General features: G+C 39.4%; 1 long non-coding RNA gene and 1 pseudogene across 1 annotated transcript; both read right to left on the bottom strand.

The window, feature by feature from the left end:
- Nucleotides 1-41042: 41042 nt before the first annotated feature.
- On the bottom strand, nucleotides 41043-63397 carry LOC135320190 (uncharacterized). Its single transcript, XR_010379422.1, has 3 exons — nucleotides 63231-63397; nucleotides 46238-46299; nucleotides 41043-41778 (listed from the first exon to the last, which is right to left on the bottom strand). It is a non-coding gene; the product is annotated as an uncharacterized LOC135320190 (long non-coding RNA).
- Nucleotides 43384-43458, bottom strand: LOC116151124 (U4 spliceosomal RNA; annotated as a pseudogene).
- Nucleotides 63398-72089: the final 8692 nt, after the last annotated feature.

Here is a 72089-nt window from a genome sequence, read left to right as displayed (position 1 = left end):
AAAATGGAGGCCAGCTCATCTTCTGAGCTGTACTTCACAGACTAGAAGAAAGCAACACGGAGTGATATTGATACCAAGGATACACAGTTTTTGTTCCTATGGAAGAATGATTGTATACATCACACTCTACTGAATTGGTTCTTTTGTGACTTACTGGGTGTCAAGATCAGTGGTGTAGGGGAGCAAAATTTGCCACCTCTAAATTGTGTCTCTTTGCATAGAAGTAACCTAAATGTTCATCAACCTATGATTGGTTAAAGATGTGGTGTATATATATAGAGAGAGGGAGGGAGAGAGAGAGAGAGAGAGAGAGAGAGAGAGAGAGAGAGAGAGAGAGAGAATGAATGGGATACTACTCAGCCATAAAAAAGAATAAAATAATGTCATTTGCAGCAATATGGATGGACCTGGAGGTCATCATTCTAAGTGAAGTAAGCCAGAAAGAGAAAGAAAAATACCATCTTACCACTTATATGTGGAATCCAAAAAAATGGCATAAATGAACTTATTTACAGGAAAGAAACAGACTTACAGACATAGAAAACCAGGGGGAGAAGAGGGTGGGAAGGGATAAACTGAGAGTTCAAGATTTGCATATTCTATCAACTATATTCAATATCTTATAATAGCCTATGATTGAAAAGAATATGAAAAGGAATATGTATATGTTTGTGTATATGCATATATATATATGTGTATATATATATATATAAACTGAATCACTATACTGTACACCAGAAATTAACACAACATTGTAAACTGACTATACTTCAATAAAAAATTAATTTATACAAAAATTGTGTCTTTTTGGCATGAAGATTAATTTAGGCTGATTATTTTTAAGGCTCAAAAGACTCAGGAAGAACCTTTGACCTTCCCCTTAACTGCCTAAACGAATGTAAATAGAGGACCTATTACAGGAAGAGAGCTATTACCATAGGTAACAATACTATGAGCTAGGTGAGTAGACAGGAAGGAATCTAGCTAAGTCTCTTTGTTAAAACTCCTCTCTGGATCCCACTGTCTCTGCAAATTTGCCAAACATTACTCTTCCATTTCCTGTGAATTGCCTCCTTCGCCCATCCGCACCAACCCACCCCCACCCCCACCCTTACCCTTGAAGTCCCAAACCACTACCCCCAACATCTTCTTTTGTCTTTAGCTGAAGGTGATATTTAAGGTGAGGGTTTTGGCCATTTGAGGGAGTTACTCCATCCTCCTAGGTCTCTCCCATGTCTACATGTTATTAAACTGTTGTGTAATTTTCTCCTGTTAATCTGCCCCATGTCAATTGAATTCTTAGACGAGCCAGAGGAACCTAGAATGGTAGAGGAAATTTTCTTCCTCCCTGACAGTGGCCTGTATGTCACTGGTACATTCTCATTCTAAGCATCTATTCTCAGAACGAAATGAATATAAATAAATAAACAGCCTCATTGAAAAGATTCGAAGTCACAAAATAAGTATTTGGAGCCTTGAGACATAATAGACTGCTTTCCAGTATAGTGTTGTCTGACTGTGGCTTACTTTATGGTGGACTGTATTTCCATGTTATCTCCCATTTCTTACAGCTTTTTCTTTTTTTTTTTTTTTTTAATAGCTGACTTGGTCTGCTAAGCAAACTGGTGCAGTTTCAGAGACCAAAACACGATGAGTATTATGTGTAGCAAGCAGCACAGCATTTTTTAGCCCTGGGGAGGAAAGGCCAAAATTTGTATTAGATACAACTTCTTTCTTTTCTAAATGGAGATTTAACTATCCAACTACCCTGACTTTCAAAGACCTCGAAGGGCTGGGAGTTGGTAGGAATTTCCTTTGAAGAAGACTTCCATTGTTTTATAATGAGATTAATTGTCTTGCCCCCAGGTATAGATGCCACATTTTCTCTCTAGAGTTTAGGCTAGAACTCTCATCTTCATTTTCAAACTGGCCTAGGGCCCCAGAAGTTCAATGCTCAGGCTTGGGCAAGTTGGAAGGAAGATCAGGGAAATTCCCTGTTCATATTTCACTGCTTTTTTTTTTTTTTCAGATTCTTGGGATTTTGTTGAGTCTGCTGCTGAGAAATCTTGCTCATCTCCCACTCTCCTCTAATTATCCTGAAATTAACCTTCTCATTAACCCACAGAGGGGGAAGACCAGCACACATTATTTCAGCATGTGTATGCTCATGTGGGCTCTCACTGGCTATGATTAAGAACTAAATTCCGGTTGATATATGCAGGACAGAGAGTTAGAAGATATTTGAATTGGAATTTTCATTACAAAAATTGGTTGCCAAAACATGTATTTTTTTATATTAACTATGAGTCCACACTTGGAATATAATTGTTTTTTCCATCTTTCAGACTTTTTTTTTATTGCAAAGACTAATTCATAAATGTTTTTTCCTTCCAAATCTTCAAATTAACATTACTTTAGAACATTTCTAAATTCTAAACACTATGCTGATCCAGGACTTTAAGCACACACACTCGTATTCCAAATCAAGACGCTAAGAAATGTACAGAACAGTTAGAAATTTAGTAACTTACTTTAGAAACTATGGTTGAGCTAATGGGGAATCTGAATGGAAGAATGTAATTTGGTTAAGAATTGTCTTGTTATTTAATAGAAATATTTAGTCTTGCCTATTCGTTATTTGTGCATAGTTTTGATTTTAGCGTTTTAGAATGTGAAAAGTTGCACAGATGAGTTATAACCATTAAGTAGACTTCAGCAGAACATTTTGAATTTAAGTTAGCCTTTGCTACATGGAATGAAATATAATTGTTAATTGAGGAAAATATTGAGTCATCTCAGGAACTTGATCCTAGTTTCTGTTGATTTTGCCCCATCTGATGGATCTAACCCATTAGCGAACAACATACCCAACGTGTTGCCTGAAGGTTGGCTTCCTCACTGCCTAGGGAACATGGGGGTCACCTATAAATCCATGTCTATACTCAAGTCCTTATCTCTGCTAATCTCTGCTAATCATTTCCCATGTTCAAACTCAATATTCACCCTTTTGTCAAGCCTTACTTAACATCATAGCTCTATTTATTACTGCCCACTGTTTTTTTGCTTTTTGTTTTGGAGGGGGGAGGCACTAATTCTAAGTCAATTTCTATCTTTAAATGAGTCTCAGGAAAATCTGTTCCCTAATTAACATCCATACCTCAATTTTCTCTCACTTTACCTAGTCTTTTTGGAATCTTACAGTCAAAATCCATGTATAAAGGCAAAAAAGCAAGCAATGGGTTTCCAGTTTTATGCCTGTCTTAGCAATTCTATGAGAGATGTTTTGAAGCTCCTCTTGAAAGATCTATGCCAAAGACCTGGTAATTGTTTTTTATGGTTTTCCAATGAAGTGTGAAGTCCTTCTAATAGCTGTCAATAGCTTTCTCTTCTCTGTAGCTGTGAACACTACGAAAGAAGTCTTTAACAACCATTTCTGGTTTTTTTTTTCTCTCTCCTATCATCACTACTTTGGTCTGATGTCTGGTTAGAGGCTGAACAGTTGGCATTGTACCCTTGAATAGCCTAAGAAGAGTTGGGGTAGGTAAAATCAATCTTGTTGGATCCCTCCTGAATTTCAAAAGAGAATCATCACAGGCAATATGTATCAAAAGTAGTTGAATACAAAAAAAAAAAAAATCATTGCCTTTTACTCTTTGTTGGGCATATTGCTAAGAACTGAGGCTATGTGGATAAGAAAAGGAGGATCTTGTTCTCAAGTAACTCCCAGCCTAGCTGGATAGGGAGATGCAAATGAGAACACTGCAAAGTCAAATGCTGAGGCTGACTCTGAGGGACCATGAGCACAGGCATGTTTTATCATCACTCTGTTTTGGGTACTTAACACAGGGCCCAACTTTTAATAGACATGTGATAAATGTACATTGAACTAAATCATATCACCTTACTCTTGTTAAGGCATCCTTCAGGAGACTGAAATCATCTTCACATTATTTTACTATTGCAAAGTTTATTAAAGGAAAAGTATCTAACCAAGCTTTCTTAGATATCTCTTCAAAGAGATGTCAGCAAAACCATCTCTTAAAAAGCCCTTTGCTTTTTTTTTTAAAGAAGGCACATGAAATTATTGTCAAGTAAATGTTTAATATTTGTTATACTTAGCATAATAGTTTAAGTCAAATTTATGATTCATGAGAGCTGTATTTTTATGTGCTTATGTACTCTTAATGGTACATCAGAGTCCTTTTTGTATAATCAACATGCACAATATATTTCTGCCCATTGTATAGGACTTGGGACGTAATTTTACTCCTTTAAATTGTTATGGAGATTTGTAGCTATTCCATCTTTGCTTCTATAACATACTGTTGTTCATGTTTATAATTTATTTTTTATCATATTCTTGGTTAGAAACACAATCCCAGTTATTACATTGTTCCTTAAAGAGAAAGAGGACCTGTTTCAGGACTATATGCTTTGCTCCTAGAAATGCAAGAAAGCGTTGTGGTAGAAATCATTGACCACCTGTGTGGTGATGTATCACTTGTTATTTTTTAATAATGAAGGAAGATTAATGAAATGGCTGCACTTAGGCTAACAGATTGCTTATTCTTATGCTTGCCCTTACAACGGTTAACAAACCTGTCCCATTGCTACCCACAGCTCCAGGCCCGTTGTTAAAACTAAAGCTATTGATCTTACTGTTTCTACTTTATTCCAGTAATCAAAAGCTATGATCATGCTTGTTCTCTGCATCCTTCTCCAAGGAGAAGGTCACAGGACTGTAACCTTATAAAATAGCCAGAATTACCAAGAGGACCACACCTTGAGTGCTTACAAGGTAAAGAGATCTAACCACTAGCTGCTATAGAACTGGTCGCCTGGAGGCATCATGATGCCATTCTAAGTCTTCTGATGAGAAAATGATTCTGTTGATTGTTATCAATGCTTTATTGTTTGAGCTATGGCTACATAACCACACCACCTCATCCCCAAGTGCCTTCAAAACTGGGGATGTTTTGAAGGCACTAGCCTGATGTGGACCCCCTTTGCTCGGCAAAGCAATAAAATTCCCTCTTTTCTTTTAAGCTCCAAGACCTTGTCTCTGGGTTATTTGGCTTGTCAGGGATGGGGGCTGATCTTTCAGCAATAATAGGAATGTTAGAGTTCTTTCCTCAATCCAAATGTAAACCTTTTTGGGGAGCCATTATTTGCCCCCAACTCCTCTCTCCTAACTTTTCCTTCACTTGTCCAGCTTCCTTTAACCACTGGTAGGTTTCTTTTTTTTTTTTTTTCTTTTGTTTGTTTTTTTTTTGTTTGTTTTTAGGTTTCTTTTTTAAGCAAACGTTAGCCTCAGGCCCTGAGCCAATCCCAAATGCCAGAAATACCTGAAGTTCCAGCTTAACATCAAGAGGAATTTAGAATTAAGATTTAATGAGATATACTAAGAGTCAGGTATGCTAGGGGTGTGGGTTCTCCCCTAATCCCTACACAATAGCCTGGCCAGAATAGCCCCAGTTTCCCCCTGAATCCACCTACCACTTAACTGGGTTAAGGTCTTGCTACATTTTTGTCAAATCCTTCTCTGAAGTTACTGGACCTCACTCCCTATATCCTCCACCAATACCTAAGGTCTGCCTTTGAATGGACAGTGTTCAGAAACATGATATCATTAATTTTCATCCAACTAACCCCCACCACCTGATTTCCAAACTGGACTTTCCCAAAGACTCTATCAATTTTAAGACTGGGCCTCCAAAGTCAGAATGCCTTGTCAGGCAGGAAGAAATTTTCCTCTACCCTTCTAGGTTTTTCTGGATGGACTAAGAATTAAATTGACATGACACAGATTAACAGGAGAAAATCACACAAAAGTTTAATAACATGTATACATGGGAGAGACCCAGGAAAACTGAGTAACTCACCAAAATGGCCAAAACCCTCACCTTAAATACGACTTCTGCTGAAGACAAAAGACAATGTTGGGGGTGGTGGTTTGGGACTTCAAAGGGGAAAAAGCCAATTCACATAGAGATGGAAAGGCGAAAGGTTGATAAATAAATGTTTGCTGGGCCACACAGAGATAACGGGACACAGAGTGGACTCTGATCTTGAGGCCCTGTCTAGAGTTTCCACACCTAGATCATATTCTCTACAGAAATAATAGCTCTATTCCACGAACAAGCCCTTTATCTTTGTTTCTTTGGGCAGGTAAGGGGAAGGTCAAAGTTTCTTCCTGAGTTTCTTGGAGCCTTGACTGCTTTCAGCTTGAAATAATCCTCATGCCAAAGAGATATTTTGGGGTGGCAAGTTTTGCTCCCATCTGGCCTGAACATGCCCCACCCTCAGGACAATCAACTTCACTGCCTAGCCATCCTTGCTAGGACAAGCCTCTGTAACTTGCCCAGACTTACCAGTCCTAGTTTTGTCTCCTTTTTCGCTAACCAATGCTTCTAAAGTACCATAGCATCACTATCTCCCAGCAGCACTGGTTGGACCTCAGTTCCACAGAGATGAATAACATTCTGCTAGTCCTGTGCCCTGCCCAGTATCTAGCAGGGGTTGGAACACCCAGGAATTCCTCCTGATGAACACATGCCTGGGCCAAAAAGGGGAGCTTGTCTGCAGATCCTGGTCCCCACTGGAGCAAGTGATGGCAGAGAAAATGGAAATTAAATACCTCTACCTTCATGAGTTTATAACTTGATTGGGAAAAGAAGATCAACACATAGGAAATAAGAATGAGTAATGCAGCCTGCCTGGTTCCTGTGCTTTCGGTGGAGATAAACGTTACTTCTTCCTACTCAGTTACTCGAGCAAGAAAATAGGACATTTCATTTATTTCACCCCTACTCACATAACTGGTGATCAAGTGCCACCAATTCTTCATCTTTAATATCTCTTGTATTTATCCTTCCTTTCCACCATCAATGCTACTGCCTCAAGTGAAGTCATAACTGCTCATTTGGCCTATTGTTATAACCTCCTAGTTGATCTCTCTGCCTTCAAAATTTTCCTATCTAATCTATTCTTCACTTGGCTATTTCAATAATATTTTTTATTTATACCATTTAAATGAAATATTTTCCACTATTTTTAAAAACTGAAGACAAGTGTTATTCTTTTTAATAATACAGAATGGCAGGAATGGAAAATACGTCTCCTTGCCTCCTCAGATGCTCATTTCTTGCCATTGGTGATTCCAGAATAAAGGGGGGCTTTCCTCACCTCCCACTTCTTTCTCCATCCATTCCCATCTGGCTTTTGGTCCTGTCATTCAACTAACAAGGCTCTCACTAAGGACAGCACTCTCTCATCCACGCTTCTGCATGCAAAGACTTCAGACTTGCCATCTCAGCCTCATGTGGCACTATTGGCTACATGTTCTTTTAAGAAACTCTCTTATTGGGCCCTGAGTTAGTTGCCTATTGCCATACTAACAAATTACCAACCAACTAAGTGACTTAAAACCATACGCATTTGTTTTCTTACACTTCTGGACATCAGGGGTCCAAAATCATTTTCACTGGCCTGAAATCAAAGGGTTAACTCTAGGGGAGAATCTGTATCCTTGCCTTATTTTAGCTTCTGGAAGCTGCCTGGATTCTCTGGTTCATGGCCCCTTTCTCCATCTTCAAAACAAACCATGAATCATGTTGCCTCAACAGTCACAATGCCGCCTTCTTCTGTAGTCAAATCGCCTCCTGCCTCTGTTTATAAGGACACGTGTGCTTACATTTAGCACCCATTGGGCTATCCAGGCCAATCTCTCCATTTCAAGATCCTTAACTTACATCTGCAGAGTCCCTTTTTCATATAAGGTAGCATTCATAGGTTCCAGGGACTGGGACATGAGAGTCTTTGGGGGCCATTATTTAGTGTGCCACAGGCTGCTTGACATAACACTCCTGGTTTTCTCACATCTCTGTCACCACTTGTTCTCTGTCTCCTTTGCAGGCTTGTCTTGCTCCACACAAAAATTAAAGATTGGATTTTTCAGGAAGATTTATTTCTAAGTCTTCTCATCTTCATAGGCTGTGTGACAGTTCATTTTACGTGTCAACTTAACTGGGCTAGGGGATGCCCAGAGAGCTGTTAAGACATTATTTCGAGGTGTGTCTGTGAGAGTATTTCTGGAAGAGATTAACACTTGATTCTGCAGACTGAGGAAAGAGATCTGCTCTCAGCAATGTGGGTGGGCATCACCCCAATTGTTGGAGGCCCAAATGGAACATAAAGGCAAAGGAAGAGTTAATTCTCTTTCTCTTTCTCTCTCTTCTTGAACTGGGACATCCATCTTTTCCTGCCCATAGACATCAGAGCTCCTGGTCTCTAGGTTGCAGACAGCAGACTGTAGGACTTCTCAACCTCCATAACCACATGAGCCAATTTCTATAATAAATCTCTCCTCATACATCTATATTTCTCTAGATATCCTATTGGCTCTGTTTCTCTAGAGGACCTCAATACAGGTTGTGTTCTATCTATTTTGTATTTATAAACCATTCTTTTGAGAAAGCATTTTTTAAATCAGTTAATCTAATTTAATTTTAGTACATTTAAATTAAATTAATATATTCATCAAATAAATAAACATTGTGAAACAAAACACACATACAGAAAAGTGCAGAACCCATAAATATCTAGCTTAGTAAATTATTATAATGTTAAGAAGTTCAACTACCACTCAGGTTGAGAAACAGAATCGCTCAGCAGCCTGGAAGCTCTCTGTGGGCAGCTTTTCAATTACATCCCCATCACCTGTTAACTTTATTCCCAGGTGTTTTGACTTGGATCATGTGAGATCTTTTATTTCTTTTGAGAAAGAGGAAAGCAGCCCCTGACATGAGAGAACTAGCCTGGGCCTTTCTTGTTGAACACCAACAGAAACAGCTTTATAGAACACGAACATTGAACAAGGCCACTCTATAACCCTGATGGATCAAGACAAAAGGTAGACCACTCCGTAGTTATGTCTGAACACAGACAAAAAACATGAATGATCCCTCTCCCAGCTAACATGAGTGACTGCTCTTTCTTTACCAAATAGAGCTTTGGCCTCACCCTAATCTTCCCTCTTTCTAAATAAGATGCATTAAGATACTCAGTCACAGAATTACCCCCATTTCCCGACAGCATGCAATCCAGAGCAAAGTCCCACTTGAACTCTTCCCTAAAGCACCAGACACAAGCCCAAATCCTGTAATAAACAAAGGGTGTAATTTCTAACACCCTTTGACCGAGAGGATCCCTTGTGGCACACCCTCTCCCTCATGACAATAAGCAGTAAACCCCACTTGTTCGATTCTCGGTGTCTTCCTGGCGGTCTGCCATTTTGGATTTTCCAAGTGATTTTTATTTGGATAAAGATAGCTAACATTTTTTGTATATTAATTATATTAATTTTGTGAATCGTCTCCTTAGTGATTTTTCAAATTGCTGAAGGTTTCAGAAATTAGTGAATTTGAAATTGTGAAAGAAAAAATTTCCTTCTCTTGCCAACAATTTTTTCTCTGATTTCTTTTTCTTATCTATTTGCACTGACTAGTACTTGCAAAACATAATAATTCCTGGTGATAATGGGTATCTTTGCCTTGTTCTTGCTTTAATGGGAATTTGTTGAGTTTCTCACTATTAAACATGATACTGGCCTTTGGTTTGAGATGTATGCCGTGTGAAGAACTATCCTGGCTCAAATTCTGGCTCTGCCACTTACATGCCGTGTAATGTGTACTTGTTTGGGCAAGCTACTTAAACTTTTAGCCCTGATTTCTTCATCTGAATATTATGGCAATAATAATACTACCTTGAAGAGCTTTGTCGAAATTAAATTCATTAAAATATCTTAAAAATATAAAAAAAATGCTTAGAACAGCACTTGGCATATAAAAATTGCTATATAAATGCTTCATTATATAATATCAATATAACATAGCAGAATATAATACAATATGATACTTGTACAACATAGAATACAATATAATAAAAACAATGATATTTCATGTAAGTGCTATTTATTATTATATTGTATATGTTAGACATAATTGCTATTATTACCTTATTATGAGCTAGTTAAGCATTTTATCATTGTTAGAGGCTGGATTTTATCAAATGCCTTGTGGCATCTATAGCGAGGTTTACATGGCACTTCTCTTTTCATGGATTCATTTTTCTTAAACACCCACCTGATCATGTTACACCCCTGTTTGAACTCATCCTACCTGCATAAGATGATGTGCAATGCCTTAGCAAGACAGGAACTTCCATGATCTAACCCTACTTTTAGAGACTACAGTCCTGTAGATAGGTTTTAAAATTTTCTCCTAATCTAACATAATGTTCACCAGACTGTGAATTTTTGACTTCTTTCCGCTTTCTCGTGTCTCTAGTGTTGGTGCCAATTATAAGGCAAAAGCATAGCATTGTAGGTGTTGGAGTTTACTGCTTGGAAACCTTTTAGTTTATTGGAGCAATTTCTTGCCAACCTTGTGTTCCTTCCTTGGGGTCCCAGATGCCATGTGGTTAAGCACTCATTAGTACGACTTGTGTACTGCATATGTAAAAATTCCATACGTATTCAGAAAGGCTCCCATCTCAATACTTAGGTCTTTGTTCTAGGAGTTTCCTGTTTACTAAGCATACATTATAGACAACTAAACAATATTTGGAGATCCCCTTAGGGCTGCCTGAAAATTCAGAGATATATTGAAATCATGTCAACAATACCTTGCCCTTTCATTGATATATTATGCGAAGCTTTATAATCTCTCCCAGGGAAACAAAATTAATTTTTCGATGTTCTTCCCTTGTGAGAGAGGAGAGCATAATAAATACTCCTTCTCTGTACCTTTGGAGATAATTGGCTGGAAAACGACTGAGTGAAAACTGTTTTCTCAGTCAAGGTCACTCTGCTGCACATTAGCACCACTGAGGCATGCTTCTGAATACCAGGAACGTGCCCTTCAGACAAAGATTAATTAGATGCAAAAGTTAAAAGAGAGAAATCGATGACTTCTCAGCATGGCTTTCAGATTATAAGAAGTGCAGCCCATGTTAATGGCTGAGCTAGTTTTCAAAGCTAGCCTTTCGAACTCATCTTATTATGTATCGAGTTTAAAAGGCTCATATTCCCATTAATAATGAGATTTGAAAATAAAAGAGAGCCATACAATGATCTAGCCATTCATGCAAAGGAAATAATTATTTACCATAAAAGAATTAATTCACAAATGACACTTGAGGAGCCAAACCGAGGAAAAACCCCTGCCTTGCTTTTTGTCTTTCATCGGATTACAACCTTCCATGGCACTGGAGAGGGCTGCGCTGGGGTTGCAAAGAGGATTATAATGGGATCCTACTACTTGATGACAAGTTGTTTAAGAGCAGCAACCAGTACAGATACACAAATAATCTTTGATGCAGGGTAGATGTTAGGGCCCAGAAGAGACATTTCAAAAGAGGGAAAGATCACATTCCTTGTTTTGCTTCTGATGCTTTGCCTTGCTTTATCATTTAATCAAAACTTTTGTAAGTTACAAGCACACAGAGATATTGCCTAACAACAAATCAAATAATACAGAGGCATAAAAAGGAAGGCATAATCTGTTCTTCCATCCCTTCCACCGCCGCCCCTGTTCCAGGTAACTAATGTGAAATGTTCAATGTGTCATTTCTGTACTTTTCTAGATTCTCATATTAAAATAGCCAAACTTTAAAAATTCTTTTACCAAAGAATGGGATAATCATATGTATCACTCGGCTTCCTTTTTTTTTTTTTTTTTTTTTTTTTTTAGCGTAAGTTGTAAAGAACTAGAGATGCCATTGCAACTCGACAGAGGAAATGGGAGTCTTCAATGAGCAAGAACTGAGTGGGTCTAGAGCAACTGAATATCTGTAGGGAAAAATAATGATCCTTAACCTCTACCTCCTACATATATAAAAATTAATTTGATAGGGATCATAGACCTAAATATAAAGCTTCCAGGAAAATGCTTAGGAAAATATAGTGAATAGATGAATATATGACCCTGGAATCGGTGAAGTTTCTTCACAGGACAAAAAAAGGCAACAATCGTAGATGAAAAATGTTGATAAATTGAACACACACACAAACTTCTGTTCTGATTTCCAAAGTAAATGTACTAATTTATACTTTTATCAGTAGTGTAAGAAGTTTCCAGTTGTTCCACATCTTGGTCAACACATGGTATTATAAGATTTTTAAACTTTTATTGTTGTTGTTGAAATTCTAGCCGTTCTGGTTGGTGTGTATCTCATTGTGCTTCTAATTGGACTCCCTTGATAACTAACGAAGGTGAGCACCTTATCATTGGCTATTTGGATATTTTCTTTTGTGAAATGTCTGTTAGTCTTTTGTTTATTTAAAAAAAAAAGAAATGGGGTATCTGTTTCTTATTGATTAGGGGGTTTTTGTTTGTTTAAACAACAGAAGTTTATTTGCTAACAGTTCTGGAGGCTGGAAGTCCTAGGTCGACATGTCAGCAGGGTTAGTCTCTTCTGAGGCTTCTCTCCTCGGCTTGCAAATGACCCTCTTCTCCCTGTGTCGTCATATGGTCTCCCTCTGTGTGCGTCTGTGTCCTAATTGCCTCTTCTTATAAGGACACAGTCAGACTGGGTGAGAGCCCATCCTGGTGACTTCATTTTAACTTTATCAGTTCTTTAAAGCCCCTATCTCTGGAGACATTTAAAAACTGTATATTCTAGACATGACATATATGTGTATATATATACGTCAAATATCTTCTCCCAATCTGGGCTTTGCTTCTTCATTATCTTAATACAGTCTTTTGATAGAGAAGTTCCTAATTTTAGTGGATCATGATGGTTCATTTTCTTTATGGTTAGTGCATTTTGTGGGGTCCAGCTAAGCAAACCCCAAGTCTGTGGGACAGGCACTTGGGAGGGCAGGATCATGAGCAGGTGGGCCCTCTACGGGCATGGGCTGCAGCTAGTTCACAGGCAGGCACGTAGAAGGGGCAGATCACCAGCAGGCTGGACTTGCACAGCAGGAGTTAAGTTTATTGTCCCCAGGCAGCAGTTAGGAAGGAAGATCCAAGAGGAATGGGAGAGCAATTGCAGACCTAGCTGCTGTTTGGCGTCTCTGAGCTCAGGAAAGACCTAAGCTCTTAATGAAAGATCTTCCAACTGATTGAATCAGGTCCGCACAGATGGTGGCCCTTTTGATTAACTTAAGGTCAACTGATTATGACCTTGATTCACACTTTTACAGTGGCACCGAGGTTAGGCCTGTGGACGCTACAATATGGCTATTGCCTCCCCTTGATTCCCTCACTCTTGCCAGAGAATCTCCCTTAAAACTGTAGTTCAGCCTCGTCCAGTTAACACATCAAATAGCACAGATATTCTTCCATCTTTTAGAACAGCAGTGTTCAATATAGGAGCCACATGTGGCTGGTTAAATTGAAATTAATTGAAATTAAATAAAATGAAGGATCCAGTTTCTCAGTCATGGTTGCCGAGTTTCAAGTGTCCAATAACCACATGTGGATACTGTGTTAGCACAGAGAGAAAACATTTCTGTCATCTCAGAAAGTTGTACTGGACAGTGCTATTTCAGGAACTTGATGGTTTTGCCTTTGACATTTAGGTTTCTCCCATTTGGAGTTGATTTTTTAATGGAGGATGAGGTAAGGGGTCAAGATTTCTTTTTTTTTTTCCATATGAAAATCTCATTAATTGACCCAGCATTATATATTGAAAAGTCCACCCATTCTTGCTACATTTCAGTAGCTGGCATCTTGGTTGTAAATTGGGTGATCTGGGTGGTCTTTTTTTTTGGCTTTTTATCTGTTAGTTTATTCTTATACCAATACCACCCTTTCTCACTTCCTATCTCTTTACAAGTGTTGACATTCATAATGAAGACTCTCCAAATGCTTTTCTTCTTCAAGATTGCATTGGTGATTTTTGACCTTTCGCATTTCTATATGTGCTTTAGAGTCAACTTGTCAATTTGCACAAATAATTTTCTTGGATTTTTATTGGGATTGCATTAAATCTATAAATTAATCTGGGGGAAAGAGGCACTTTATTCTGATTTTTAATGCTTTTAAATACTGTCCAGTTCCGTTCGTAGACACATTCCCATTAGCAATATGTGAAGTGTCTACTTCCCTGTGTTCTCATCACCACTAAATATTATCAATCTTTAGAAGTATGTATTATCTGATAAATGAAAATATCTTGTTTTAATTTGGATATTCCTAATTTCTCATAAGGCTCAACATCTTTTCATATTTTTCACCATTTGAATTTCGCTTTCTGTGAATTGAATTTTTACTTAAATTTATTTGTGCTAATTCAAATGTAGGTCTCTTCACATATTATGGATGTAGTGGATACTAAGCTATGCCACCCAGATGCCCTTTCAGGAAAGAATCACTCATTCCACCATCTGCCTGGACTGTTGGCTACTGACAGGTCACAGCTGTGCCCTCTCTAAGACTTATCCTTGGCCAGAGGATGCTGCATCATCCAAGGCTGTATTTCATAATTGATGCTGGTGTACAAGGACATGGTTTCTTTGTCTTCAGATGGTGCATGTCTGAGAGGCCGGTGCAACTGTACCATAGTTCAACCTCTCCCTCTACCTCCCATTCTTGCTTCCCTTGCTCCCCCATAGGTATTTTGGTTCAAGAATATTTCCCAATAAAACTCCTACAGGCAAATCTATTTCCCTGGAAACGTGACCTATGGCAGTTTGTATAGGAAGTGGTCCTAGATGGCAGATTCTAAAATGGTATGGATGGATCATCTGCAGGCTGGCTGGCAAAGCAGACTCCAACATTGGTCATAGGTGGAGTACAGAAAGCCCCTGGTGGGCTGTGGTTGTGTGATTGTTAGGATTCACACCACTGGTAAATTCGTGTGAGATTTGGTATGCAAAGGTGGCTTCAATATCTCAGGCATTTGAGATGTTTGGAGAGGTAATAATTTTAAGAATTTGGAATTGAATACCAGGTATTGGGGGCCATTGCTTTGGATAAAGGGAATGTAATACGGAAATAGATCAATCAGTAATTAAAAGCTGAAATATGTAAGTCAGATGGCCTCCTTGGCAGCATAGAAAGGAGCTGTCCTTCTAAGTAAGCCATGGGGGAGAAAAAATGGAGAATCAGGCCCAGTACTTAACTATCAGGGTAGTAAAGCTCCACAGGAAGCTGAATTCTCAGAAGGGCAATCAATATTGGAATGGCACAGGTCAGAGATCCATGGGAATTTTTTGGAGGTGAGGTTGAAACCATCACATATTTAAACATGTATTCATGACTATAACTTTTAGCTCTCCCATTTAATCTTTTTTAATAATATTTTGTTTTTATTTATCCATTTTTGTTTTGTTTTGTTTGGGGAAGAGGAGTAATTAGGTTTCTTTCTTTCTTTCCTTTCTTTCTTTCTTTCTTTCTTTCTTTCTTTCTTTCTTTCTTTCTTTCTTTCTTTCCTTTCTTTCTTTCTTTCCTTTCTTTCTTTCTTTTCTTTCTTTTCTTTCTTTTCTTTCTTTTCTTTCTTTTTTAACAGAGGTACTGAGGATTGAACCCAGGACCTCATGCATGCTAAGCATGCACTCTACCACTGAGCTCTACCTTCCCCCCTCATTTAATCTTTCTGACCCAATAAACAGGCACTATAGGTATGAAAATTAGGAGAGTTTGATTATATGACTAAAATTGCTTTTATTTTGATATTTGTAATTGGAATGGTAATTCTAGTTTGGTCTTCTCTTAGCCTTACCATTTTCTTTCATTTCTTTTATTTTTTTTTTAACTACCTGGAAAGTTTACTACTTGGAAAGTTTATCCAATTCAATTACACAGTTTTTGAGATGTGTCAGGAATACTTGGAGGATAAAGATTCAGGAAAATCTTTCAAAGGGGTCAGAGTAAAAAAAAAGTTTTATAACTCAGAGAAAACAGAGACCCCTGATATTTATCAATACAAAATAATCAACTCCCAATAATGGAAAACCTGAAAAACAAGAAAATTCATTTGAAGGACCAGTGCATGTGGAAAAAAAGAAGAAAGAACAACAGGGATTCAAGAAAAGGAAATTAATATTAAACAAAAAGTAAAATAAAAGTGTCTAGTCAACAGGGTCCTGGAGCTTTGTTACTAAGTCTGCTTCATAGGCCACCAGCCTAAATTGAAATGAACAACTTCCTAAAAGTCAATATTGACAGAATAAGAGAAAAGATTGCATTTACTTGCCTCATGAGTGCAATGCAAGACCTTTTTATAATCACACAAGTCAGAAAGATATTGCTTCTTAGTCTTCCATTGTCCTTTTTTAAAATTAAACCAGAAATACAGAGATGCCAATAAAAGCTAATATTGAGACTCCTTCATGGAATTGTATTTTTCTAAATGCTAAACTTTCAGAAGATGAAATGACAAGAAATCTCTAGGACATTGACTATGCTAAGACAGAAAGATCATCTGAGAACATAGTTTTCTTATTATTTGGTAGAACTCCAGGGTGAGGTACACATAATACATAGAACACATTCTCGCCTATGAAAGCCAGATGAAACCATGTTCAAATATTCACTAGGCTTTTTATTTAAAGAGAGAGCAAAAGTGATATCTAATATTATCTTATGTAACCAGATTGTAGCAGTGAAAATTCCAATATCGATGAGCGTTGTGCTATATTAAAATAAGCTGAAAAAAAGACCAAATTGTCATCATTTTTCATTCTGTTAGTGTGTATTTTTCAGTGCCTTCACTGAATATCAGAAACCTCTGCATACAGCAATATCCGGTGGAAAATATGACTCTCCATTTAGAATTTAAAATAATCTTGACGCCAAAAGTGTCGATCATTCTCTACAAAATCTCCAGAGTGTTTACAATAGCTTTTTAGCTGCCCCCCACATAGTCCAGCTTTGAAAAACAAGTGTAAATTAAAATCAGAATGTAGGTATAGGAGCTGGCTTTGCGTTATCAGAGCCAATTTGTCAAGCCTGGTACAGCATTGCCATTCCACAGGGAGCTGTACTCCTGTAACATTAAGGCCCTGGGAGAAGTTCAGGGCTTCTTTCATCAAGTCCTCCGTTTCCCGCCTCCCGCCTCCCTGCAGCTTCTGATGTTTGAAGTCCTGGGAAAACTGTCTGAGGATGGAGGCGGGTAGGAGTTGCCAATGGAGCTTTACGTTTAGCATCGTCTTGCCTGGCATTTTTTCAACATTTCGTGAAAAATAAATGGGTCAATTAGCTACATTGCTGTGAGTATTATGAATCCAAATGATCTTCTTTGTAAAAATCAAAACACTTAACTGATATTTTCAGGCTGCAATACATACTCATATTAAGATAATTTATCTTGGAATAACCCTTCCACAGGATTTTAGTGAGTGCTGGTGGCAGATACTCGGGGCATATCCTTCTCACAGAAAGTTTCCAATCTCAAGGGAGTAGCTCGACAAATTTACAGTGAGCTAAACGAGTGCAGAGGAATAGAATTGTTAGGCCATAATTAGCCAAACTTAGGTGTGAATCAGAATCACTTGTAAGGCTTGTTAAAGCATAGATTACGAGGTCCACCCCACTAGTTCTGATTTAATAGTCCTAGGGTGGAGACTGGGAATTTGCATTTCTAAGAAATTCCAAGTTAATGTTGATTCTGCTGGTCTGACAACCACACTGATTACAGATTCTGAGAATTTGCTATAATTAGTGATGATGATTTGATCAAAACCCCCCACATTTACAGTGGACCAATGAGTGACAAAACCAGTATGAGTCACACAGGACAAAAATGAATAGAACTTTCGCCAAGCTCTTTCCTGTGAACATCTTGAACTTGGGTGAGTTAAATGAGTTTAGGTAGTATCATCCTCATTTTATGGACGAACAAAGACAGGCTAAGACAGGCTAAGTGACAGAGAAGTCTCTGAGATTGCACAGCTGATGATACAGTGCAGACCTACTGTTCCAACCTAACCCGTTTGGTATTAGTAAAGTTTTCACACGTATCTGTGCAGTAGTGTCGTGATGAGAATGTTGGTAATAATACAGGGAGAGTCCTGGAGGACATCTGGCTTCCAGTAAAATTTAAAGGATAGTAGTTTGTAATGATAGAAAGCACAATGTGAATGCATTGGGCTGCCATGGGCAAAGACGCAGTGGCAAGGACGTAATATCTATATATAAGAGAGGGCAAGCAGGGATCTCTGACTATGGATGTAGTAGGAGATGGAGGGGTCAGGTCAAAAGTAGCTAAGGAGTGGGGTGGGCAGAGGGTACAGCTCAGTGCTAGAGTGCATGCTTAGCATGCATGAGACCCTGGGTTCTGTCCCCAGTACCTCCATCAGGAAAAAAAAGTAGCTAAGGAGGGGCCCACAATTAGAGACCTAATTGTGTAGGTGCAAGTTATCTGGATCCAAATAAAGAGACCCTCTCACAGGTGAATCAGAGAGGAGGTGGCCAAGGAGCAAGTGTGGCAGCTCATTTAGAGGCTAAAGCCTTAGTCTTGGGACCCAAGGACAAGGTTTCACTGCAGAAGCACAGAAAGGTCATTTTCATAGTCCTGAGAGAGTCATTGAAAAAGAAGAGCTTTACATTTATTGACAGTTCCATTAAGAACCTTGCACTAGTAATGCCACAACTCTAAAAGTTGCAGGTGTGAATGGGAAAACCCCCTAAATTGCTGCAGGAGCTGGGGTATCGCACAAGAAACATTGAAAGCTTTCTTTGCGTTCTATACAACTGAAGAATCTGTACTTAGATTGAGGCCAATCTGGAAATTACTGTTGCTGATAAAAGCAGAGATATTTACACTCCTGCCCCCACCCCATTACTCTCCTGAAGCAGCAAGATGTGCTTAGGAAAGGGGCCAAAGGGGGAAATGCCATGAAAATACATAGCTAAACCATTCTCAGGATAGCGAGTAAGTAACAGAAAGTGGAAAGAGTTATCAGAATATTCTTTAGAACTGATTGCCTCCAGTTTCTGACAACTTACTGTAATGAGTGATGCAGGTCTGATACAAGGAAACCTACATTACAGCTAAGGGACCAATGTGGGATAAAACCAGAATGAGTCTTGCAGGAAAGATTAAGTAGCATTTGCACAGTGATAGGAAAAGGTAACTCAGGGCCAGATCAGAAGATTCCACTGAGACAGGGCACAGCCATTCAAAGAATGACACAGAAGTTAGCACGAAGATGGCAAAAGATTCAACCCCCAGTAGGCATAGAGGCTCAAGATTGTGGGAGATTTGACTTCTAGTAGACCTTGAGCTTCATTATATGCTCATTGTAATATTAACATGGTAAATGGCACTCCCACAGGCGCCATGACAGTTCCAAGGCTGACCATAAAAGATCAAAGAGTGGGTGGTGGCCCAATTCCTGGGAATCCCAGCCCCTTCCCCAGGGTAGTTGGAATGGTCCTCCCACTTGTTGGCGTGTGAAGCTACCGAGCTCATAAAAACTGGCAACACCACACCTCATGGCCACCTCTCTTGCTCCCTCCTCTTCAGAGATGTCCCGCACTCTGTCTGTGGAGTCTGTACCTACTTTTACTTTGACCTGAGCACCCAACCTCCACACCTTGTGGCCTTTCTCTTGCCTTACACTCTATACAGTATGTAGCTCTTTAAATAAATCTACCTTTACTCAATTGTGGCTTGCTCTTGAATTCTTTCCTGCACGAAACCAAGGACCCACACTTGGCAGGGCATGTCCCAGGGACTCAACTGAGACCTGGGACATGGCCCTCCTCTCGCCCCACATTTGTTCTTCCTGTATCACCACCAGGGATTTTACTACTGTCTACATGGAAGGAATGATCTCGCCCTAACTCCACAACATGTAAACAACTTCTGGCTAAAAAAATGCAGTCACATTTGATGGTCAATTCTTCTGGGATGATGCTTACTTGCTTAAGTTTAGACGTCATATCTATCAACAGATGGAACCACCAACCTACCACATCTACTTCCCTCCTTATCATCCACCTATGACTTTTATGATCGAAGTAGGCATTTGGTAAAAGCCACTTTGAAGATTTTTCGGCTAAAATTCCTGCATGCATATTCTGTGCTATGATTCTTGATTCTCAACCACCTATTATTAATATATATAGGAGGGAAGACCCTAAATTAATTTTTAGAAAATCCAGAGACTTCTCTGCATGTAGTTTTTGACTACTTGTAGAAGCAACTGAGCACTTTGATTTGAGTGCACGATTTTCACATTTTAATTTTTTTTTTAACCTTAAGATGTTCATTTTACCAGCAACATAGAATATATGTACTTCAGATACATTCAAGGATTGTAACTTTGAATTCAATCTTAACCAATATGACACAAAAAAATCCTCATTCTATGACTGGAGGACAGTCAAGAGACATGCAAACACCCATTTCTCTAAAGACCCCCCAAATTTAGCCTTTGATTACCCTAAACCTTCGGAGAGTCTCGCACACCTGGACCATGTTGTTTTTGCCCATTCCCCCTCTCCCCTGCCAAATCCTGTTTTTGTTGACCTACACTCTGACTTTATGTCATTGATCTACACTGAGGGACATTACTAGAAAAAGTTCAGTAAAACTGGCTCTGTTGTATTTATTGTACAATGTTGCTCCAGATGTTTGGGTATTTTTCATTGCTTTAAATATCTCTTCTTTCTATGACCCCATGCAAGAAATTCCTGTCTCACCTCTGCTGTACTACCTCTGAAGCCCTTTCTGTTTTGTTATTTTTCAGCCATATTGAATAAGTTTGTTTTCTGTTTGAGTTGATCTAAAAAGCTTAGAGCCAAATTCGTGACTCCTGTCTTGTGAGTGCATAGGTCTTCACACTAAGCATTTTCTTTCCTAACCTCACATCTCGCTTCAGCTTGCCATTATTATGTACAAGTTCCCCAACTTCCTCATTTTCTCACTTGCTTTATTTATATTTGTTTTATTTTTATTTTTTGCTGATATATATATATATATACTCTTTTTAATCTGCCTAATTATTTCTAAGTATGAGTTCAACACTGTTTTCTGCCTCTCTCCCTGCAACTAAATTCATCCCCGAAATTTGCAGATACTAACTACTATATATAAAATAAACAACACGTTTCTGCAGTACAGCACAGGGAACTCTATTCAGTATTTTGTAGTAACCTATAATGAAAAAGAATATGAAAAGGAATATGTATAAGTACGCGTATGACTGAAACATTATGCTGTACACTGGAAATTGACACATTATAGACTGACTATACTTCAATTTAAAAAATAGTTTTTTTTTAAAAAAAAGAATGAAGAGTGCTGGAATGAATCAGGGCAGGAGACCCCACCATGATTTTGGACTTATACTGTATGTACTAAAGTTTTTTTGGCCTGGCTTCTTTTACTTAGCATAATCATACTGAGATTCATCCATGATATTGTACGCATCAATAATTCATTTCTTTTTATTACCAAATGATAGTCCATTGTATGAAAACACCCCAATTTATTTATCCATTCACCTGATAATGGACATTTGAGTCGTTTCCAGTTTGGGGCTATTACAAATAATGTTTTTATGAACATTTGTGTACAAGTCTTTGTGTGAATATATGCCCTCACTTCTCTTGGGTAATTACTAATATAGCCACTCCAGCTTTCTTTTGAGTAGTGTTAGCATTGTATATCTTTTCCCATCATTTTACTTTTAACCTGTTTGTGCCTTTATATTTCAGTATGTTTTTTTGTAGGCAGCATACAGTTGGATCTTGCTTTTTATCAAATCTGACAGTCTCTGCCTTTTAATGAGGTGTTTAGACTGTTTACACTTAACGTGATTGTTAATGTGTTCAGATTGACATTTACCATCTTGCTATTTGTTTTCTATTTGTCTCAACTATTTTTTGCTCCTCTTTTTTCTGCTTTCTTTTGGATTTATTATTCTTTATAATTCAATTTCAGTCCCTTTCTTGGCTTATTGGCTATGACTCTTTGCCTTGCTCTTTTTGTGGTTACTTTAGGGTATATAGTATACATTTTAAACTGGTCACAGTCTACCTTCCTTTAATACTACATCACTTCACATGAAGTATAAGAACCTTGAACAATATATTCCCATTTCTCCCTTTCCTGGTTTTGTGCTGTTACCATACATTTTACTTTTACATGTGTTATAAACCCCATGCTGCATTATTTTGACCTTTGTTTAAGCAGTCAATTATCTTTCAAAGAGATTGAAATAACGGAAGTATCATATATATTTACACAAGTAGGTACCCTTCTGGTGTGCCTCATTCCTTCAGTAGATCCAGATTTTCATTTGTATGATTTTCTTTCTGCCTGATCAACTTCCTTTAACGTTTCTTGTAATATGCGTCTTGCAGTGGTTAATTCTTTCAGCATTTTTATGTCTGAAAATGTCTTTATTTCAACTTAATTGTTGAATGCTCTTTTTGTTGAGTAGAGAATTCTAGGTTGACAGTTTACTTCTTTCAGTAGTTTGAAGGTGTTGATCTGCTGTCCTTTTGCATTATTTCTGATAAGAAAGTCGCTGTCATCCAACATACCTTTTTTCTCTGACTGCTTTTAAGGTTTTCTCTTTAGGACTGGTTTTGAGAATTTGATCGCAGCTTGCCTTTGTTTGCTTTTCTTTATGTTTTTTTGTGCTTCAGGTCCATTGATCTTCTTGGCTTTCTAGGATTTTAGTTTTTGCCAAATTGAAATTTGGGGCCATTATTTCTTCAAATAGTTTTTCTATTCCTCTCTCTCTTTCCTCTCTTGTAGGTACACCAATTACATGTGCATCAGGTGTGTGGGGTTGTCCTACAGCTCTCTGGTGATCTGTTCATTTTTTAAAACTTTTTCTTTTTTGTGTTTTAGTATCTACATTACAGATAGTTCTTAATACTATGTCTTGAAGGTCATTAATAATTTATTCTGCAACATTGAAACTGCCTTTCATCCCATCCAGTGTATTTTTCATATCACACATTGTTGTTTTTATCTTTATAATTTTGATTTAGGTCTTTTTAAAATATATCTTTAATGTTTCTCCTTAACATGTTCAATCTTTCCTCTAAATCTTTTAACATCTGGAATAGAGTTATATTAGCAGCTATTAATGTCATTGTCTGCCAGTTCAAATATCTGTGCCAGTTCTGTGTCTGTTTTTGTCGATTTATTATTCTGCTCATTATGAGTTCTATTTGCCTGCTTCCTTGCTGGCCTGCAAATCTTTAATAGAATGTCAGACATTGTGAATTTTACCTTGCTGGATGCTGGATATTTTTGTATTCCTATAAATATTCTTGCTCTTTTAGTGAGATGAAGTCAAGGTGCTCAGAAACTTAACTTGGAAGTTAAGTTACTTTGGTCCTTTGGGGTCTTGCTTTTAAGACCTGTTTGTGAGGAATGGAGCAGCATTTAGTCTAGGACTAATCATTCTCCACTACTGAGGCAAATTTCTTCTCCTGAGTCTACCCAATACTCCATGAATTATGAAGATTACCAGCCTGGCTGGTAAGAACAGGCAGTTAACAGCCCTGTGTTATTACCAAGTACTGTTCCCGCTAATCCTTTGGGATGGTTTTTTCCCAGGCCTTGGGTAGGTCCCTTCCATGCACGTGCTGATGGGTGCTCTGCTGAAAACTTGAGAGGGACCTTCTATAAATCTGCAGAATTTTCTCTCTCTCTGCGGCTCTCTTCCCTCCAGTGCTATGTTTTCTTAACTCTAGATATTCTGTTCTCCCAGGTCTCTTGGCAATATCTCCTAAATTCGGGAAGTTTGATTCATTCCACCTGGATTTGCCCACAATACACCATGGCCTGGAAACTCTCCCAAAGTAGTAAGCTGGGGCAATAGGAGGCTCTCCCCATTTCTCAGGGATCATATCCTTCATAGCCTGATGTCCAATGACTTAAAAAGCACTGTTTCTTTCACACACTTTGTCTAGTATTTTATTTGTTTCAGATGAGAAGGTAAATCCAGTTTCTGTTACTGCATCTTGGTTAGAAGAAGTTCCTGGTCAGCCTTTCTTTGGCTTTAGGTTTTAGGTCTCTTTTGAATGGACTCTCTGAGGAGTCTTCTCTCTCAGGTGCACGGACGCACAGTACAAGATGGCTCTGCTGTTGTCGTTGGAGGGAACCGGTATTTCTCTTTATATCCTTTGCCTGGGATTAACGCTTCCTTAAATTTACTTACGATCAACTGGCAAGATGCCGAGGTTCAAGATGAGCAAATGAACTAACTGGGAGCAAGGGGCCCTGGAGGCCACCCAGCCTCGTCTAAAATGTGGCCCTCATACAGCATCCCAAAGGCAATCTGTGTTTCAGTCTAGCTCAGGAGGGGATCAAGGTCTCCACACTGACCTGCCTCTCATGATGCTAACAGTTGGCTGAGAATTTAGATATTTAGAATTCTATACATATATCTTTTCATCTCCTGTGCCTAATACAGTAAATCCATTTTGGAAAAAAGTGGAAAGAATCTGCACTTAAATGCCAGAATCATAATTCTAATTATTTATATTTTGTTGTATATGATTATGTTAAAGTGAACTGTATATACTTTTCTCCCCTTGGTGTACATTCAGGTTTTCTTAATTAATCTTGATTATTTTTAAAGATTTAACTGAAGATACCGTCAATATCTGCTTATATGTACGTACTTGAACTTGGTGGGTCCAGATGATAATAATTATAGTTCAAATGAACAGAATGTGCAGACAAGGTGAGCTGCCTGTTTACAAGTGATTGGAGCCAGAAAACATTCCTTTCCTGCACATGTTGTAATTTACACTAGTGAATCTGAGTGTGCAGATACTTACTGGCCAAGGAAATCGAGCTCCCCCAAATTTAACAAATATCAAAATTTGATACTTAAAATTCTAGTCTTGCTCATGGGAGCAATTAGCCTTTACCCAGACAGAGATTATTAAGCAATTTTTCTTCATATACTTACTTTTATCATTTATGGCAAGAACATTTTACTTTATTAGAAAATATCCTAGTGGGAAAAAGGTTAACGTTTTTATGAGGCTATGACTTTAGGGTCAAATGACTGATAATATTCAGTCTTGCTTTCAAAAATAGGTAATAACTAAAAATCAGTAATGAGAAAAGAATTCCTTCAAAAACAGGCTGGCAATGCATTTTCAAATTCTTGGGGTGAATCATTGGAAGCCAGTGATTGAATATGCTTCTTCCCCCATCCTCTTTCCTTGACAACAGAGAAATATCAAGTCATTGGTCTACAAACACTCTATTAAGAGGAATTATGATCCAGTTGGGAAATCTTACCAGAATTTTTTGTATTTGAGCCCAGATCAGCCATAAAAAGATAAGAGTTTTAAGAGATCATGGGCCAAATTTACAACTCCTTATTTGGTAACATTCCTGGCAAAGAGTAAGTGTTTCACTTATTAAACAGATATTCTGTGAGCACCTACAAATGATCATGTACCATGAGACTGAAGGAGAAATGGCAAAGGCGAATGAGGTAAGCTTTGCCTCCAGGTGCACTCAAGTTGAAGGTCATCACAGCCATACACTTGACACATTCCGTACACCTCATGTCTCTCCTTTGCTGCTTGTTTGGTAAAGGGTATTGATGGGAAGGAGAAAACTAAAGCTTTTATAATTATAACTGTTTGATTGAGATGGATTTGTCTACCTTTTGTACTTTATCACATTTGTTCTTCTATACTAATTAACAGTCTCTGCAGAGATAGGATTTGTGTCAAAGATGTGTCCCCTTTTATTCCTTCCCCACTGGAACCATAGATGGGTGACTCCACAAACAATACCAAGCAACTATTTCATAGGTTTCAATGGCTCGAGTTCCTAGAATTCTCCATTATGTCAGGTAACATCAGGTATCTCTGCTATTTTTGAGAGACTTTCTATGATTCTTATCTGGTTTAGAATTGTATATTCTTGGAGCAGATGAAAAGGCCTGCTGCACTTGTATGATGTGCTTAAGACTGAGTTCTAAAACTGTGTACATTCATACAGTGGAATACTAGTCATTAGTAAAAACTGATACATACAACACAACTAAATCTCAAATGTATTGGGGGGAGGGTATAGCTCAAGTGGTAGAACACATGCCTAGCATACATAAGGTCCTGGGTTCAATCATCCAAAAATAAATAAGTAAACCTAATTATCTCCCCCCCCAAAATAAATTTTAAAAAATCTCAAATGTATTATTTCAAGTGAAAAAAGTCAGACTTAAAAGGTTACATACTGTATGATTCAATGTATATAGCATTCAGAAAAAGGCAAAACCATGGGGGCAGAAAACAGATCAGCAGTTGCCAGGGGCTAAGAGTGGGAGAAGGGTATTGACTACAAAGTGGCAGAAGACAATCTGGGGGAGTGATGGAGATGGTCTATATTTTAATATAATAATGGTTACTGTATGCACTTGTCAAGACATACAGAACTGTACACTAAAAGGGCAAATTTTATTCTCTGTAAGTTACACCTCAGTAAACCTGGGTGGGGAGAGACTGAGTTCCAGAGCCTGGCCAGTGTCCTTTAAGACCTATCACCATGAGTCTGTGTGTGTTGAGGAAATGCTTAGAGCTGTGAATTCATACAGGGACAATACTTGGGGTAATATGTATTTGTCCTGGAGGCAGGGGTATGGGATACATTGCAGCTCTGATTTGAATTCTGGATGGAAACAAGTCTAGTGTTCTAACTAAAATTCTCTAATTATCAGCAAAGCAGTGACATGGAGTGCAAAAGGGCCTGACTTCTGGAACCAGACTACAAGGGTATGAATCCTACCCTCATCAGTCACTAACTGTGTCACCTTTGGCAATTTAGGTAAATTAGAAAACTGTATGTTAGTTTGTACCTGGCTGTATTAGTCAGCCAGTAAAAGGATACATAATTTTGTGTGTGTGTGTGTTTTCTAATTAAGGCAGTAAAGGAAAGCCATAATGCTTGATGTTAAGGGATAAAAATGATGGTAGTGATGATAAAGCTGACTATGGACTGGGTACTCTTTTAAGCATTTTACATGTATGAATTATTTAACTCTCACAACTACCCTGTGATAGGTACTATTACCATCTCTGTCCTACAGATGAGGAAACTAAGGTGTGGCCTAGACAGGTAAATGGCCAAAGTTCACGCACTCAGTGACTGGCAAGGCTGGGATTCAAACCCAAGCAGTCTGGTTCCAGAAGCCAGGCTCATATCCATGCCACTCCCCTGCCTTTATAAGAAATAGAGAATATTAGTTACAGCATTAGGGGAGAATTGTTCCCATCTAGAATTCAAGTCAAGTTTAATTTCCAGAATCCCTTGTAACAAATGAAGGGCAATGTTCTCTCTACTCAAATCTGAAGGGGGAAATCGGCCAGTGTTCATAAAGTTGCTCATTCCCAGCCATGTTATAGCAAATGACACAGAACTTGGGGGAGGGTAGAGCTCAGTGGTAGGGCACATGCTTTGCATGCCCGAGGTCCTGTGTTCAACCACCAGTATCTCTGTTAAAAAAAAAAAAAAAAAAAGGACAAACTACATAGAACTTCATTTTTTCACAGGGTAGTGAAAGATAAGACAATATTTTGGAAAAAGGAAGCGATCTGTTTGGGGAAGTTATCAAAAAGCAGGCTATGTCCCAATTTATTATGAATGTCAGAGAACTGCTCCCCTCTAAGTTAATTTCTTATTACATGACTTTTTCATGCTGTAATTCATCCCATAGCCCTCCACATCCTAGGATTACAGCAGTATCTTTAAAATTGCAATCCAACAGCAAAAGCCTTGACTCTACCATGCACAAAGGATCCTCAGTGATATGTTCCTCTCCTTGGATTTTATGTAAGTGAAAGTGTGTAGAAAATAAATCCATTTGGATATTGTTATTTATTTACACCCTACCTGGTTCCAAAAAAAAGATACAGGGTATGGTATTTTTCTACAAAGTCCATAAACATACAATATTTTCAAAAATCTGTATTTCTGCAACCTCACAATAGATGATCTACTGACCAACTATGCTACATATTAGAATTCATATTGGACATCACATTCATCTTCAAGCGGCAATCTTTTCCCATTTTTCTTTGTCAAAGACTTCTGGAAATGTTATGCTAAAAATAACAGACTTTTAATGTGAGTAACAGGTTAACAAAAATGAAAGTTGCTATAGAAACAGAATGCACACTTCAGAAAGCAGAGCTGCAAGGAAAAATGATATTTATCGGCTGCTGTAAATTGGCAAAAGCTTATCAATATGTATCCCATAGTCTGTCTCAGATAGCTTGGTAGCTGCTAATAGAAATATTTCCCAGTATTTTCCTGAGTTTTGAGGATGTATGCAATCAAGGACGTTCAGTCCAGAGGCAGGAAGAAAAAAAAGATGGCTACTTCATGGATTCCTGCACCACTCAGCATAAGCAAAAGTGGGTCTATTAAGGCAGGGCCCTCATGTCTTCTTAATGCTGTGTTTTATTTTGATGTCTTAACCATTAGTACTTGCAGAGTTGTCAGAATTATTCATGTCAACAGTAGGGAGTTCCTGAATCTCTGAGAATTATCATTTACATGGGGTTTGGTGCGCTTGGCTTGCTCTGAGTCGTACACTGGCAGTGACTTAGCAAAGCTTTAATGACAGGATAGCTCCTGTTTAACTGCATTATTAAGGGAGATTTTATTTATTATTGCTTTCCAACTGCAACTTTTGACTGAATGTTGCCATGATTCGACCACATTCTATTAAAGAGGAACAAACAGCAATTTTTATACAGCATGCACCACTTTGCTTTTATAGCCTGCATTTTTTCATGCAGTAAATCCAGACACTTTACAATCATTAAGAATATGTAAGACAACTTGGCTCCGTAACATCCTCTCTCCAGAGTTCAACCTGTGCTATAATAAAACAAGTGACCACAGAAACATATATCCAGGCTCAGCTCTATAAAAGCCCAAACCCCCCTATTGTAAATAAGTTCTTTCTGGTAGGAACGTCATAGACTGTCTGTGCTGAATGGTTGGCTACCTTTGATCCATGTGACCGTTGCTTCTTTCTTGCTAATTTCCTTCAAATGACAAGTTGCCCTCTTTCTCAGCTCATTAATAATGTAGCCTCTGGGAAAGGCAGTGGCTTTAAAATGAGATGATTAGATTGCAGTGGCTAGGACCCGGCTGGTGATGGTTTCTGCACTGGGGTTACGTAAGCCTTTAACTTGGCAGGTTTTTCCCTCCCCTCATGTATCTGGAATGCTTTCCTCCAAAGAATTTTGAGAAGATGGTGATGAGTGCTGCTCTGAAGTTCACTGAAGTCGCCCCGGGACTACCTTCTTCTCATCCCATCTCCTCCCCAGCACCTGGCTCCTCCGATGTGAAGAGCAGGGATGGTAACAAATGGAGCTCTTCGGGCCAGACAGACAGAGGATAAGTGAATAGGCTCAGATTTAATTGCTTTTCTACCTGAGACTGCAATTTCCTCCAAGATACGGGAATGGCTCTCTGGAGGAAATGTAACCAAGATAGAGCAGGGTGATTTTCCAACTTTATGGAAATCTGGACTTGAAACAGTACAAAAGGCCTTTCTTTCTTCCCTTGACCCCCGAAGAGTGGCCTTGACAATAAGAAAAGGTCAGGTTTAGAAGCAGCAATACCCGATGAAGACTGGGCCACGTTGGAGCACGGGCACTGTTTATTGAGTCTTGACTATACGCTGGGCACTGTGCCTTGTCTCGTGCTTTAGCTCCTTCCATTTTCACAACAGCCCTGCGAAGTGAGAATTATTTTTATAAGGGTTAATCAATTCCTTTTTCAGCCCAATTCTTTTGAGTCCTGGTTTTCTTTCTTGTCAAACACAGAAAGAACTCAGAACTACTGCATTTCCTCGTTCCTTCTGTCATTTTTTTAATGCTACATCTTACCTAAGCAATGTCTTCTTCTTCATCATGTTGCTCTAAAAATAATCATTTTAAACCTCTCTTTTTATGGCATTTATCTTTCGACTGAATTCAGGATTCAGTGTGACATAGCACAGAGAGGTCAGCAAATATTTATGTATGAAGAGCCAGATAGTAAATACTTTAAGTTTTGCAGACTATATGGTCTGTCTCAGTGACTCAACTCTATTGTTGTAGTAGGCAAAAGCAGTGTAGATAATACACAAAGGAATGGGCAGGGCTGTGTTCCAATAAAACGTAATTTTCAGGAGCAAGAGGCCTGCCAGTGAGCCTTAGTTTGCTGACCCCTGAATTAAAAAAAAAAAAAAAAAAAAAAAAAAGAGGGTGGTAGGAGATGGGGGTTGGGCCAAAGATAGCCGCAAATAATTAATTTCTAGGACCATGTTATTTGCTGTGTGGCCTTGGTAATAAGGTAATAGATAGTAAAAAGTAATAAAGAAATAAATCTTTGAAGCTTAGTTTCCTTATCTGTAAAACAGGTTGATAGCTTCCTCATAAAATTACTGTGAGGATTAAAAGAGAGAAACAAGGACTCCTGGACTTTCCCCCCCTTTCAGTTTGACTAACGCTGTTTGATGGTTTATAATATTCCAGGCACTTGTTTAAATGCTGATGGTACAGCCATAAGACAAGGCCTTTGTCTCCTGCACCATCTCTTAGAAATTCAATGGGCATTCATCCTGCTGCAGAGGATAAAGGAAGGCTTCTTACAGGAGGCATTCAAAGTCCGTCTTGGAGGATGAGTGGAAAATTTTAGGTTGAGAAGCAAGAGAAGGACGTTCCAAGTAGAGACAGCAGCCTCCAGCAAAGAGATAAAAGCTTCATAGATTTGCACTGTATTTCAGGAAACTGTGAAAAATGGTCCAGTATAGCTAGAGAACCTGGTGATGCGTGGTAAGGTCCATACTCATAGAGCCTGCCTGATATCCATTCCCCCTTCTTCCTTACACACAGGTGCACGATTTTGTCCAGGGCACAAAATGTACCCAGATAAAGATACTTAATCCCCCAGTATCCCTTATAACTAAAGGTGGCTGTGTGACACAATTCTAGCCAATGAGAATCTCTGGGAAAGTCTTCTTTTTCTGAATAAATAAAATACAATCGTATAGGAGAAGGCTTTCTTCTGATGTGGAAAGTGGGTGTAACACTTGGTGATTCAGCTACCCTTTTGCAATCATGAAAACAAAAGCCCCATATCGACAGTGACAGGGCAGAAAGACAAAAGAAGCCTGTGTTCCTGGTGGCATTGTTGAGCCACTACACCAGCCCAGTGACCTATTTCCAGGCTTTTGTTACAAAAGAAAAAAAGCAATCCCATTATTTAAGCCCCTACATATTGTGTTTTCCATTGTTCACAAATGAACAAAATACTAAATGATATACAATGGAGCTGGAAATGGTAGGAAAGGTGCTGAAAAAGTAGATTTGTTTCAAATTGTGAAGAGTGCCAAATGTTATATTCTGGAGTTCAGACTATCCTGTAGAGAAGTGAGAAACAGCAAAGGTTTTTAAGCAAAGGAGAGATATAAAATAATTTGTTCAAAAGTAGACTATTAAGATCTAAATACATGCCAAGTACCTTGCGAACTACACAGATGAAAAAACAAAACAAGGAGGCACACTCGCAAATACAATTATTATAAATAATGATGTCTTATGAAGAAAACAAATGGTTTTGCTAAGAATAGTCAGAGCATCCCACCTTATATATTGTAGGAAGGCCTCTTAGGACAAGTGACAACAGAGCTCAGACATAAAAGATGAGACTTTGGTGATGCAAACACTGAGGAAAATGACATTCTAAGCAGAAGGCCCAGCATTTGCAAAGGCCTGAGGCAGGAAAGAGTTTAGTAGCTTCTAGGAACTGGAGTGCTTCTAGGAAGCTTCAGTGTAACTGAAGCTTATTATCCAAATTGGGAGTTGATGGTTTGAGATGAGGTTGGAGAGATATTCAGGGCTTTGTAGGCTATGACAAGGAGTTTAAATGAACAGGAAGCCGCTGAGGAGTTTGAAGCAAGTGATATGATCCAAGTCATACTCTAAAAGAGTGTTCTCGATGTGGTATAGAAAATGGATTTAAAAGGAATAAGAGTAGAACGGTACAGACCGGTGGCATTTGTTGCAGTAGTCTAGGTGAAAGATGGTGGAAGGATGATGGTGGCCTAGTCTAAGGTGGTGACCATGGGGATGGAGAAATGTGGATACTTGTGGTACACCAGCACGACTTGCTGTGCAGATTGGATGCTGGAGGTTAGGGACAAAGAGGAATTAAGGATGACTGTCTTTGAACTGAGCTTCTGGGTAGAGAGTGATACCAATTATCAAGACGGGGAAGATTGTGGGAGGGAATACATTCTGGCTGGGAAATGAGTTGTTCTGTTTTAGACATGTTAAGTTTGAGATACCTATCAGACATCCAAGTGGAAACATCAAGCCGGGCGTGTGGGATGTGTGAGTCTGAGATTGAATTCCTCTAGCTGGAGATAAAATGATGACTCATCAGCAAAATTATGATATTTTCATCCAAGAGAATAGATGAGCTTACCTTGGAACATTATGGCGAGAAAGACAAGAGATGAGGTCTATTTGGTAGAGGTAGGTGGGGAATGGTTTTGAGAGAAGAGGGATTAGGGACAGGGAGATCAGCTCAGAAGTTAATGGATTAGTTTGAGTGAGAGGTAAGGAAAGTCTGACCTAGAGGAGGAACAATGGGAACGGAGGAAAAGGAATGGATTTAAAAGATAGTTGAAATTTCAAAATGTACACTAGATAAACAAGATTATACTGGATAGCACAGGGAAATGTATACAAGATCTTATGGTAGCTCACAGCGAAAAAAAAGATGTGACAATGGGTGTGTGTATGTTCATGTATGGCTGAGAGATTGTGCTCTGCCCTGGAATTTGACACAACATTGTAAAATGACTATAACTCAATAAAAAAATGTTAAAAAAAAAAAAGAAATTGGATTATAATTTCATTTACTGAAGTCTAGTTGATTTGCAGTGTTGTGTTCGTTTCTGGTGTACAGCATGGTGATTCAGCTATACATACATATATATATATATATATTTCATATTCTTCTTCATTATAGGTTATTATAAGCTATTGAATATAGTTCGTGGTGCTGTACTGTAGGATATTGTTGTTCATCCATTCTGTATACAGTAGTCTGTATCTACTAATCTCAAGACCTTATGTTCTTGCTCTAACTTGCACAGTTCTTGAGTGTGAAGGTCATTAATGGGGCAACATAAGTGTGTGTCTGAGCAAATTAATACAGAAGTTATTTGAAGTTAACAGAAATCCAAATAAATGAAATACATATGTATTACTATACACACTAGAGATAAGGAGGTGAACAAAGGTGGACCTTTCATAAAGCTTTCCTAGCCTCATGGAGAGAGACCCGTGAACGGGTAGCTATAACAGAACATGGCAGGGTAAGAAGACCTGTACCAAGGAAGTGTGGTGGGAATGAAGAGACACCCCTCACCTCCCATTTGTCTATTGAACTTACTGCTCTTTGCTCCTCCAAGGTGCATAGCATTCTTGGTATCACACGCTTTAAGTGTCTTCCCCGCCTGGATTATTTCTCAATCCTTTGATTCCTTGTAGGTCTCTACTGGTCCCACTCTCCTGACTCCTCCCTTCCTTCTGCTTTTTTTCGTAGAGGGGGATAATTCATTTTTTTTAATTTTTAAATTTTTAAAATGGAGTGTGGTTAGTTTGCAGTGTTGTGTCAATTTCTGGTGTGCAGCATCATGTTTCAGTCGTGCATATACATACATATATTCATTTTTATATTCTTTTTCATTATAGGTTACTGCAGGATATTGAATATAGTTCCCTGTGCTGTATAGTAGAAACTTGTTGTTTATCTAGTTTATATAAAAAAATAAAAAATAAAATAAAAGATAGTTGATAGGAGGAGTCCACAGACGGTGGATCCTGATTGGATTACAAGGGTGAGAAAGAAGTCAAAGGTAGCTCTGAGATTCCTCTTTGCTTGATTGACTCTATATTGATGTTCTCGGTGTGTGATTCATAGAAGGAAAAGAGAGTTCCAGGGTGAGATAACACATTTGACTTGGGTGCCACCTGGGCAAACATCAGATAGGTTTAAAGCCTGGGACTGCCAAGTGATGCTTTTGAAAAATTGCCCTCACTTCACCTAAACTGAAGCAAATACTCGGGAATGGTCTGTAATTGTTTGGAAGCTGGTGGGAAGGTAGACAGCCTCCAGAATAACCATGTGGGACTTGTAGAAGTCCTCCTGAGAACAGCAAGTGGAATTTCTCATGCCTGGTATCATCCTTGGTCCATGTTGGTTGTGTCATCCATGACTGAACGTCCCTGTAGGGAACTCTGGGGAACTAGAAAGCCTTACCTTCACCCAGCAGTAATACTGTGGATCTTCTACCTCATTTGACCCATCTCCATAGAAGCTTCATATTTCTAGATGTGTCCATTTTTGTCTTTCTGGGGATCACATCACTGATGCACTGTTAAATGGAATTGCTGCAAAGCCCTTGTGTGCTGATAGCTGAGTTGATAAAAAGAACTAGACAAACCACACAGGCATTAACATCAGAATGCTAAGCTATCAAGTGCACCATCTTTGTCACAAAAGAAAAAAATATGTGACTAGAAATAAAGGAAGAAGTATTCGTCAAGTATGTCAATTGTCTCCTTGATTCCACACAGTTTGGCATCCTGGATTGAATATTGGAAGTGGTCACAGTTACAATTTCTTGGCTGCTTCTGTTCCTTCGAGCCAAAGGGTAAAAGATACCTGAGGTATTATAGCAGAAAATGAAATTACAAAATCCAGTCTGGGTAGTAATAAAAATTGAGACCAAAGCTCTTTCTCGGCAGAAATTGGATACTTCTGGCATTTCAGAGGCAGATGGGGGCAGGGGGAGTGAAATTAAGAAGGGGAAATTTTTTGCCTTTTCTTTTAGATTTTGTCAGGGGCAGCAGATTTTGAGAACAATAAGAATTTAAGAAATAAGAGGTTTTAAATGTGGGAGGAGGTGGCCGCAAGGCTGATGGAATTACATAAAGCTCAGTCTTCACGAACCTTACCTGAAAAGGTGAGTAGAGAATGCCTGAGTCCATATTACAGTTTTAATTATGAATAACTATGCTTGAAATTTTGTGAATTAATCTTTCCTTTACTGTCAGCTCTGACCTCGGGGCTCTGCAATTCGTTCAAACTAATTGGGGTGGGTTTTTTTGTTTTTAATGTGTTCAGAGATAGCCACTCAAAAATAATTTTTCTCACTGAACCAGACACTCTTCAAGTGGAAATCACAAGTGTCTCAATGAGGTATAAACCAGCCATTGATTAAAGTGCACAAGAAGCAATTTCTTTTTGAAACTTCTCTTTGAAAGATAAATGCTGGGTTGCAAAGAGGCTGGCCAAGAGATGTTTGTTTAAACACAACTGAAAAATAGATAGCTACGTGTCACCGATTTCAAGATGACCCAGAGTTACTCAGTCCACTAATTGAAATGGTATTGTGACAATGCAACTGAAATGGTGAATAATTGACTTTCTAACTATAGATAGAATTTTGCTTAGGAAAAAACAAGCTTCCTAAACTAAGAAGGGGGAGATAGGCCTCTCCAAAGTTACAAATCTTGGGGCTGGAGGAAGGGGATGGGTGTATATGTTTTCAACGATCTCAGAGCCAGGAAATAAGGATTTGACAAATCTATACTCCCCTAATACTTTCATAAGAAATGGTAGTGAAAGGGAAATACTATAAAAATTTTATTTTCAAGCCGCACAAGGTGGAGGATGGCTCTTAAAGAGTAAGTGGATGCTAGTGAGTAGAACAAACGTCAATGCGAGTTAACAGAGGGTCAGATGCTCCTGCACGGAAGGCCTGTATGAGTCTGCTTGGGCTGCAGTAACAAAATACCACCGACTGGGTGGCTTAAACGACAGACGTTTATGTTCTCACGGTTCTGGAGGCTGGAAAGTCCAAGATCAAAGTTCTGGTTGATACAGTTTCTGATGAGAACTCTCTTCCTGGCTTGCAGACGGCCACCTTCTCTGAACTCACAGAGCCTTTCCTTAGTGTGTTCCTGCGGGGGAGGGGGAGGGGAGAGAGTACAAGCTCTCTGTTGTCTTCTTATTAAGGACACTAATCCGTACATAAACAACAAGGTCTTACTGTACAGCACAGGGAACTCTAGTCAATCTCCTGTACAAACCTATAATGAAAAAGAATATGAAAAGGAATAGTATATATGTATGTGTGTGTGTCTAACTGAATCACTATGCTGTACACCAGAAACTAACACAACATTGTAAATCAACTATACTTCAGTAAAAAATAAAATAAAAAGACAGTAATCGTAGCTGATTTGGCACCCACCCTTATTACCAGATTTAACCTTAATTACATCCTTAAAGGCCCCATCTCCAAATAGAACCACACAAGGGATTAAGGCTTCGGCATATGAATTGGGGTTGGGGGGGGCACAAACCTTTGGTCTATAATGTGACCCAAGAGCGCAGGTGGAGGAGCAGTCCCACTGGGAGTCTGACGGGGCAGGGCAAGGCAAGGTGGCCCAGCCCCTGTGGTGTCCCAGCCCAGACGTCTTCAGGCTGGGTGTGCTATTAAAAACAGAAGCCCCTCTTTCTACCCACCACCCACCTGACACAAAGAAGTCTGAGAGTTGGGGGGACGGGCAGCAAGCTTAGATAAGAAGATGCTCTGAGGGCCAAATTGTGGCCTGGCTGGGCCCCTCTCCCACCTCAGGGCCGACTGAGCCTGAGGCCAGGGTGTAATGGACCACCCACCTGAAAACCTGGGTTATTTTGAGAAAAACAGGGAAAAGATTGGGGCAGGACCACACAGAGCCTTCAGATAGGAGTGTTTCCACTCCTTTTGAAGATCTAAGAAGACAAGTAGAATGCAAATCTCTAAAATTGCCAGTTCCTAGGAGTCACTTGGGTGGGAGTTATCTGGCGCACACTAAGGCCATTTCACAGTGTCTGTAGGTGCTGTTAAAAAGAATACCAAGTTTAGCCTAAAAAGCAGGGTTTCTCATGTGCAGACATCTTGGGCTAGATAGTTCTTCGCTGTGAGGGCATCCTGTGCATTGTAGGATGTTTAACAGCATCCCTGGTGTCTATGCACTAGATGCCAGTAGCACCTCCCTCCCCCACCCCCAAGTTTGACCACTAGAAACATCTCCAGACATTGCTGATGTTGAGAACCACTGGCCCAAAGAGATGGCTGGTAATGGCTTAGTAAAGACCATTTTTGCATCACATTGAAATGATAATAATTCATACAGTTAACTGAAACACTAAATAAAGGCATAAATCTATGATAATGCTGAAAAGGAAGATGCAAGATAATATGCCACAAGAAAAAGTCAAGCTAATGTGAGTCAGTTGATTGGTACTCAGTCTCTCACAAAAATGGGAGATATTAACAAATCGTTCAATTCAAGGAAAAGTTACAATTAATTAATTACCTAATTGTGCAATACCATCCTTTCCCTGGCTAGTTCAAGAAGTTATCGTGGTCCGCCTGAAATATCAAACATCTCCATGCTCACTCGTCAATGTGATTTGATATTGCAAAAATATGAAATCTTAGGTCACACTCACTCTCTTTTTAACTTTTCTGTTGACATAATTTCCGGCCTACGGAAAAGCTGCAAGAATAGTACAATGAATCCCCATAAACCCTTCATCCAGATGCCCTGAATGTTAACATTTCACCACATTTGCTCTATCCATGCAGACTTTTAAATGAAAGACACGGGAAAAAATACAAGTTGTTCCCAAGATGTGCAAGTTATGGCCCCAAATATCGCCTCTCCCTCCCTCCCTTCACACAAACCCTGCATCAGTGGCACGATCATACCTCTTAAACGTGTCTGCCTTCCTCACCAGACTCAGTCTTACCACCCCGGAGAGTAGCACCTGCATTCTTTATCTTTCAATCCTTAGCCTGTTATTCAGTGCCCAGCACATTGTAAAAGTCCTCAGTGGGTGTAGAATGACTGTTTCCTTTTATAGGTTGGGTTTGCTGTTGGTTTTATTGTTTTAGCATTGGTCTGCTTCTGAACTAGACGCTCCTTTTCCTACACAGGTCTTCCAGTAAATATAGACTTTTAGGCATATAAAGCCGTAGCTGAGAGTCGTAGGTTCAGAAGCTCTGAGTTTGGTGCCAGAGAAAATGTGAGCATGGGAAACAATTCTGATGCAAGAAAGAGCAAGGGTGTTGATGGTATTAAAGAAAGCCTTTAAAAAGGTGGTTTGGCACGGGATAGCAAAGTTATAAAAATGTTACAGATCATTATGTGTGTGAATAGAGTAGTTCATTGCTGGTGATCTAAAAACTGAAGGTCTGGAACATTCAACAGTGCACTTTTAACCTAGTCAATACAGCTCAGATTGTGGAATGGAAGCCAGTTAGGTTCCACATGCAAATATTCAAGTATAAAAATATTGAGAAAGGGGAGGGTATAGCTCAAGTGGTAGAGCGCATGCTCAGCATGCATGAGGTCCCAGGTTCAATCCTCAGTACCTCCTCTAAAAGTAAATCAATAAATAAAGCTAATTATCCCCACCCTCAACTGAAAAACAAAAAATTTGAGAAGCATAGTATGGGATCTAGCTGATGAAATCATGGGCTGAAGAAGTGACTGGAGCACAAATAGAAATGACAGAATAAAAGAGAGCTATATCCAGCCACTGTTTTGGTAAACATCTGTTATAATTGTATCTTCCCAACATCTCTTAAAACTGCTTTTCTATGTTTGGGGAAACCCCACCTCAGGAATCCTGCCTCCTGCGTGAGCCTGCGACGTTCAAGTCTGAACTCAAATCCCCAGCATCCTTTGCAGCAAGCATGCTGTCGTGTGCTGTAGGCTCCATGACTTTGGAAATAAGCAAAAAAGGGAACAGTCTTGGTATGGAGTTTCTGTTTGTGGCAGCACAGATAGTAACCAAGGCATTTTGGCTTTCAAATGGCAGTGCGTTCTAGTGCTGCAAACTTGAATGAGTTCCTGGTGCAGAAGTAGCCCTGTGCCTGGCAGCTGTAATGGTTGAGTCGAGTCAAGTTCTTGACATTTAGTGCTTGGCTGGGGCAGCAGAAGTGGTTTTTCCTCAGGCCAGTTCTGGGATATGGTTTTGACCATTTCTCTAGGAAATAATTCTTTGAGATAACACCTTTGTCTTACCTGCAATCTTTTTTTTTTTTTTAAATAGTGGAAACCACCAAACTAGACTCTGCTGTTTGCAACTGTCGAATACAATATTACAAATATCTCTCACTTCCTTCTTCTTCTAGGAAGCAAGGAATCAACAATTTTGAAGCTATCAATAGATAAGAGTAAATACAGCCTGGAAGAAAAGTAAATACAGAAACTCAAGTAGAATAAAAGCATTCTTGGGGAGCTCATATTTAATTTGACTCCTCGGCTCTCACCTCACATCCACTTTGAATTCATAGTGGGCCCTTCATAGAAGTCCCCCAATAACTCTGTAACACATGATTGGAAAAATAAAGGAGACGTCCCATTGCAGCATCTTAAAAGGGGTCACAATATTCCCACGAGGCATCTCTATTCCTTTCTTCAAGTCCTCATCTGGGTGATGGAAAGGATAGAAGGGGCAGATTCTGATACCAAGAACATAGGAATTTTTAAATCATATTTTAAAAGCTGCCAAAATACCTTGAAAATATACTTTCCATGGAACGGGTACCACATACTTACATATTCCTTTCTTTGGAAGATGTGGGCAGATCTGTCAAAACTCTGTATCAATTGTCAGGGGTGTTAACGCTCTGAAGAATATTTTCTCTTATTTTCAGTTTTTAAATGGGAGGCTACACAACAATAACTAGGGGGGAATGGTGAAGGGGAAAGCAGAACTTGTTCTTTGTTGTCTCTTTTTTCAGTACATTGCGTGTGTGTGTGATGTAGGGATAGAGAAGTTACATAGATGCATTTAGGTGGCCATGGGCCAGCGTGCTTTCTGTGAATTCTGGCGTTTCTCCCAATTATTTAAAAGTTCCACTCTAATAGGCTTGCCCATCACAGACTTCAGGAAGAGTGGATCCTGGTCCTTATAAGAGCCAGAGAGTGTATCTTTCCCCTTAGCTGACTGCCTCAATTTGTTTTCATTAGTGGAGATGAAAAACAAATGGAATTCCTAGGTGCCCCAGGCAAAGGGATGCTGCACCCCGCATTGCTGCTGCCTGCAGACTTCTGCGCTCATTCAGAAACCTCGCCAGGAGAAGGATGCTTCTGCTACAGCTCGCCCCTTCAGAAGCACAGGGCACATTATTTTGAATTATTTCAGATGAGGAGACTCGCGGCCAATTAAAATGCAGCACTAATATTAGCTTATTTTCAACCGAACGATAGCTTTGTAGAATAAAAGTCTCTTCAGATCTCACCACTTCCAGGCTGCTTGCTTCTGAGGCATTTAGCCGGAATTTAGCTGCTGTCTTCAGACCACCGACTCTATCTTGCTGCCTTGGGAATTTTGCATGAACGAAGGTTCTCATACATAGCTGCCGCTAATGGTTGGAATTTGTGTTTACAAAAGTTCCTTTCCTGTTTTGCAAACTCAGGGTGGGCTCTGCCGCCTTGAAAAGCCGCTTCCCCTCAGCAGATGTTCTGCCGCTCGCTGGCAGCGTTCTTGTCTGCACTCATCTGTCTCACTCTGCTATCCACTCCCGCCACCCAAGAGAGCCTGGAAATGCGATTTCTCCCCTCCTTCCCCCATACGGCCCTCTCTGCTCGTGACCTGCCTGCTGCTTCACTCCACAAACTGGGCTCTTCGTCGCCCTCTGTATCGCAGTTATTTCTGCCTCTGTGGCTCTTCCCAGTTGGACACTAAAAGCAGTGATGACTAAAGCCTTCAGTTTTTCCTGCCTGACACCATCTCCCCGTGCTTAAGCCTTTTTTGTCCCAGTGGGAGACATGACCACTATAAAAATTCAGTTGGCCATCATGACAGTCTTAGATTCATATTTGACCCTTTCCTCTCTTTTGTTTCCTTAATATTTAAAGTAATCACTACAGACTGCAGAAACAAGTTTAATCTTTGTCACCTTATCCATGATTATTGTCACATGGCTGGTCCTGTCTCTAATCCAAGCTCTTGTATCCTCACTGATCATCACATCTGGGACCTTAATTTAACAAATGTTTATTGGGAGCTGAGGAAACATTTACTGAGGAGTTGCTTCCTGATGTGGACTCCTTTTTCCATGTTCTTAGGCCTCTGGAGAATGAAGACCACATCTTTTTGTTTTACAGAGAAGAGGAAATCCAAGTGGTTGTGTGACCAGACCCCTCGTGTCAAAGTGAGGGTCAAAGTTTGGAACGAGAAGAGGAGGAGCATGTGACTTAAAGAGGGGGATGATCTGAGCCAGGTCAGAGCTGTGGGACAGGTCACCCATACCTGGGCATCGGAGGAGTAAGCTTACCCTGGTCAGGCTGTGAAATTTGACAATGTGTCAGTGACAATCAAGTATCTTCTTTGGTTAATAAACTGTGTCGTATTCTGTGCCAAACAGTGTGTGTGAGGCTGTGGGAGATACAAAGATGGAAAGATGAGGCTTCTTCCTCTACTCATGTATTGATACACTGCATGTTTCTTCTTTGACCAGGGTCTCTTCCCCCTCCAGCAGCCACCAGCACAGATAAGCCTACAGCAGCTGCAAGAAGGGGTAGAGAGTTAAGAGGGTGAATGTGGCTCCCCAAAGTATCCACTGAAGATGTTAACACCTGGTCTGATGTCCTGTAGGATGCTAAACACCGCAGTGTCTCTCCATCGCCCCCTTCCTCCATGTATCTGAGTGGTTCTCAAACCTGGGCGCACGTTAGAATCACCAAGAAACTGAAAAAAGAAATATAACATTAAAAAATGGTCAAATTGGTAAATTTTATACTGTGTATATTTTACCATAATTTTTTTAAAAATGTCGATTTTCCAACCTCCAGGACGTAGAGTGTAAGTCTTCATTCCCTAAGTGTGAGCTGTGCATAGCAAGTTTCTTCCAAAGAGGACAGTACAGAAAAGGGGAAGAAAGTGTAACTTTACAATGGAGAAACCTGACAAACCTCAGCCAGGTGACCAAGGTCAACACCAACAGTGAGAAGTCATGTTGGTAGCATTCACCATTGATACGATGTGATGAAAATGACACTTTACCTCTGTGGTCTTTCTTGCCAACATGTATAACCCTGGTGTAATCATGAGAAAAACACCAAAACAATCCCAATTGAGGGACAGGCTACAAAGTATCTAGCCGGTAATCCTCAAAGTTGTCCAGGTCATCAAAAATTAGGGAAATGTGGGAAACCGTCACAACTCAGAGGACCCTCAGGAGACTTGACTAGGAATTACAATGCGGTATCTTGGATGGGACCCTGATACAGAAGAAGGACATTAGGGAAAAACTGAAGAAATCTGGATAAAGTATGGATGTTAGTTAATAATAATGCTTCAGTATTGGTTCATTAATTTTCACAAGTGTTCCGTAAGGTGTTAATACTGTGTGTGTGTGTGTTGGGGATGGGTATCCGGGAACTCTCTGTACTATTTTTTGCAATAATTCTGTAAAGCTAAAACTCTTCTAAAAGAGAAATTTTTATTAAATAGATAAATATGCTTGGATCTCACCCCAGATAAATCCGTATCTTTGGGTGTGGGGTCTGAGCAACTGTACTTTTGTAAGCTCCTCGGGGGATTCTGATGCAGAGTGAAATCTAAGAATCCTTGGTTCACCCGGCCCTGCCCTCTGCAGGTCAAGATTCCGATGTTAGCTTGCTGTGTCATTTCACCTGCCTTTGCGTTCTCTCAGCTCTCACAGCCAGATTTATCCATGAGCCACATCTCTTGGCCCAGATCCAGCCTGTTTCCTGGGTCAGATCGAGCAGGCAGAGATCCAGCGTATAATGGGAGTGAGTTTAAGGTGGGGTGGGATATTTTTTCCTGTACTCCACCCAGACTTGGGATGATGTTCAGTAATCCCTGGCTCTTCCCAGCCAGCCATGACCCGGTGTGCAGGAAGGTGCTTCCGTGTCAATTCCTTTTCTGTGATCTACTCAGGGAACTGCTCATATCAAGACTTCCTCCTGAGTAGGGGCCTCAGCCCTCTTGTATAAAGACCTCATCTTTCCTAGTTTCCTTCATTGAAGACTTTAGCCCCCACTCCTCAGTCACTGATTAGACAGTGATGAAGGTAGACAGAGCCTTTAAAATGATTCTGTCTGATTGCTGTACCATGACCAGACTTGTGAATTCTCAATTTATTTCTTGGCTCTGAAAACTCGTCCCTCCCTACCACCTATGCTGGGTCCCATTCTGGTTAAAATCCCCAAAGACATCACCCTCTACGGAAAGTTCCCTTTTCCATACTATGAGGGAACTGTGCAGGACCATTTCCAAGGGCTGCTTCCATTTTAATAGAGAACTCATTACTGAACAACCAACATAGCCATTCTATCTTTCTATTAGCAATAATCGCGCCTCAGATAAACCTCATTGGCTACGATACTGCCACTGCGCAAAGCTCATTCTGTCTTTCTAGAACCAAAGAAGTTTCTACCCTCTCAACACTACCGGTTCCTCCCTTCCTAATCCCAGGACTGACTAAAGAAAATTTGTGGTGACTTTGTAGGCAACAGAAAGTAAAAAATGGCTAGTACCATCATCACAGGCAGAAATGCATCCCTCATTTCACACCATCAGGACAAAGAGGAAGGTCTGCATGTTGAGTTCCTGCCCCTGGAACTGTGAATCGCTGTCTGTGAGACAATCTGCTCAGAGGCTCAGAAAAGCTTTCCACGTCAGTGCCTGCTCAGGGCTGGAAGATGACAGTAATGCATAGCCACTTGATTTTCGCAAAATACCGATAGCAAGACCCGAAATGATGAGGGATCCCTGAAATTACTTGTGTCACCAAGTCGAAGCAGATCATTCTTGATCAAATTTCTACATGATAATGTTCCACATTACTGAGTCCTTACTGTCAGCCAGCCGGGACGTGAGTGTTAGAGATGTGTTACTTAGTTTATCCTCGTAACCACCCTTTCATAGAAGGTCTTAACACCGTCCCTATTTTCTAGGTGAGGAAAATGAGATGTGGGAACTTCAACCACATGACTGAGGTCACACAACCTAGAAGCTGTAGAACTCTGAGATCTGAGTACCGGAATAAGAGACCGATGCCAGCATCTGCTCACAGAACCTTCTGCCCTTCTGCCTCACCACACAGGATCAGAACATGGGGCTTTTCCAGCTCTCATCATCCAATCATTCTGAAAGCCCCACATTGGAGATAATGTTCCCCCAAATGGAATCTTCAAGTGTCTGAACAGCACCGAACACAAAACTCTTAGATCCCTCCTCAGAGTCCCTGATCATGCACAGTGCTACTGACATTTATGTTAATTATACATAGAATATCAATGTGTACAAGTAACAGGAATAAGAAAGCAAGTAAAGTATTTATCCTATTAAACAAAATGACTCGGTGCACACGTGTTTGAAACCACTGGAATCAAGCAGTGCTGTTCCCTAAAACTGAAAATAGGTCAATAGACCTCTGTTCTAGACTGTGTGGTTAGCCATTAATCCATATTTGCCTACCTGGAGGGAACAACACATATATAATTCTGTGGTTTAGACCTTTCATTATTTCAAGCTGGTTTTACCTCTATCAATCCTATTTAATTAAACTTTTAATTAAATAACTTTCAATTAAACTATTAATTAAACAATGTGCTTTTTTTTTTCTCTTAAAGCAATGATTTCTGGTAGGTACAGCTATTAAGGGTAGGGAGCGTTTTAAATTTCACTCGGTATTTTAAATTGTGTTTCATTCTTTCTTCAGTTAAATGTAACCACCAGTATTCTAGGGAAGAAAATGTCACAGGCCCATCTTTCTTATGGTATCAGGGTCCCACCAGGAAACAGATGGCATATTTAAGTTATAAGATTTCAGGAGAGTTTAATGAAAGAACTATTTACAAAATGTAGAAAACGTAGGCGGGGTATAGGGAAGCCCCCATAAATGGCACAATACCTAGGGCCAGTAACAAGGGTCTAGATCCATTACCCATCACCTACCCTAGACCCAAAAGGTCTTAGAGAGGGAGCTGTCCCCAGTACCTAGAGACCTAGTAGGTTGCAGGGGAGGGCACACCCCATATGCAAATTACCTGATACTGGCGAAGTGAGGGTCCAGTGGCCTGTGGTTCAGGTTGCTTTCAAGTCTCCCCATCTTCTCTGGGGCTGTATCCAAATAGAACATTTCCTATCCCTTCACCATGTGGTTTGTCTTTCATTTTTTTCTCCCCAACTCCCACTTTGCTCTTAACTAATTCCTGTAAATAGTCAATGCTCTGCCTGCCTTCTTCCTGTCTTTCTGGGTCAAAACTCATTGAAAAAGTATCCACCGAATACATAGCTGGGTCAACCACAAATGAAGCCTCCTGCTGGCCTCTGCCCCTCCTTTAACACAGCACACCATTTCCTTGTTGCTTAGAGTCTCCTAGCCCACTCCACTTACCACTGTACTCACCAGAAATCTCTCATCCTCTTCCTGCCAACCGAATTATTTTTTCACTCCTTTTGACTCCAGTTTATATTCTTTTCAAAGTCTTTCTTAATTTGTATCCTCTCCCATCTTTATCCACTCAATCCTTGTATATTCCCTCTGAAGTAATTTATTTTATGCTAAATTGTTGTGCTAATGGAGTATTATTTTATTTCTATAATTATCCTTATGGCTATGATTATCATCTCTGTGAAACCAGTGTGTGTGTTTTATCCCCAAAACTAGAAAATGAGTTGCTGGTGTGTTTCATACTGAAAGATTACTGAAGGAACTATCTTGCCTGCCTCCTCAACCCTGCAACCCAACTACATTTGTAGGATTTTCTTCAATACACATTGTGTATTGATGACAGAATTAGCTGTTACGTGCTCTGTAACATGTGAACAAGTAACCCAAATGAGGCAGTGCTGATTTATAAAGGAATGATATAGACAAAAGCACTGGGAAAAACAACAAATATTTAACTTTGTAAATTAAGTGCATCCTTATGAATGTAAGCAATAGGATAAGGCGAGTGAGGGGGACAATTATGACTTTGTTGGTCCAGGACAAGGAAAGAAATCACAGCCTCTCCTCCATGCATGGACGAATGGCTTCACGGAGGAAATAAGGTCAATTTCTGTTTGCTGAAGACATCGAGCCAATGCACTCATTCTCTGGACAGACTAGTTCAGTTCAGCCAGTAATTATATGGCTAGATCTACTCGGTGAGAAATGGAAATGGGAACTTACTTCTTGTTTAGTCCTCTTTGTCTGCCTTCTAAAGCCTTCTTGGTGTTGGTTCTTCATGTGACCTGTTTAGAAATGAGGTAGCTTCATTGAGATTCATTCATTTTCTCTAGAGGAAGTACATGATTATATTTCACTCTATAAATAAGAGAAAGTCATGGTAAAAATGGATCGAGTACAGAGTTTTATATAATGGAAAGTTCCTCTCTGTGACAAATGCCATTTTTCAGGCTATGGAATGCTTTGTTTGCAAATGAGCACCGTTTTTTGACCAGTTTGGTACAAATGTCATAAGAGAAGAATACAGTCTACAAAAGGAATATAGAAATGATCAACTATGTACTTTTTTGTTGGTAAGAGGTAGAGTATCTCTAAGTTAAAAAGATATCATCATTGAAACGAAAATTACTTACTAAAGAGATTCAAAACAATTATTTTTTTCATGTAGATGTTCACACACTACATGTCTGGGCATCTGATATTTAAAATCAACATTATTGTCATCATTATTCCTCATCATTAATTGTGTACATATCATAAATTTGACTCTTCTGCTCCCTAGCTATGTATTTACCTCTCTATGCCTCAGAGCCCTTATCTGTAAAATGAGGATTAAAATAACACACACTTCATGAGGTTGTAGTAAGAATAAATGAGCTAATACATATAAAGCGCTTATACCAGTGCCTGATATTTATTGTTCTCAGCGAGGCTGTTATTTGAATAACTGTTACTATTATTGTTATCACTTTGCTCTTTTCGTGTTGGTTCATTTGTGAAGATTAACTATTATTATTACCTTAGTTTTACAGATGAGAGAATGAAGCTCTGAGAAGTTTAGTCACTCTCTCAAGATGATACAGCTGGTCAGATAAAAGCCTGTCTGAAGGGCTGGGTTGGCACTTGTAATCTGAATTGCATTAATATCCAGCTAAGGGAAAACTTATTGTCTTAACTATGTTGAAAAGATTGTGTTTGGAACATTTACTCATTGGCATTTTCATCACAAAAAGATCTCTGCCTCCAGGCTTCGTTGGCCCCATTTATTTTTTCACCCTTCCATCCCAGGTCCTCCCTCAGCAGTCAGAGATGGTAGAAAGAGACAGGAGAGGGGAGGGCGGCAAGCGAGCAGCAGAATCAGGATGGAGAAGCGCGCTGGTGCTTTCTCCATTTATACTCAGAACTCAAAATGCTCAGCTCGGCTTCAGCAGCAATTCATCTTATAAATCAATTTGGCAAGGCATCAGCTTTAAAATCCATTACACTGAATCAGGAGTGGAGTTTACAGCTAATGTGCCAATAGGACACCCGTATGTGGCAGTGACCTTTTAAGTTGGCGTGAACCCGTGTTCATGCTCGGCTCTGCCTCTCTGCATGACACTGAATCAGTTATGGTCCCGCCTATTACTTCATGCAGAAAGAACGGCTGAAGTGTTGACTCTCGGTCTCTTTAGAAAACTAGAGACTAGTAGAATGATGACATTGTTTTTTATTCTAGATGACCTCTTGAAATTCTGCTTACCATAACAGCTGTCACGGGATTATTTCTCATAATGGGAAGAGGTTGAATATCTATTTTTCTTTTTACCCTTCACTCATTTATCAGTTACTTAATATCTGGCTTCCCACACCAAAACTTGACCGAAATTGTTTTCTAGAAAGCCACCCGTGACTTCCTAATTACCTAATGCAGAAACTTCTTTTTCTTCTTATCTTTTGTAATGCTTCTCCAGCATTTGACCTTGGGGACCAATCTCTTCCTTCTTGAAAATCTCTATTCCCTTTGCTTCCACAACATCCCAGTAGCTTGGAGTTTTGCTCATCTGTCTGGAGACTAGTTAAAATCAAGCTCTTCAGTCTCTTGTAGATAATTCATGAGCTTGCTTTACTGACTTCTGTGGTAGACAGAATATTGGCGCCCCCAAAGATGTCCACATCCTAATCCTCAGACCTGCAAATATGTTATCTTATATGACAAGAGAGGGGCTAGGCCAATGTGATAATGTTAAGGATCTTTAAATGGAGAGATTACTCCTGAATTATCCAGGTAGTGTCCAGTGTAATCACAAATATACTTATAAAATAAGGAAACAGGAGAGTCAGAGCAGAAGATGTGACTATGGAAGCAGAAATCAGAAGAGAGTGAGAGCTAGAATGAGAGAGACAGAGACGGAGGCAGAGAGAGCTGAAGGTGGTACACTTGGCTTTGAAGATGGTGGTAGGAGCCATAGCTGAGGAACATAGGTGGCCTCTATAAGCTGGAAAAGACATGGAAATGAATTTTCCCCTGGAGCCTCCAGAGGGAATACAGCCCTGCCTACACCTAGATTTTAGGACTTTTGGCCTCCCAAACTCTAAAGTAAATTTGTGTTGTTTTGAGCCACTAAGTTTGTGGTGACTTGTTACAGCAGCAGTAGGAAACTAATACAAATGCCTTTTCAATTCTTTATTTCCCACTCTGAAAATTCTCCCAAATTGCAGAACTGAATTTTCAATTATCTTCTAAGCATCTCTACTTGGATCCTTGGCCAGCATCTCAAATTCAACTTGTTCAAAATGAAAATAACTATCTTTTTCCAAAAAATGTATCCCACTTGTGGATTTTTCTGACTACATTCATTTACTCATTTATTGACTATTTTATTAATTTATTTATTCATAAATCAAGTGTTTAATGAGCATCTACTCTGCCAGATACTGTTGAGACTCTTAGAATTCAGAAGGGAACAAAAGATAAAATCTCTGCCCTGATGGGGATCACATGCTAGGGGAAAAATAGACAAAACCAGGAAACAAATAAATAAAACATTTCCATCTAGTGAAACTTTTATGAAGACTTTCAAGAAAGGGAAGGGGATAGAGACTAATCTGAAGAAGGGGTGGTGATGGCTATTTTCAGTAGGATGATGGGAGAAGGTCTATCTGCGGAGGTGGCATTTGAGCAGAGACCCGATTGAATAGGAGCAAGAGCAAGAATAAGACTGTGGAAGAATAGCATTCCAGGCAGAAGGTACAGCACATAGAAAGATCCTCGAGGTAGGAATGAGGTTGGATTGTTCATGTTCAGGTGATTGCAAGAAGACTGGAGGAGAGCGGGCAAAGAGATGAGGACAAAAAGATGGGCAGAGACATCTTCAGTCATAGGTAGGAATTCTGATTGTTTTCTAAGTGTGATGGAAGCCGTTAGAGAATTTTGAACAAAGGAGTGATATGATCTGACTTACAGTTAAAAAAAATCACTGTGGCTGCTCTATTGAGGACAAAATGAAAGAAGAAAGAGGAAGTCCAGTTAGAAAGCTAAGTAATAAATGATAGTGGCTTGGCCCAAGGTAGTAGCAGTGGAGGTGGTCAGAATTAGGATATATTTTGAAGGCAGAGCTGATAATAACTGCTTAGGATTGATGTGCATAATAAAGACAGGAAAGAGATAAGGACAAGCACCTAAGTTTTGAGAAAATGAAAAAATGTAGCAGCCATTAACCAAAATGAGGAAGACTGCAATAGTAGCAGGTTTGGGAACAAATACCAAGTTTGGTTTCTGATATATTATGATTGATATGCCTTTAGACCTCAAAGTGGAGATGTCACATAGGTAGCTGAATGCTAATATGTAAGTTTGCTGCTCAAATAGGCAGTCTGGATGGAAGACAAATTTGGAAATTATCAGCACAAAAATGATGTTCAAAGCATAGGACTGGATGAATTCACTTAAGGAAATACTGATGATAAAGAAGAGACGAGGTCTGAGGGATGAGCCCTAGGGGACTGCAATGTAGAGAGATAAGACGAAGAGAAGCCAGCAAGGGAGATTAAGAAGGAGCAGCCAGTGATGCAGGGGGAAAGCCAGGGGAATGAAGCTCAAATGCCAAATGAAGAATGTATTTTCAGAAGGGGGAAATGGTCATCTCTGTTAAATGCTGTCGAATTCTCTTGTGAAATGAAGACAGGGAACTCAGCACTTGATTTGATGATACGGAGTTCTGTTCACTATGACAAGAGTTGTTTCCATGCAATGGAGGGGGAAGCTTTTGGTTAGAGTGGGTCTAAGAAAGAAAAGGAGATGAAGACTCCAAGACAGTAAGTATAGACAACAGTCTACAGAATTTTGCTATAAAATGAAAGAAAAAATGAGATCATAGCTGGAAGGAGAGATGAGATAATGACAGGTGTCTTATTTAATATTGGAACTATTATATCTAAGTTTATATGATGATGAGAATGACCCTGTAGAAAGAGGATAATCCCCAGGTGGTACAGAGAAAGGGGATTCAGTGTATGAGTATAGGCGTTATTACTGTTCATTCATTTTTATAGGTAGGAGAGAGAGAATGTCAGTTATGATAGAATAGGTAATAGATTTAATGAGAATGAAGAAGAATGTGGATATTTTGAAGGGTTAGAGAAGAGGGAAAAGAGGTAGGAAAGAGGCATCTGAAACAGTAGCACAGCAACTTTATAAGCAAGATGAAGCATGTTTGCTAAGCATCAATGAAGGCCCACTTGGTCAATGGGTAGGAGTCCTAGGATTTCAGAATAGTTGGAATAAGGGTACTAGATTAGTGATCTGGAAACATAGAAGGCTGTGATGAGAGCTTGTAATGTTTGAGGTTAAGATTAAGGATATTCCTCATCATGAATTAGGCTGAGTGACCAGGAGTGCAATATATGACAACTTCTAAAAGAATAAGCCAAGGATTGTAAGGTCTGGGGTAAAATAGAGGTAAAATAATTGGGAAGCAACAAGCACACCTACCCTGCCTCAAGGTCCTATAAGTAGCATTTGAAAGGGCTGCAAAGGAGGCATTGTCCTCAGGAAAGAGCCCGATTATGATTAGAACAAGAGGGTGAAGGGAACATTAAGAGATGAAGTAAAGGATACAGGGGATTTTGCTGATGATAAATCATGAATTTCAGAGGACTCGGGACTGGGGATCAGGGAAATATAGGTGATGAGATCAGGCTTATCATGTACAGAGCTGGATGGGGAGAAAGCCTTGATGATGGCCTGAGCAACTTGGATTTCTGGTAGTAACTGATGAAAACAGGGAACTATATTCAATACCATGATCGCTATGCTGTACACCAGAAATTAACACAACATTATAAACTGACTATACTTCCATTAAAAACCAAAAACAGGGATGGGAGGGAGGCTGATGGGATGGGAGGAGAAAGGGATTATTTAGTCCTAAATTGGTCTTTTAGAAGAAGGCAGGGCATCGATTCTATTGAGACAGATAGTTGATATCAATGGCCCTGACAATGTCAAGCCATGTTGTAAATATTGTCTTACCTGGAGCACCCTGAGCCCTGCGGACCTATTTTATAGACTACAGTGAATCATGTCAGGCCCAGAGGAGAAATCTACCAGAAACAAGTGCTCTTTAGGCCTATTTTGAATCTTGCTGTGGATAGTGGTGTTGTGGCCAAGGGATAAGGGTGATCTTACTAGGTCACCTTGCCCAGATTTTTTTGAGTCCCAGGTACACATGTCCAATTTTGTACTCAACTTCTTCATTTTAGTGGCTCAGAGTTATCTCAAATTCAACAAGGCAAAAAAAAATATATATATATATATATACTCTCCAAAGTCTACAATACAAATTTGATCCTCTCTTAGTGTCTCCTCTCTTATTGAATGATGTAAACCGAAAATCCAAAAGTTCATCCTTGTCACCCATATCGAATTTGTTGCCTAGTCCTGCTAACTCTACTCCTCCAGCATATCCGCAATCTCTCCATTTTTTTCCATTTCCAGTACACACACCCTTTACAGATACCACCCTAGAACAAGCCACTAACATCTCTCCTCTGTTCTATTACAACAACTTCTCAACTGGACTTACTACTTCCATTCCTGCTTCTAATATAACCACCAGATTGAGCTTTTAAAAACTTAAGTCATATTCTGTTTCTCCCCAGCTGAATACCTTTTCATGAATTTCCAATGTACATAAAATAAAATCCCAATTCCGTAACATGATATCCTTGGCCCAGCATGACCCAGTCCCAGCTCACCAAACCCGACATACTGGCCTTTCTGATCTTTGGTCCTAATAGGTTTATTCCCAACATTGGACTTTTGCACTTCTTAGTCCCTCTACCTAGAACTCTCAGCTCTAGATTTTTCAAATGGCTGCCCCATTCTCATCATTCGGGTCTTTGAAACACAGGTTACCTTCTCAACACAGCTTTGCCTTAACATACAACATAAAAGAGCCAACCCTCATCCCTAGCCTACTTTAGTCACTGTCACATTACCCTGTTATATTTCCTTCATCCTTATTGGAAGTTATTTTATTTACTTGTTAATTGTCTGTTTCTCTCTTCTAGAATATAACCTATGAAGGCAGGAGCTTATATCCCTACAGTATGCTCAGTGCCTGGAAAAGTACTTGATATATAATAGTCATCCACTAATATATATTGAATGAATGTCAAGGGTTAAAGAATTACATGCCCTATAAACCGAATATCTTCAGCCTCACGAGATTATCAGTCAAAACTTTTAACGTATTATTTAATGTGCAACCATTTAAATCCCCTTAAACTCTTCTTTGGGTTTACATTTCCACTTTTGCACTTTTGCAAGAATGAGGCTGCTCTGATGATTTTGAGGGAGCTAGCAAAGGATTACACTATCGTAATAACTTCCTATGTCGATTCTGAAAAGCAACCTGCTTCTTAGTATGCAAAAATTATTTGAATGAAATCATATTTGAGGTTTAAATGCCTCCATTTACCACTGATATATTTCAGAATATTTACTTTAGGGAAAAAAAACAAGATCTCTCTTTTATTTTCTATTTACATGTATACATACATACATTCTGCTAAACTAGCTGATTTTGAAAGTCAGTGTACATTGCAGAAAACATTTGTTTCATAGTAATAGCCACTTATTAGAAAAATATCTGTTTGTTTCTAAAGGATAACCCTTTCGTCTTCCAGGGAAAATATATCAATAACCATTGGAGTAGATAGAAATCTTTACTTTCTCGATTTTTTTCACTGCACTACTGGATGTGATTTGCTGGGGAGGTTGGGATAATGGTTGGCAAAAGTTCGCATTTCTACAAGAATCCTGCTGAGGCTACGTGGAAAGATTAGTAATGGCTAAGAACTGTGGGTTACTCAGTTAATTGATTTTTTTCTGTCTAGAGGATAGCCATTCCTTTATTTTCACTGCAGTTGGCATATAATAGACTGATCTCAAGGTACACAATTGAACTCCTTGCAGTTCTGAGAACATGTGCTTTTCAATGGAAAGCTTGGTACCAGTTAAATAAAGGAAATTATATGGGCTGACATTAACCCTTCCCGTTATTTCCCTGGGTGTATGTGATCATCATTCTTGTGATTTAAAGCTGACCCACAAGACAAACAACAAAAGGACCACAAAATAAATGTGTTTATAGTGAGTACCACATGCCTCTTTTCTTATCATACATAGATTTTTTTTGTTCTTCATACAACTAGAAATAAAAACCCTTTTTGATCCTATTTCTAAGAAGCATAGAAGTATTTTTCTTCCAAATTAATCATAATCATCATTCTGTAAAATACTTTTCATTTCTGAATCTATAAATCTTTGTAAACATTAATTTTGAGAGCTCCACTATGAAGCAAGCTAGGTTGATCCCCCAAATCAGATATTCTATTTCCTTGTTAGCAGGACACCATGCAGAATTCCCACAGTTAGAGTTGAAAATAGCTATCCTTTCTATTTCATCTTCCCTAAAGGATTGTTACGTGGCAGTTTATGGAGAAAACATCCTATTTATTTCTGAGGTAGTTCAACCCTATTGGCAGCTCTGCACTATGATTCCATTGCTGACAGGGTGGTGTATTAGTTATAATTAAAACATTAGTTGTAAGTAAAGCAAGTTTGAATTAGTTATTTCATCTCTGAGACTCTTAGTTCAATTGGACTTCCTAGATCTTGTACAACTTGAGTGAGAATGTAGAATTTCCAAGTCCCCTGGTTCTGAGTATGGTCAGAAGATTAAAAGGAATAGTTGGCATTGGATACAAAAATATGTCAATAATTCTTTTTTGTTTTTTGTATCCCTCCAGAACACTTATGTAGGTGTTGAAGGAGGAGAAAGGGATCTTATGTCTTGCAGAAAGTCCAATTCCTTGGTATTGTCAAAAAATAAATATTTTTCTGTGTCTCAAACAACTCTTTTCTGCTGTAAAGTAAAAGGATAACTTGTGAAGAAAAAAGTTTTATCTGCAGTCATGGAACATATTAAAATGCCAGTTGAAATTCCTGGTAGCTCGTCTTCCGTTCAAAAATACTTCAGCTTATTTTGTATTTATTTGGGAGGAATCAACATTTTAATTAACATCATACAGCTGAAAGGTAACTATCAATTGAAAAAGGGAAAAATAACCTATGTTTCAGATACCAGACTTATCAGTTAACTTTTGCTGTGTAACAAACTACCCCAAAGCTCGGTGGTTTAAAGCAGCAACTATCTACTGAGCAAATAATTCTGGGGATTGACAGTTTCGGTTATGCTCATCGGAGCAGCTCTTCTGGTCTCTGCCAGGGTCATTCATGCATTTGTGGTCAGCTACTGTGTGAGCCATGGGCTGGCTTTTCTCAGATGACTTCATGCTAGACAGTTCATCTCTCCTCCATGTGGTCTCTCATACTAGAGCAGACTTCTGGGCAGTGTTCCAAGAAGTCAAGCCAATGCATGCAAGTCTTCTTGAGATCTAGTCTCATAACTGGCATAACATCATTTAACCTACATTCTACTGGCCAAAGCTAATCCCAAGACCATGGGGTGGGGACTGGTAAGCCAGAGAAAGGAGAGTCAGAGATGGTAAAGTGGATGTTCCCATCGATAGAAATATCCTGGCCTAAGAATAGGTTTAACTGTGGAGGTCAGAGCTGGTGTCCTTCATGCTTTAACATGTACCAATAAATCTTCCTGCTATGATCTCAACATTCAAGATGCAACCTTCTGATTTAATTTGGTTTTTCCTGTAGTATGCTGGGAATTTCCTGATCAATGTACTACAGTGTCATTTATGTTTCTTATACAAATGGGTAAATTGGCACTCAACTCCATTTAGCTCTTCCTTCCCCATCTTTTTCCCTTCTCTCCTTCCCATTATAAAACTAGCTTCTTTCTTCCTCTGAACCCTAGGTTCCATGGTACCCAGGTATTAGAGGTATGGGTTTTGTTCCAGCACAGGTTCTCTGGGGGCAAGAACTGAGCCACTATCATGTTTACCCCAGAAGGAGTCACAGTGGTTTCAAGACTCAGGTCTGATCACCTGCACCCACAGAGACTCTGTCTTCTCCAGTGACTGTCTAGTGAGGTCAGGCAGGGTGTTAATGCCCCATGGGGTGAACTTTGACTAATGAGACAGGAGATGGAAAGGGATTGGCAGATAAATTGCTTGTCCTTCCTCTCTTTCCAACAAAACCATATGGTTCAGAAAAGCAGAAGTTCCACACATCCTTTCTGAAGATATCCTACGTGACCAATCAACCAGTTGTCCTACATGGCAATGAACATCTTGGTAACACATCATCTTGTATTAGGTTTTGCTCCTTCCTTGACTGAAATTCCCTTTTCCCTCATTCTTCATTCACTGAGTGCACCCAACCTCAAAAGCAAGGAAGTGAACTGTGTATCACACCCTCATCCTCTGTTTTTTAGGGAACTCAGGATGAAACAAAGCATGGAAGATTATAACTTTTCATGCATTTGTTCATTTCCTACTAAGTAAATATGGCATTAGGGGATTTGTTTGTTTTGAGTTTTGACCAACAAATCAATAAGGGTACTATTTGGGAATGATCCTGATTGGGTGCAGCATGTTGTAGTTCATTCTGCTGAAGCAAAACTCTCAATCTCCCATACTCTGAGACAGAGGAGTGGAGTCACCCAGCTAGAGAATGAAGGCAGTCTGCCTATAGCAAAGCCGTACTGAGATGGAGACAATGAGCAGTTTGGGTGATTTATGCCCTATGTGGGGATTTTCACACACTTCTAAAGCAAAAAGAAATTTTTTGCTGATCCACAGTGATGACAGAAACTCTTTTTCATTGTATTATAATGGCCTATAAATATGTATAGATGTAAACCTAAGAATGAACTCCTTATGCTATTATCCCTTACACAATTATAAAATCTAAATTAAAAATTGAATTCATCAAACCACACAACCAATAAAGTTTAGGTAAACAAAATTAATTTTGTATAACAGATAATTTTTTGTTGAAGTCAAACTAGTGCTGACAATCAATACAATTTATAGAAATATAGTTTGCCACATGATGGCTGTTTTCTTTGTTTAAACAATTTTGAGGTCTTTTATTTTATAGTTTCTTAGGATATCATTTAGTCCTTTCATCATATTAATTCTGCCTCTGTCCTTTTCCACAAGCCCAAAACAATTAAAATAGAACATTGCTCCAAAGCACACGGTAGTTTTCTGGATGTTACATCAGATTCTTATGTAAATAAGCAGCTTAAGTCAAAACGGAATACTCTCATGGACTAATGCTTTTTTAAAGCAGGAGTCTAGGTTTCCCCCCCCCCCTCAAAATTGTTTAAGGAAATCAATATTTACCCAAAGGTAAGTGTTAGAAAGTTGTCGTTCGTGGCATTAGAAAAGGTGAATAAGAGCAAAGAATGTGCTTGCTAGCATATTAGAACTTAAATGCTGTCACTTCACAATCCTTTTGTACAAGGTGGTCCCCTAAGCACAAATGCAAATATGTGCATTGAAATAAATTCATGTTCAATTATAAGGTGATCAACTACATTATACAGAATATGCTATTCATATTAATTTTAGATATAATTTGGATAGAAACTCACACATAAAAAAAAAACAAAAACCCTTGCAATAAATTCATGGACACACAATGCACTTTCTATGGACAAGAAAGATGAAGTCTTCCACTGGGGAGACATGCCCTACAGCTGTGAGTTTTAATTTATTTACCATCTCTTTGTCAATCAAGTAAAAAAGCCATTTGTTCTCATCCTAGAAAAATGTACACATATATGCACAAACAATATTTTGAATATAGTTTCAGTAAGTTTATGAATGCCCTGATTCCAATTCAAGGGCTAGTATAATTACATTATTTCATGAATTCTTCTAATTATCTTGGTAAGTAATATCCTGTAGAAAAATCTCAGAGTAGCATAATTATTCACCCTTTTGTATGTTGATTGCTTTCTCCCAGAGTCCCTTAGGATACTTTTTTCTTAATCTTTGAATATCAATACCTTTACCAGAAACATTTCCTAGGGAACGGTCAATCTAATTTGATCACTGGAGTCAAGACTTTTATTTCTAAAACAGTTCTATTAAAGTCTTGAATATCCTCTTTCATCTTATCTGTTCCCCTTTTCTTTAATCTCTATTCCATATCTATCATCTTTTTATAATAATTTTAGGTATCACCTCTTTGTAATTTCATTTTGTGTGATTATTTTGAAACTTGATTTCCATGTCCCTGATGGTGAGACACAGCAAGAAGGCGGCCATCTGCAAATCAGGAGGAGATGTCTCACCAGACATCAAACCTGCTGACACCTTTATCTTGGACGTCAAGCCTCCAGAACTATGAGAAAATAAATTTCTCTTGCTTAAGCCATCCAGTCTGTGGTATTTTGTTAGGATGGCCCAAACTCACTAATACAGGCCCATATCATACAAAAAATTTGGCCTGATAAAGTCCTTTCACCTTGATCCCATAGCTTTAAGATTGATTCCCCACACACATTCCCCAGGTGTATGATTACATAAGTTAACAAAAGCATGCAATTCTTTTGGTGTGCGTTGCTGGTCCTCATGGGTCACATTTGTACCTCACCCTTTGGGGCCTGCCACGACTTGAGTCCAGTTACAGGTCTAGAAGCAAAGCGGAGTGGTGGGGGCAGGTTCTGAAGAGGATCAACAGTGCCTTGCAAGGCAACTACCTCAGAGGAGGCCATTGCAGTTTCTTCAGGCAAAGAACGGGTGGACGGGCTGCTTCTGTTGGCAAAGGCTCAGCAGAACTTCAAGGTTAAAGTCCCCAGCTTTACTAAGATCTTCCTATAGGGGCCCATCCCAGTTTTTCAAGATCTCACTCTTTCCCAATCAATGCCCTAACTTGATTAATAGAGACGCCTCAAGGTTGGGAATTCACCACTGGCAAGGAGATACTCTGGGTCTGGTTTTCAGAAATCTTGGCCCTTTGGCTGGAGAAGGCAAGGATTTCTTTCAGTCCGGACATAGAGGCTTGCAGGTCCTTTACGTGGACATTAAGCTGGGAATTCAAATTCCTGAGTTCATCCTTTTCCTACTTTCTGCAGCACAGTTAGGAGCAATCAGCCAATTCCATTACATTCTTTAGTTTGACTAAAATGTTCCAAGGCATCAAATACATAGTCAACTAGAACCTTGCCTTTCGTAAATATTTGATGAGGAGTATCCAGTGGTGATATTTGATGTATCTCTATTGCCACATCATGCCAGTGACTACTAGCACTTTCCTTATCACCAAAAACAGACTCATTAGTGCCTTTAAACCTAACAAGATTAGAAAATCATTTCTGGAAGACTCAAAGTCAATTCAGAGAACTCATTCTTAAGATTCCACTTCTCTGGAATTACTCTTTGTAGTGAAATCTGTATTGGTTAGTTTAATTGGGGAAGTAGAACAATTAGGCTCCATCACTGTCTTTATCTCTATCCATATTCATATCCATATCCATGCCTATACATATACTTGTATCTGAGAGAGACTTGTTCAATGGAATTGGCCTTACGTGATTGTGGGAGCTGGTTAAGCAGTCTCTATAAAGTCTATTTTCTCCACATATAATGTTAGGGTTTCAAATCCATAAGGAAGGCAGTCAGGAAGGGGAGAGCAAAAGTAGACTGGAACCAACACGCTTGAGCTGGAACCCCACGGTGAAGGGCTAAAACCTGTGTCAGTTCTTGTGGCCTCTGGTAACGAGGGTATTCAGCAGAAGTGGGGCTCTTTGTCATAGAGCTAAACACGTACACCTGGTCTAGGAGCTGAAGAAGCCAAAAGAGGATCAGAGGAGGGTAGAGTACTTGCAAGCCCAGCTGCTGCTTCACCCCAACGAGGCGAGTCTGCAGATCAGCATTAACATGCGTGAACTACAAATGGCCACTTGCTTCCCTTCCAGCCTCCAAATCTCCTATGAGTCTCCTCTGTAGCTAACCTTAACTAGAAACAAACAAGAGGATGAATTCTGGGAAAGAGAGTTCAGCCTAGGCAAGCTGACACATCACAAAGCCCATCACAAGATAGTTTGTGCAAAGTAGGATTCAAACTAAACCTAAACTCAAATGAAATACCAACCAAGTTGGGAGAATTTATAGTTAATAAGACTAGCTACATAATAAATTATAACCTTAAATGGGTCAAAATCATATTAAATACCTCAGAAACTTCAGAACTCCACAAATTAAAAGTGTGTCATCGAGGAACACAAATTGTTTTCCTTTATTAATGAGGTTGAAAAGGGATTTGTCTGGCACGAATTTATGACCCCTTGGATATTCAAAATGATCACAGCCAAAGCAAAATGTTTAACAGAAAAATAAATTTAACATTAACAAGCACATTTGATAATCGTCCCAGGAAAGATTTTAGGTAATTAGATGGAAGGATTTTTTAAGTAATCTATGGTAGTCAGCATTTTAAATGTGCCATGGAGACATTTATCTTGGAGATTCAGCAGAGCAGCTTCAACTCTCATGTCAGAACAAAAGCCTTCAGCTTCTGACTGTAGAAAATGCTGAGCATTTACTCCATTTGTGGTAAGAATATCTCAAGTTTTTCTCTAAGGTTTCCCAGAACCTTCCTGAGGCCTCATGCAGTTCATACAGTCACCCAACAAAAATGTTCTGAGCCACTGTTAATGTGTCAGGCACGTTTCTAGGTTCTCTGCATAGCAGAGCATGAAACAGACATAGAATCTGTCCTCAAGCAGGAAGATATCCAGTGAGAAAATGTAGACAATGAATCAATAAATGAATATATATATATCGTGTTTTGATAAGTGCTATGAGGAAAAATATGGCAGGGTAAAAAGATGGAGGATTATAATGTGGGATGCTAGTGCCTTTTTGGATCAGGTGTTCAGGGAAAGTCCAATAAAAAGGTGACCTATAAGCAGAGAGATGACTCAAGTGAGGAAGTGAGTGAATGAAGATTTCTAAAGGAAGATCATTCTCGAGAGACGGAATCATAAATGCAAAAGCCCAGAAAACAGGAGTGTTGGCACATTAGAGGGCCAGCAAGGAGGCCAGAGTGTCCGGAGCAGAATGAGCCAGGGAAAGAGTTGGGAGATGAAGTCAGGGGCGATCCAGAGGCCAGCCTCAGAGACCATGGTTAGGATTTTCTTCTGACGGACAAAAGAAGCTATCAAAGTTTTAAGCAGAGTGTGATGATCTGATTTTTGTTTTAAAAGAACTGTTCTGTCCGCTCTGTGGAGGACAGTATTGAAAAGGAGACCAATGCAGAGGCTTTTGCAGGCTTTTTCCAGGAGAAAAAAGGTAGTAGTGATGGAAATGAGGAGAAATTGTTGGATTTGGGGTCTATTTTAAAACAGATTATCAGATTTGCTCATAGACGCTCTCTGGGCTGAGAAAGAAAGACGGGAGTCAGGTCAATGCAATTACTAAGAACTTCATGTTTCATTTTCTCTCTCTCTCTTTCTCCCTCTCTCTCTCTTCAATAGAGCCATGTTTTACCTCCCTCCAAGCACTCAGCACCCTAACACTAGTTTTTATATTAAAATATTTTTTCTTTTTTAAAAATTTTACATTAATTTTAATCGGAAAAATTTTGAAATCTATTTTAGCCTGACACCCAAATACTTTTCACAGATAGAAAAATACATCAATTGAGTGATAAGAACAAGTTTATGTAAGTAATAATTTGAAATTACACAACAGTTACATAAACTGTAACGTCATTAATGCTTTTTTTCTCATTTTTTTTTCCTTTCTGCTAACACTAGTTTTTAGCTGCCTAAAGTACTGACCATGCCCCCAGCCCTACAAATGCAGCATCCAATCCAACTCTATCGTTTTCACTCTTCTATTTTTCCTATGAAAACCCTCTGACCCCCAACCCCTTTCCTGCCTGTTCTACCATCCCATTCAAATCCTGAGACTAACTTTTTCATTTACATGTTAAACAGAAAGTATCTGATGTCATTACTTTATATTCAGGTAGAAATGACTAATAGCCTAAATTAAAATAGTTTTCTTCTCAAGGAGGTTATTTTAAAGAACTTTAAAATCACTCCGATGAGTCTTTTTCTTGTGGTGAATGGTTCTGCGATCACCTGCAAATTATACTTAGTGATGGTTGCCCCCCACCCACGTAGGTCTTATGCTGTCTTGCTCAGAGTTCAGGCTTTATAAAAAAGGAAGTTACCAGGAAATGAATCATTATCTTTGAAGGGCAACTCCATCACAGCTTGCTTGTCATTGTTAATAAATAAAGAAAAGAAGTGAAAATGTGAACTCAGAAGCTCAAAGGAAATGCAGATACTGGAGCTAGCGATTTTGAAGTCCCCTCACAGCAGCCTGACTCGGTATACAGATGCCCAGGGAAAGGCGCAGCATTTAACCTGCTATGTCATCTGAGCTGGGGTGATACTGCAGTCTCCCTTCATTTTGTCACCTTGAATTATCCATTGACGTGGCTGGTCTTAATTTCTATTATTCTCTTTTTGGAGAGCAAGTTTCTTGGTGGGGGTGGAGTCGGGAAGAATCTGAATATTTTTATTTCAAATCTGGTTTAGCTTATGTATATATGTACATATAGTTATTAAAGCAAAAATCATAATAAAACTAAAAACACCTTCTTACTCGTTATTTCTTCATTTGGGAAAATATGAACAGATACAATCTTCTAGGTTTTGTAACTGGATTCAGGTATTCATTGAGTAACTAGACATAAAGGAGCTTACAGACAGTTTCATCCACTTTAATTCTGTCATAGCAATAAAAGCACGTGTTGTTAAGACCACATGTCATCTCAAATGGAGGATGGTGCCCAGAAAATAAGCTGCTGTCCTATGTCAGATTGCTGCTTGCCAATAAAATATCCACTCTGTCTTTTCTCTCTTAGTTAAAAATCCCCAAATGTATTTGGGGAGATAATAAGGCTAGGCAGAAAATTATATTTCCTAGCCTATTATGCTTCTAGGTTTGCCTAGGTGACTAAAACCTGCCCGATGAGATATGGACGGAATCGTTGGGAGGGGGTTTTGGAAAAGCTCCTACAAAGGGAAATAGACAGCTTGTGAATCTTCCTTTTGCATTTTCCACTTTGTGCTTTTTAACCTTGAGTTTGATGGAATTACTAGCGCTCTGGCAGCCATCTTTGATCATGAGGCAACCTTGAAGATAGAAGCTACTTGCTAAGGATATCATAGCGAAGGAGAGGAGGACACCACATCCCTGACAATTATGGATCCTCCATGCCAGTGCTGTACTGAATATTTTTAGACTTCTTTTATGAAAGAGAAAGATAAACTTGTAGATCTTTTAAGTCACTATTACTGAATGTCACGGTTATGAGCAGCCACATGTAATTCCTAAATGATACAATGGTTTACAGCATACCGTCTTGTCTTTGGAAGCCAAGAAGATTTTGGCGAACCATAATAAACTAAAATGTATATTTTTTAGCTTCCTTCCCCAGCTACTCCTGCCATTGTGCAATGAACTCATGAACAAAGTGGCCATTGTGGCAGGGATGGAGGTTACGCATAGGCTCAGCAACATGGACTTCCACTCACCCAGGCTGACCTGGCTACAGCCATGCTGAGTGCCCAATCTGTCAGCATCAGAAACTACTGAGTCTCAGGTATGCACCATTCCCCAGGGTGATCAGCCAGCTATCTGGTGGCAGGTTGATTACATTGGACTGCTTTCATCATGGAAGGGACAGGGTTTTATTCTTACTGAAATAGACACTTACCTTGGGTGTAGATTTTCCTTCTCTGCATGAAATGCTTCTAGCAAAGGTATCAGCCATAGGCTTCCAGGATGCCTTATCCACCGTCATGGTTTTGTATGCAGCCTTGCTTTTGATCAAGGAACTCACTTCATCGCCAATAAAGTATGGCAATGGGCCCATGCCATGGTATTCACTGGTCTAACCATGTTCTTCACTGTCCTGAAGCAACTGGCTTGATAGAATGGTGGAATGGCCCTTTGAAGACTCAGTTACAGCACCAGCTCAGTGTTAATTCAGTCATCCCTCCATATTCATTGGCTCAAATCTGTGGATTCAACCAACTATGGATAAAAAAAAATTTTTTTTTTTTAATTCTAGAAGTTCCAAAAAGCAAAACTTGAATTTTCCATGCCAGCAACTATTTACATAGCATTTATATTATATTTACAACTATTTACACAGCATTTACATTGTATTAATTATTATAAGTAGTCTAGAGATGCTTTAAAGTATATAGGAGAGTATGCAGAGGTTATGTGCCAATGCAACACCATTTTATATAAGGGACTTTAGCATCTATGGATTTTGATATCCATGGGGGTCACAAAACCAAGCCTCTGCAGATACCAAGGGACAACTGTACCTTGCAGTACTGAACAAAGTCCTCCAGGAGGCTGTCTATGCTCTAAATCAGCCCAGGAAGGGAAATGGGAGTGGCTCCTCTCACATTACCTCTAGTGATACACTAGCAAAATTTCTGCTTTCCACTCTTGTGGCTTAAGGCTCTGCTGGTCTAGAGACCTTGGTTCCAAAGAGAGGAATGCTTTCACTAGGGAACCAACCCAGCAATGATTCCTCGGAACTGGAAGTTGAAACTGCTGCCTCGTCCCTCTGGATACCTCCTGCCACAGAATAAGCAGGCAAAGGTGGGGGGTTACTCTGGCTAGGGTGATTGGTCCTGATCACCAAAGGGAAATTGGTGATCAGGATGAATACCATACAATGGGGGCAAGGACAAGAATGTCTAGAATATAGCAGATCCTTTAAAGTACCTCTTGGTACTTCCACATTCTGTGATTCAAGTTAGTGGAGAAAACTATAGCAGCTTAATTCAGACAGGGTCCCTAATAGCCCAGATCCTTCAGGAATGAAGTTTCGGGTCACTCCACCAGTTAAAGAACCAAAAGAAATGAGTTTGCTAAGGATAAAGGGAATAGTTGTAAATATCCCCTACGGCCACATGACCATTGCAGAGATGAGGACTGTAATATTTATGAGTATTTCTTCTTTATTTTGATATTTTCATTTAATAATTTAATTTTGTATGTGATTTAATAATTTAATTTCTTTCCTTCTGTCATCCCATTATCATCTAACATACGACTTGTTAATAGTTGTTAACTTCATATCATATTTAAGTTACCCGGCACAAAACAGGAAGTATTAATTGACAAGGAGAAAAATGAACATCAACCAAAGACACTGAAGAAACTTTCTAGCCTCTCCTGGGAAAAGAATAGCATGTTTCCAGTTTTATGTAGGATCGTCTTTATTTGGACATTATGTATGGTTCAAGAAGATGTACTTGAGTTCAAAGGCAACAAGAATGGACTGTGGTAGCTTTGTAGAGTGTCAATTAGGCTAGGTTCAACTACATCTCCCAGAATCCATTCTCCTGTTTCTGCTCAGGTTGCACCACAAGTATATTCCACATCAATTGTATCAATCATTTACTGTTGTTACTCAGTCCTTAATGTACCTATGGCTGGCAGAAAAATGGAGACCCAAGGATGTATATATTCTAATCCCTGGAATCTGTAATATATTATATTACATGACAAAGGGGAATAAAAGTTGCAGATAGAATTAAGTTCCTAATCATGTGACCTGAAAATAGGCAGATTATCCTAAATTCTCAGGGTGGGTTTGATGTGATCACAAGGGTCTTTAAAAGTGAAAGTGGGAGGCAGAAGAGGAGTCAATGTCAGAGTGGTTTGATATGAGAAAGACTTGACTAGACATTACTGGCTATGAAGGTGTAGGGGGCCATGGGTTCAAGGAGTGTGGGTGACCTCTAGAAACTGGGAAAGGCCAGAATATGGATTATTCTCTAGAGCCTCCAGGAGGGAACCCAGCCCTGCCAGCACCTTGATTTTAGCCCAAAGTGACCCATGTTGGATTTCTGACCACCAGACCCATGAGAAAATAAACTGTTGTTTCAAGCCTCTAAATTTGTGGAATTTTGTTACAGCAGCAATAGGAACCTCGTACAGTACATTTTGTTGATCTTCCTCCATTCAGTGCCTCCATCACTCACTTCCTCACTATTCTTCTTAGGTCACTTCTCAAATAAACTAATTGCACCCAAATCCTTGTCTCAGGTTTACTTTGAGGAAATCTCAACCGAGACACTCTGCCTCCTCAACAAATTCTACTAAAATGACCAAGAATATGTAAAAATAGAATGTAATCTGTATGATTGGGAAATGGGGATAGATATTATTGGTAACAGGCAAAAACTGTATTGTGAAAATTGGCTTATATTGAGGGAAGTAATAAATACCACATATTTCAACAAGATTGACTGGCAAGTAAAGGGTGTAAGCAATTACTATTACTATTACTCTTACTCTACAGAACCAGGAAAATCCCCACCTCTTAGAAGAAGAGGCTATAAAAAAGGGCTTCCAGGATAAAGTAGGTGTGATGAAAGTAAAATGCACAAGGAATCATACCAAAATCCCTCAGAAAGTTCAGCTAAATATAGCATTCATTCTTAACTTTCTCTTGGTGCAAACAAAAGGAAGTAAAAATGTTATTATATGTATTCTTATACAGGTGACTCTCTCAGAAGGAGAAGATTGGGCTCCCACAACCTACCGACAAAAATTAAAACAAAATAATTCAAGGAAGAAACAGTTCCTTTTATATTAAGTTGACTTCTTACTAATGATATTAGTCAGGTATTAGTCAGGGTTCTCCAGAGAAACAGAAGCATTGGGTGTGTGTGGGGGGGGTGTGGGTGTGTATACACACATATATAAAGAGAGAGAAAGAGAGAGAGAGGTATTTTAAAGAATTGAGTCACATGATTGTGGAGACCCATTAAATCGTAAATATGCAAGGTAGACCAGGAGACTCAGGGCAGAGTTGCAGTGGTATCCAAAGTCCATCTCTTGGCAGAAATTCCTCTTGCTTATGAGGAGTCAGTCTTTGTTATATTAAAGCTTTTAATCTATTGCATGGGACCCGCCCACATTATGGAAGGCAGTCTGCTTTACTCAAAGTCCATCAATTTAAATGTTAATCTCATTCAAAAATGCCTTTAAAGAAAATCTAGAATAATGTCTGACCAAACATCTGGACACCGTGGCCCAGTCAAGCTGACACATAAAATTAACCATCACTTTAGTTCCCAGGTTCCTTCCTGCAAAGGAAGTTCTTCCTGGGAAAATGGAGTTCTGTACCGACACAAGAACACCATGTTCCCAGTGTGAATGAGCTGGGCTGCGGAGGAGGTTACTTGAAACCAATCTAATACTACAGAGGCTGTTCAAGCAGTACCCATCAGGACTCACACATGCAGCCACTGAAAAGAAACTATTTGGGAAATCAATTAATTCTCCTGTCATGAGGCTTTTCTCTCCATAGCTCACTTCCCCACTCCACGTAGACAATTTAATTCAACCTGTAACAAAATACAGCTACAGCAAATAGAAGCACTTTCACGTTCCCACTTTCTGGGACTAGAATATTTGGATTCTGATGCAGAATCCATCTCAAATCTCAGTACTCAAAGAACTGGGAGTTCCCCTGGTAAAGCTGAGGCTGTAAAGAAAAATCACTAGACTTTCGAAAATTACTCTGAGCAAAATAAAAGGACCACTTGGGGATTCAGAATAAGTGTATTCCTGTGAAACTGTTTTATACTAAGAAAAGTTAAGTTAAAAAAACGTCTAATTTGCATCCTCAATAAGAATTGTTGAAATTCTGTACTCATTGAAAGAACACAGTATAACATTAGGAAAGATTGCACTCAGATAAAAACTAGGATTAATAAATTTAAACATGTAATGGAGGCAATAAAGAGCAGACTTTAAAAAAAAAAAATGGTTCTCAGAACAATTAAGAAAAGGATGAAGAGAGGATAGCCAAGACGGCGGAGTAGAAGGATGCTTGTAGCTCACCCTCCCCCACAAATACACCAAAACTCACATCCACAGACCCACCCCGCCAACCAGAGCACCTGCTGAACTCCAACAGAACATCACCCTCTTCAAAAGACAAAGATGCCACGAATCTGGTAGGAGAAAAGGAAAAAGGAAAGAAGAAAAAGCAAAACACTGTGGGACTGGTCCCACGGGGAGGGAATGGCAAAGGAGAAATAGTGCTCGTTCACTGGGTCTCCCCCCTCCAACAGTGAGGTCTGCGGGACGGAGGGGGAGCCTCTAAGGCTCGGATATGTACAGAGCACCACTTGACCGACAGAACTAAGTTAAACGGGTACAGAGGGTCTCTGCAACCCCCAGCCCTAGAGGCAAAGAGGCAGATGGGGGATGGGACAGGCTGCCCGAGCCAGGCGGAGGATGGAGGCAGCTGCGCTGAGGCAACCCCAGGGGACTGCAGGGTGCTGCGCACCATGGATGAGTGGGTACACAGGGCAAAACAACCTGGGCCCTCCATAAAACAACATGGCTGATGTGCCCTGGGGGGAAGGGTGCCATCGACTCCATCTTCGAAAACCTGCTTCGGGAGAAGAGAGGCGGGCTCAGCCACAGCCACCATATCCTCTGGTGCTTAGCACCCAGGCGGGGGATGGGGGTCTAAATCTGAATCTGAACCTAGGGGCTTAGTAGACTCACACGCAAGACGGAGACTTGTTTACAGCCTGAGGCAGATAGGATCATTCTGCCCTGGTACCTCTTAGAACTTGTGCCTCCAAGACAAACAAACAAGGAGCTGAGTTCTGGCAGGGAGCAGGGGCGGGGCTATTCTGCGGTATTCCCCGAGCCTGCCTACAGAGCGTGGACCCGAGGCCGAGCGGGCAGCTGTACAGAGCAGGGGAGCAACTGGTGCTGGGAGAAGGCATGTGGCCACCTGCCTTCCTGTCAGGAGCACAGCAGCTGACCACGGTGCTGGGAGGGGGTGCAACCTGCCCATCTACCTTGCTGGAGAACAGCATCTGACCGCTGCTTCGGGAGGGGGAGTGACCCGCCCACCTACGTTGCACAAGCTCAGAATCTGACCACAGGCCGTTGGTAGGGGGCGTGACCCGCCCACCCACCATGTAAGAGCGCAGCACCCGACGGAAGAGCTGGGAGGGGGTCACGATCTGCTTCCATTTTTCATTTTTCTTTTTTTCTCAGTTCCTACGCTTTAGATAGATAAATTAATAAACTCTTTAAGGACCAAAATAAATAACTGATACTCCATAAGCCACAGTGCCAGAGAGACATGAGCAAGATGAAGAAGCAGAGGAACCACCCCCAATTAAAAGAACGAGAGAAATCCCCTGAAAGAATGATCAATGAAATAGACACTGATAGCCTACTATATCAAGATTTCAAAAAAGGAGTAATCAAAGTGCTGAAGGAACCAAAAGATATAGTATTTAGAGACATATGATACGTCAAAAATGAAATTGAAACTATAAAGAGGAGCCAGTTAAAATTAGAAAACTCATTGCCTGAGATAAGAGCTGATCTAAAGGCTGTACAAAGCAGGCTAGATAATGCAGAGGAATGAATAAGTGACCTAGAAGACAGGACAACAGAAAACACCCAATCAGAACAACTGAGAGAAAAACAAATGAAAACAGTATAAGGGTCCTATGGGATAATATAAAGCATGCCAAGCTATGCATAATAGGGGTTCCAGAAGGGGAAGAAGGAGCAAAGGGGATTGAAAAGGTATTTGAAGAAATCATGACTGAAAACTTCCCAAACCTAAAGAAGGAATCAGATATCCAAGTACAGGAAGTTAAGAGGGTCCTAAACAGGAAGAACCCAAACAGACTGACACCAAGACATATTATAATCAAGATGGCCAGGGTTAAGGATAAAGAAATGATCCTAAAGGCAGCAAGAGAAAAACAAAGATTGAGTTACAAGGGAACCCCCATAAGGCTTTCAGCTGATTTCATTACACAAACACTACAGGACAGAAGAGGGTGGGAAGATATAGTCAAAGTCATGAATGAAAAAAGATGCAGCCTAGGATACTTTATCCAGCAAGGTTATCCTTTAGAATAGAAGGAGAGATAAAGAACTCCACAGACAAGGAAAGACTAGAAGAGTTTAGCAACAATAAACCCATGCTTAAAGAAATATTGAAAGGACTACTCTAAATAGAAAAGAAGCAGGATGCTACAGAAATGAGAAAACCATAACTGGAAAGGTGATAACTACCATGAATTACAAATACAATAAACATGAAATTGTAAAAGAAGATATCTAAATCATTAAGAGTGGGAGAGGGAAGCAAGAAAATATAGTTTTTTTTTTTCTTTTTAAAATTTTTTGTTCTCAGTAGGATGGGTTTGAGATTACATTACTATCTGTTTAATACAAACAGTTATAGTAATGGGTTAATATAGTTACAAAAAAAGGGTAACCATAAGCCAAAAACTTACACGTGAATCACAAAAATTAAATAAAATCCAAGATAATACAAAGAAAAATGATCAAACCACAAAAGGAAGAAGAAAGGAACAAAGAGGAAATACCAAATCAACTGCAAAAATAAGTTCAAAATGGCAATAAACACACATCTATCATTAATTACTGTAAATGTCAGTGGACTAAATGCTCCAATCAAAAGACACAGAGCAGACTGGATAATAAAGCAAGAACCTTCAATATGCTGCATACAAGAGACCCACTTTAGGGAGAAGGACACATATAGATTGAGAGTGAAAGGATGGAAAAGGATATTCCATGCAAATGGAAGAGCCAAGAAAGCAGGAGTAGCAATACTGATTTTAGGCAAAATAGACTTTAAAACAAAGGCCATAAAGAACGATAAAGAAAGACATTTTATAATGATTAAAGGAGTAAAACAAGATGAAGATATTACACTCATTAATATATATGCACCCAATATAGGAGCACCTAAGTACATAAAGCAACTACTAACAGAGATAAAGGGGGAAATTGATGGGAATACAATCATTGTTGGAAACTTTACCGCCACATTAATATCACTGGACAGATCTTCCAGACAGAAAATAAATAAGGCAACAGAGAAATTAAATGATACTATAGAAAAATTAGATTTGGTGGATGTTTTCAGAGCATTACACTCCCCAAAAATAGAATATAGATTCCTTTCAAGGGCACATGGAACATTTTCTAGGATTGATCATGTACTCAACAATTTTAAGAAGATAGAAATTATCTCAAGTATCTTTACTGACCACAGTGTCATGAAACTATAAATCAAGTACAGAAAAACAAAGGAGAAAAAAATGAAAGCATGGAGATCAAACAACATGCTACTAAAAAAACCAATGGGTCACTGATGAAATCAAAGTTGAAATTAAAAAATACCTTGAGACAAATGATAATGAAAACACAACCACACAAAATTTATGGGACACAGCAAAGGCAGTGCTAAGAGGGAAGTTTATAGCGATACAGGCCTTCCTCAAAAAGAAAAAACAAAAAGAACAATCTCAAATAAATAATCGAATCCACCAGCTAAAAGAATTAGAAAAAGAAGAGCAAAGAAAGACAAACAAACAAACAACAACAACAACAAAAAAAACCCCAAAAGTCAGCAGAAGGAAGGAAATAATTAAGATCAGGGAGGAAATAAATAAAATAGAGATTAAAAAAAAAGAAAAAATCAATCAAAACAAGAGCTGGTTGTTTGAAAGAGTAAATAAAATAGACAAACCTCTGGCCAAGCTCACAAAGAAGAGAAAAGAGAGAGCACAAATAAGCAAAATAAGAAAGGAAAATGGAAAAATTACAACAAATAACATAGAAATACAGAATATCATATGAGGATATTATGAACAATTATATGGAAACAAAATGGATACCTAGAGGAGATGGACAAGTTTCTGGAAACATACAGTCCACCAAGACTGAATCAAGAAGAAACTGACCACTTGAACAAACCAATCACTAGAAATGAAATCAAATTAGCAATAAAAAACCTCCCTACAAATAAAAGTCCAGGACCGGATGGCTTCACTGGGGAATTCTACCAAACTTACAAAGAAGAACTCATACCAGTCCTTCTCAAGCTCTTCCAGAAGGTTGAAAAGGAGAGAATACTCCCAAACTCATTCTATGAAGCCACCATCACCCTGATACCAAAACCAGGCAAAGACACTACCAAAAAAGAGAATTACAGGCCAATATCACTGATGAACACAGATGCAAAAATCCTTACCAAAATATTAGCAAATAGAATCCAACAGCACATAAAAAAGATTATACACCATGATCAAGTGGGGTTCATCCCAGGGACACAAGGAAGGGTCAACATACAAAAATCAATCAATGTAATACGTCACATCAACAAGAGAAAGGACAAAAACCACACGATCATCTCAATAGATGCAGAAAAAGCATTTGATAAAATTCAACACCCATTTATGATAAAAACTTTCACCAAAGTGGGTATACAGGGAACATATCTCAACATCATAAAAGCTATATATGACAAACCTACAGCCAGCATAGTACTCAATGGTAAAAAGCTCAAAAGCTTCCCACTAAAATCTGGGACAAGACAAGGCTGCCCACTATCACCACTCCTATTCAACATAGTCTTGGAAGTCCTAGCCACAGCAGTCAGGCAAGAGAGAGAAATAAAAGGGATCGACATTGGAAAAGAAGAGGTAAAATTGTCACTATATGCAGATGACAT

This window comes from Camelus dromedarius, chromosome X, assembly GCF_036321535.1.
Source record: "Camelus dromedarius isolate mCamDro1 chromosome X, mCamDro1.pat, whole genome shotgun sequence".
Taxonomy (NCBI): Eukaryota; Metazoa; Chordata; class Mammalia; order Artiodactyla; family Camelidae; genus Camelus; species Camelus dromedarius.
This window is presented reverse-complemented; position numbering and strand designations above follow the sequence as displayed.